The sequence below is a fragment of the Lygodium microphyllum genome, chromosome 18 (genome assembly GCF_053477565.2).
Source record: "Lygodium microphyllum isolate KBCC chromosome 18, Lygodium_microphyllum_v1.1.10, whole genome shotgun sequence".
Lineage (NCBI taxonomy): Eukaryota > Viridiplantae > Streptophyta > Polypodiopsida > Schizaeales > Lygodiaceae > Lygodium > Lygodium microphyllum.
In genome coordinates, this window is record NC_141152.1 from 140,224,215 (window position 1) to 140,296,303 (window position 72,089).

The 72,089-nt window shown below is 41.2% G+C and overlaps 1 protein-coding gene across 2 annotated transcripts; it reads left to right on the plus strand.

Annotated features, from left to right (window-relative positions):
• Positions 1-4,319: 4,319 nt before the first annotated feature.
• LOC148021449 (translocase of chloroplast 34, chloroplastic-like) lies at positions 4,320-23,090 on the plus strand. 2 transcript variants are annotated; one of them, XM_087699327.1, is made up of 7 exons: positions 4,328-4,486; positions 4,898-5,005; positions 5,262-5,386; positions 5,489-5,753; positions 21,856-21,915; positions 22,060-22,221; positions 22,553-23,080. In XM_087699327.1, exons 1-7 carry the CDS (start codon positions 4,385-4,387, stop codon positions 22,682-22,684), a joined length of 954 nt encoding a protein of 317 aa, XP_087555453.1. In that variant the 5' UTR covers positions 4,328-4,384; the 3' UTR covers positions 22,685-23,080. The 2 variants fall into 2 exon arrangements, with proteins under 2 accessions (XP_087555454.1, XP_087555453.1); XM_087699328.1 differs by lacking the exon at positions 4,898-5,005 and having other exon boundaries at positions 4,320-4,486; positions 22,553-23,090.
• Positions 23,091-72,089: the final 48,999 nt, after the last annotated feature.

Here is a 72,089-nt window from a genome sequence, read left to right on the forward strand (position 1 = left end):
GTCAATACATAAAAAAGGAGTTCCAATTGTTTTTTCAAAATGAGGATTTTGAAGCAAATTACCAAGGTGCTTGGACAAATTTTCCCAACTTTCTTCCATTGAAAGTCTTGTATAATTGACTTACATTGAAAAATGTGAAAGTGAGTTGTGCTTTTAGATAGGCTTGACATGAAAAAGTATGTAGGATATAAAGATATTTTGATACAATGCATGTCCCTCTCCACACTTATTATCTACAAGCTCCAATTTTTCACACTAATAGAGCCCCTCCATCCTCCTCTTTACACTTTGGACTACAAGGCATTAGTGGCAAGTCTTCTCATCTTCACAATTATCTTTGTTTTAACGGTTATGCTATGTGCTCTTGCATTGCTTGTAAGTGCAATTGCTAAACATTGGGGGTTATCCTCAAAGAGACTCTTCAACAATCCCATAAGCCTTAATGCATTCTACCTTTCCTCTCATAAACATGTGAATGAAAAGAGGAAAAGAAGTTTGATGCTTATAACAACTTGGTTTCCTTTTGTTTTCAAAGAAAATGATAATTCTGTTAATAAATCCCCTTAGGACAATATATGAGGCAATTTACATGAAATTACATTTAAGGGATTTCCAAGATATAACAAAAAAGAAGGAAATATATCACAATGTGAGTGAGTAACCGATTTCTTAGTCTATAATGCTATACCTATTCTTACTCAAAACAAAAGAAAGTGCTAGGATCCCAAATCCTAAGATAGGCATCTTCATTCTTCCTCATGGTCTTAGAGCCACCATGTAGCCTCCCCCATGTCCCATGAAGAGTGCGGTGATTGCTTTTCAAATATTGGAGAGAGTATCTATAATGAATGTATTTTGTAATTTTATAGCATCACTACATTTGACAATCCAAATAAATGAATCAATAATACTATCGATTAACTCCATATATGGCAATATGCCAATGTCTAAAAGTCTCCAATGTAGTTATCTTCATCAAGTTGACAAAAAATGAGATGATCAAAGTGATGTCCTTGTCTCATAGTCACAAATTGAGCTTGTATTTGTGACCATGCTATATGCCCCATGTTATTATGATTGTCATGTTTGGCCATGAAAAACCATCATGAGAGCTCTCCTCCAAACCTCTTGTCATGGGGCAATCCCATAAATAATGTCTACTAGGCACTCCATACCTAGTCTCCTCTTGGTGTAAAGGCGCTAAGTGCCACCAGCTTAAGTTTGGTGCTTCGCACCAATGTTCAATTGACTCTTATGCCAATGTTGTCTAAGTGCTTTGCACCAAAGCTCATATCTGTACATGTATACTTGAAATATTCAATATACATATATTCAATAAATATGTATCATGAATATATCGAGTATATCTACATTATCAAATTTTTGAATTTATTGTATTATGTATATCATACGTCAATTATGCCAAATTATTGGATATTACTGATATTCTAAATTAATGAATTCAATTGAATTTTGATTATTATATTCTAAATTCACGAATTCAATCAAATTTTGATTATTATATTCATATCAAATACATCAAACTTTTGAATATTATCAATATTTCAAATTGAAAAATTCAAATTTCGAAATACTCAACCCTTCGCAACAGCCAAAAGGCTGAGGGAAGAGCTCAACAATCTTGCTGTTGTGATCCTCATTCTTATAGGTGCCTCCCCCTTCAAATTTGTGATGAAGTGTGCCTACGGGATATATACAAAGCTCATATCTAGAGAGAAAGAAGGTGAGAGTGATTCCAAGGCAGGACACAAGTGGGCGGTTGATGCGTGGCCTATGAGAGGGACGTGCACGGGAGGTTGTTTAAGGATGCCACATGTCCCTTTTGCCCCCCTATTTGCTTAACATTAGTATAAATATAGATATAGATGGTGTGGTGGCTCTTGCATGGTAAGGACCTTTTGATGCTAGTGGTTTGAACTGCATGTTGGAGAAAGGGAGGGCCAGAATAAAGAAAGAGTTATCCATGTACTCGGCTTAAAAAAGAGGGAGGAGTGGTCATTATCATCAAAGTGGAGGGATGATCATAGGTCCAAGATGTGATCGCAAGGCAGTGCTTGATTTTAGGGAGCTTACAACAACATTTCTAAAGAGGTAATGAAGTTAACCACATCATGTTCAAGGAGCTATCATCTATGAAGAGGCTCACAGACCTAGAGTCCGTTGTGTGTATCTAGCTATAGGTGTTTATATAGTGGAGGAGACCATATGGATCATTCGGGCAAAGCTCTAGTCTTTATAGCCCTATAGAATGTATGATCAAGATGTTGGCTTCATCAGCAACAAGGGAGGTCATCATCTCCATCAAAAACACCTATGGTGTGCTTGTTGAGAGGATCAATCTCATCAATAGTAGTCTCGTGCAATTGTACTAGGCTAATAAGCTAAGGGGTGCATTGCGAGTCTACTTGTGACCTAAAAAAGAGGCCCATCATCTGGTTGAAGATCAAATGCCACATAAGCCTCCATTATCATAGTCTATGGTCTCAACTGAAGGCAATGAAACTACTAACTGTCTCCATTAGAGCTAGCCATTGGATCTATAGTGCAATAGTTTTAGTCAATGAAGAGTGTTGTGTTGACATGGGGGAATAGACTAGCAATGTCAAGATAATAGAAGAGGCCATAAAGAAGCGGAACAATTACTTGTTTAAGTGACTGGTCAGGATGATGAAGGACCAAGATGTCGATTGACATGCTTAGACAAGGGCAACTTTTTCTTTTTTTTTTTTGTAGCTACATGCCACCATGCTACACACACATAGAGAGAGAGAGAGAGAGAGAGAGAGAGAGAGAGAGAGAGAGAGAGAGAGAGAGAGGTAATTTCTCATGAACTGTTATGTGAGAAGAGTAAAGAAAAGAGAGAGATCTCTTTTTAGTATACTTTTTAAACTATTCATTTCAATGAAAGAAAAAGCACAAAAATTTGTGAGAGCTTCCTCAAGTCCGGGAGAGCTTTTGGTGCTTTGGGGAAGAGATCCAATAAACCTTTGAATAATATATAGAATAGATGCATCTCCTTTGGCTCTCACCATGTGACAAGAGCTATTGGGTACTTGCCATAAGTGTCAACTATCAATCTCCTATGTGCTAACAACTATACACTGAGTGACCTATCCAAGGGTGACTTGTCTGTTCCGATTTAATCTACTTGTTTGGATCATTGTCCCCGGATGGTGTATCCAAAAACGAGAATATCCTTGGGTCAATCTATAGGGGGATCTCTCCAAATCCACTCCCTTGGGTCCCATTGTAATCTTTGTATAGAGGCCTACTCCAATATGCCTTGCACCTCCAACTATCCAAAGCAAGTTGGTTTGCTTGTTCCTCCTCTCGGTTATATTTATCTTCTCACCTCTTTGGACTCGAGAAAGGGAAGAGACAAGTCAACATCCAATAGAAAAACGTGTGATGAAAAGTGTAGTCAATAATCCATACTTTGGAAACCATCAATATGAAGGTGGCCTTGCTTTGAATGTCACAAGAGTACCAAAAATTTGCATCTCTCAAATGTATGTGGCTATCTTTGTAGCATGGAAAGTCCATCAAGGGATAATGCATTTGCCAAGTGTGCAACTAGTGGGCTTTGGCTAGGTTCAGGTGGAGGCAGTGGTAATGCAAAATTGACCAATCTTTTGCCCCTAGAGTGTGAACGATGAAGTCGGAGGCAGAGCATGCTACAAGAAGGCAAGAGAGTTTTTGTTGAATGCTAGGGATCTTTCGAGGGAGGGGAGGGTCGGTAGAAAAACTATGGTTTCGGCAAAAAGAGGAGGGAGGTCTTTCGAGGGGTGGAAGGTTGGTGGTAGAAAAACGGTGGGTTCGACAAAAAGAGGAGGGAGGTCTCAACCACTTGGTGCATGCCACATCAAAAGGACGTCCCTGTTGGATACCCCTTCCACTACTTGTCTGAATCACTTGGTGCAAGTCACATCAAAAGGATGCCCCTGTTGGATATCCCTTCCATTACTCGTCTGAATCCAACCTTTAATGAATAAAAATAGGTGAGTGGGTATGTAGAAAACTTGGCAAGGGAGGAAGAGGAGAGTTGTAATAGCTTGCAATTAAGCGATGCGCATGCATATATATATATATATATATATATATATAGAGAGAGAGAGAGAGAGCACACATCTCCCCCAACAAAACAAACAATCCAAGACGTGGCCATCTCTCCCCCCCGCCCCCCCGCGCCCCCCCCCCCCCCCCCCCCCGCTGAGAGAAAATTATATTTTCCAGAATATCAAATCGATGTCGAAGAGCATTAGAATTTTTTAAACAAAAAAGTATCTGGATAGCTCGCTCGCTCGCTCTCCTCTCTCTCTCTCTCTCTCTCTCTCGGGCTGTGCTTCTGGTGGAGAGGGGAGCTATGGCGTCGTCCGGCCAGCCTCGCGAGTGGACTGGCCTGCAGCAATTCCCTGTTGCTACTCAAAATGCCCTGCATTCTCTGCTCGGCAGATTGCGCCAGGAGGTAAGCTTCTGCCCTTTCATATTCACGCAATCCTCTCTCAAACATCCCAAATGCAAACGCTTCTTCGGAAAACTAATATCGTTAGAGGCAAATCCTCCACGGCTCGAGAGTATGTACCTTAGCATTATGTTAAGAAGAGAGGAATTGCCTAATGTTAAGAAGAGAGGCTCAATTTTACAGTCAATTTATCTTCAGCATTATTCCTTTTTTGCCGTAGCTTTGCTGTAGTTATTGAGTCCAATCATTGCGTACTCTGTTGTACCGTTATTCTTGATATCATTTGCTATTCATGCAACATAAAACGCTTATATCGTTTGCCGTTCATGCCACATGAAACACTTAATTGCCTTATGTTAAGAAGAGAGGCTTAGTTTATGGTCAGCATTAGTCCTTTTTTGCTGTTTTTGGCAGAACATCAATAGCCTCACTGTACTGGTTCTGGGAAAAGGTGGTGTTGGAAAGAGCTCCACAGTTAACTCCCTCATTGGTGAAAGAGTTGCTGTTGTGAGTGCCTTTCAGGTACCATCTCTCAATTTCTCATGTCATCTAGCATGTCCGTGTGTAATTTCCTGGCTACATTGGCAAATTGTCTGGAATTGATGCTGTTTTGAAGGCTGTCGATGATGCTGCTGAAGCTCTATGTGATGCTTCATAGTAGTGAATGATTCACAATTTAGTCCTCCTTTGATTGCAAAAGAAATGTCATAACATAGGCCATAATTTTCAGCTCACCCTTATATTGTCTTGCCATTGGGCCTGTGGTGTTATTTACCAGTCGGAAACAATGCGAACAGTAATGTGTTCACGCATACGAGCAGGATTCACTCTGAACATTATCGATACTCCGGGGTTGGTGGAGGGGTTATTTGTCAATGATCATGCTTTGGAAACCATTAAGAGGTAAGTTGTTTCAGGCTGAGTGTGTGATTTTAAATAGCTGGTGCATGTTGCTTTTTCCTTGCAGGTGAAGTTCTGATTTAGCTTTCTGATGGCTTTGTATAGGTCATTGCTCAATAAGACCATCGATGTGATGATATATGTGGATAGGCTTGATGGCTATCGTGTTGATAATCTTGATAAGCAAGTCATTCGTGCAATTGTGAGGAGCTTTGGGCCACAAATATGGAAAATTGGGATGGTGGCTCTTACACATTCCCAGCTTTCGCCACCAGATAGTATCAGTTACTCAGAATTTGTTGAAAAAAGGTCTACATCCTTATTAGAAGTCATTCAAAAAGAGGCAGGGTTCAAAAAGGGTGATCCAGAGGTAAGTTTATATTTCATGTTTAACTTATGTGTTAGATATTTTTCATGGCTCGATGTTGTTCCTGGCTTTAATATTTAACTTATGTGTGAGATATTTTTCATGGCTCTATGTTGTTCTGGCATTTATGTTTGTTTTTCAAGATGAGAAAATTCCATTAAAGCCCCTCACCCAAAACTCAGGTTCAGGTACAGAAATTCCTGAACAGTAAGGTGAAAGAAAGTGCCAACATCCTAGGTAGCAAGAAAGGCCCTTTCCTCTTGCTCATGCACTTTAAGTCTAGATAGAGTCTTTACAGTTCTTGCTGCTGTATGTCTTGACTACATCTTGCTATCTGCATAAAACTGGCTATGATATTGGCAACGATCTGTGACTTGTGCAATCCTCTCTGCTTGCAAGAAGTTTGGAGTCAAAAAGGTGCTCATCTGCTGTTCTTTGATATAAAAAAGAAGCTTCCATGAATATCCTATCTTGGGCTGGTCCTATTTCTGTAATCCAAGCTACTGCTCCTAGATCACTATTGGTGATTGGTCTCTTTCTTGAAGTGCCGATACCATGAAATAGGAGTTTGATAGCCATCCTTCACACTTCTTTGGCTCTGAGGCAGTCCCATTTGCAGTGTCTTTGGGTCTGTTTTGCTGCATACCTTTTGTAGGCTATTGTAACCTTGTCATAACAATGCAGGAACTAATTGCCAAACTCTTGTGAGGTTAGGTCCTCTATAACTTTAAGCACATTCAATAAAATTTTCATGAGCTAGTTATTGGGTTGGACTCTGCTGCAACAAAGAGCAATGGTGACTTTGAGAACCTACTCCTCTAGCTTAGAGTGTGAGTGGACAATTTAGAAGTCTTAATTAAGGAAGATGAGAGGAATTTCAATCATCGGTTAGAATCTTCCAGAGTCTAAATCACCTCTTTGCTCATGCAAATCCTAGGCCTAAGAAAACTGTGGACTTTGGTTCTCCAGCTCTTGTTGCTGTGATAGAAATGAAGACCCTTGTACCCCAATTGTAGATTTCTAGGTAGGCGGGCTAGGCTACTTGAGAAAAGGATATAGGGTATGATTGACGGGTTGATTGGGTAGGATGTGGTGACCAGCATTGTTGGATGGTATGAGACAGAGTGGAGCTAGAGGCAGAACTAAGGGGTGTAACTAATGGACATGCAAGGAGATCCAATTGGCACAAAGATCTAGGCAGATGGCGGGCTGCACTCAGAACAAGTAGACCTCCTCCTCCTCCTCCTTTTTCTTTCTCTTCAGTGTTGACAAACAATGGTGGAAGAGTTATGTCTGAGCAATGATTGGGAAGAGTAGGCTATGAATTGAGCTAGGTATCACAAGGACATGATATTTTGATGCTTTCTTAGCATTTGATTAAGTGTTTATCAAGTGTGCAAATGTGAGGTGCACATGTGATGTGCAAGTTAGTTATTTCACAATGATGGGCCAAGGACCTTGAGATGTCAATAGGTGTCAAAGGGAAAAGTTGTAATAAATTATCCTTGACAAGTACTATGTGGTACCTCATGATAGATTTTGGCCTAGAATATTTATTAACCACTAACGTGAGTGGTGATATTAGGAACTTTAGTTCAAGGGCTAATAAATGCTTAGGCTTGCTTGGATGACAAATTGGCTTAGCCAGTTCAATTGTTGGCTGTAATTCTTGTCTAGTATAGTTAATTTTATGAAAAATAATTAATGATTAAATTAATTTTCAAAATTAATATTTTGAAAGTTAATTTAATTGAGCTGAAAATACTGAAAAATAGCACTTGTGTGCAAGCTAGTGTGATTGCATTTTACTGAATTTGTGATCAGTTGAGTGTAATAACAAGCATGTCTTCAGATAGTGAGATGGGATCAAGTAGGAATGGTGCCTCGTAATTTGAAAAATGGTGCCTCTTAATTTGAAAAATTGACAAAGTGTTGAGGGAAATGCAATGCTTGATCTTGGTCAAGGTACGCAACATGGGCAATAAGTTGAGAATATGGGATTTGGATAGGGTATTGGGGGAAATGCAATGCTTGATCTTGGACAAGGTACACAACATGGGCAACAAGCACATAATAAAATGTTTGTGCACTTGGCAAATGAGCCTTGGTTATGTGCTTTTTGAATCCCTTGAAGGAGGGCAGCAAAGGCAAGAGGAGGAAATCATCTTTAAGAGCTTTTGGATAGCAAGATGCATTGAAGAAAGAGCCAATGTAGCAACATAATGTTCTAAATGTGGGTAATGAGCATAAGCAAATGATGCTAGTGGGGCAATCGATGCATATGCAAGGCCAACTTGGAAGGGTTAATCCAATGCTTGTCGGATAGCAAGGCATGTATGCTAATGTGGGTTACTAGGGGTACTTTAGTGGAGGTTTGGTTCTCCAAGCAATGGTTGGTAATACTTCAACCACGAAAATTCAAGGACCAAATGTATTTGATATGCAACCCCCTATGCATGGTATGAAAGGCCCAAGATATCCAAGTATGGCAAGTGGAATATGGAACCTATGTATAGTAATGTTGGCATGATGCCTTGGACACGAGGTAGTATGCTTGGCAATGCATATATGCAGCCCATTGTGTTTGGGACTTATGGTATTAATGTCGGGCATGCAAATGCATATTGCTAGCCATGAGGAAAATGTAGTCAATGTACAATTTTTGGTAGTAATGTGAAAGTTCCATGGCTCTATGGGATCCAAAGGGAAAAATGCCTTGAACTTAGTCTAGGTTTTGGGGCAATTAAGTCAAAGGTAAAGTTTCGATGCGCTACTTCGTGAAATTTAAGGTTTATTTCATATATGAAAGGATACAAATGGGTGGAGAAAGATGATCTAGTAGATCATTCTACATGCTGCAGTTTACATTGAGGAGTTTAGTTGGAACTAATAGTGGATCAGGCTCTTTCAGATTCAATAGAGTATAAAAGGTCTCAAGTATTGCCCGATGCTCAAGGGGGAGGTCGCATCTCCACTCTCATAGTGATGGACAACTTAGTTATATAGTGGATCTTAGATATACTTGGTTTGCATCTAGGGTAGTGCATGCTGACAGTGTTTCTGTTAATCGAGATTACTATTTAGTATACTAGTCATTGTGAGTTGGTACGTAAATGTGTATGGTTTGTACCTAAGCTCTGAAAGTATATATTCGCAAGGTTGTTGATATGTATGGAGTATATAGAATCCATGGAATGCACATTTGGATGCTATATACATATGCAAGGTATGTATGGGACACATGGATGGTATGTACTGTACATTTGCAGGTCACGCAAGAGAAGTACATTTGTCTAAGTTACATGTGGTTTGTAGCTAGTGTATGCTTACATGAGTATCATGTGGGATATCATTGCTCTGAGACATGGCTTTGGTTTGTAGCTAATGCATGCTTTACATGAGTATCATCTGGGACATCATTGCTTTGCCTTGGTGGTCAAGACAATATTAGTTCTTGACATGTAGATGCATCTCCTAAAGTTTTTGCAGTGGTTATAATTGATGTATATGGATCATAAGTAGTTTAAGTGGTTGGAATTTCAGACATGCAAAAGGCATGAGTATGGTCAAGCAATAGGTGCATATGTTTGACTATAAGGCCAATATGCATATCCAGTAGTGCCAATGGATGCTTTTGAAAAATTGTAGTGCAATTCAGGGTGATTGCAAGGATTTCAAGTAGGAGGTCTATGATGAGGATGTGAAAATTTGATGCTTTGCTTAGCATTTGATTAAGTGTTAATCAAATGGACAAATGTGTGATTTGCAAGTTAGTTATTTTACAATGAGGATTCAAGGACCTTAAGATATTAGTGGGGGGTGTCAAAGGTGTTATGACAGAGAGCATGAGGATCGAGACATGTTTGCTTTCTCATAGGAGAGAGAGAGAGAGAGAGAGAGAGAGAGAGAGAGAGTGCAGAGTAGAAAGGAGAGTGAGCATGACGTTCTTAGGTACAAATGACTAGTGTATCTCTTTAGGCTTTAGGGGGAGGGTGTGTGTGTGTGTGTATGTGTGTGTGTGTGTGTGTGAAAGTACAAATGTACTAAGGGTGTGTTCATACCCGTGCACATATAAAAGGCACGATGGCCCTTTATTCCCAACAACCTTCCACCTAAAGGCAATGTGCTTTAAGAGGAGAAAAGAATCAGCTAAGTCTAGGTATGTACAAAACTGAAATACATATATCTATCCAACTCCCATCATCTGTCGGCAATAAGCAAACCACTCTATTGGAAGACCCTTCATGAGAAGATCTGCAGGATTATCATCTGTATGCCCTTTGACAAGTTCAATGCTCTCGCTATCAAGTATATCTCTAATGAAGTGATACTTCACCTGTATATGCTTCGTCTTTGCATGAAAGACGGGATTCTGTGCTAGCATGATAGCACTCTGACTATCACAATGGAGAACATGTAACTTTGTAATGCCAAGCTCTCCCACTAGACGTGAAAGCCATAAAGCCTCCTTGTATGTCTCAGTGGCAGCTGCATACTCTGCCTCTGTAGTAGACAATGCAACACACTTTTGTAGCTTGGAGATCCAAGAGACTGCTCCTCCTATGAAGGTAAGCACATATCCAGAAGTGGACTTTCTGTAGTCCGCATGACCAGCATAATCTGCATCCGTAAAGCCAACGACAAATGCCTTCTGCATTCCAAAGCAGATGCACAAATCCTTTGTACCTTTGAGGTATCTCATAATACCTTTCATTGCTTCCCAATGCTTTTTACCAGGGTTTGCCATGTATTTACTAACCACTCCCACTGCAAAGGCAATGTCAGGACGTGTAGCAACCATAGCATACATTAAACTGCCAACAGCTGAAGCATATGGCATCTTGGCCATTTCAGCCTTCTCATCATCATCCGATGTAGGGCTGTCCTTTGCACCAAGTTTTACATATGGAGGCAATGGAACCCCAATTGCCCCCCCCCCCCCCCCCCCCTCCATATTGAAACGCTGCAAAACCTTGGAGATATACTCTTGCTAAGATAGATAGAGTAATCCTTTTGACCTATCTCTGAGTATTCGCATGCCAGGAATGTGATTTGCATCACTAAGATCTTTCATGTCAAAGCTTCCATTAAGACTTTGCTTCAATGAGTCTAAGGCATGAGTATCCGTGCTAGCAATTAGCATGTCATCAACATAAATGTGATTGCTAATATCTCAACACCCCTCCTCAATCACAACCAGAAAGTATAAAGTGTGTAGAGGCTTTAGGGAAAGTAACACTTGCAAAGTGTGGGCACACCATAAACATGGCAAAACACCAGAGGCTGTCGCAGAAAAGGCTAAGTGTGGGTACCACATACATAGTGGACATCCAGAGGCTGTAGCAGGGGCCTTACAGAGGCTATAGTACAAGGCTACATGAGAAGTTTTACAAGCTTATGATAAAGATATTTGGGCTACACATTACAAGGCTAAAAAAGTCAGTAAAAAATAGGATCAAGGACCGTGAGACCCTTGCGGTTTTTAGCATTTCTTTTTACATAGATCTTCGATTCATTGCAGTTCTTCTTGTCTAGCTTCCTGTACTTATACTTTACTTTGTTTGCCACTTCAAAGTCTTCATGATTTTTATGCTTCTTTTTCTTATTCTTGTTCTTTTGGTCCTCTTGATCTGTTTCTTCATTGACTTTGCTTGCAATAGTTACATCAGTCTTTATGTCCATGTCCCCCTCAAGCAAATGTATCATTGTCTTTGAGGCAGCAGAAATGCCTTCAAAATCTTCAAATAAATTCATCGATTGCTCTTCAAAACAAGTAAATCCATCCATCCCTGCAAGCGGAATAAACAAGTTTTCCATGTAGTTGAATTAAGCAACAAGAGTAATGTTACTCTTCATGAGAAGCATCTTCATAAAAGACTTGATTTTGGTCATTTCCATGATGGAAATCAGCTTTAAATGATTGAGAATAACCAGCAATGAGTTGATCTTTGTATGTGTCAAAAGACACAAGCAATGGCAGTGAAGTATCAAAAGATACTAGTTTGAAATTTGATGTTTGTTGCTTGAGTTTGACTCGATGATCTTCAAAAACTCTTCATAGCTTCCTCTCCTTGCTGATTTGATGGTTGAATACTTGCTGAAAACTTCAGATTAGAGTGGCCTTGGCTTGGTTTAAGTGGTAGGAGAGAGAAAATGAAGGAAAAATGAGCTTGAAGGTAAGTGGCTATGGCTGTCCTGTCAAAATAGGGACCGACGATTGGTAAATGAGCTCCCACGAGCTCCACATGTCGAATTTGCTCAAACCCTTCAAGATGGAGGACCCTCACTAATGGGTCTAACTCGTCCTAAGAGGGTTTGTACTCATTTTGCCCGAGTTGAGAGATCTAAGCCTTCAAAGTAGTCGCTGTCAAAACTGCACCTAGATTTGGGAAAATGCAAATGCTGGGCATGATGTGCATCAATCTCTTTGATTTTTGTGCCAAGAAGTTGCGCCTTGACCTGAAGAACAACTCTCGAGAAGAAAAATCGAAGAGATATGGCCTGGTTGATGAGATATGGCTGGTCCAACAGAGGTAGGTAGGTGATGTCCATAGACACAGTTATGGTAGCGACTTTGAAAAGAGGCAATGTTGAAGCTATAGTTGGCCAACCTCAATGATTGAGGTGCCAAGGAGGAGCTGTGGAAGTAGAGAAACACTTCTCCAGAAGGAAGTTCAGAGAGATTTGGCCTGTGGAGAGAGATATGAAAGCTTCAAGCTAACAGGGTACTGCTGGCTATGGCTGCCATGGAAGCCTCATTGAAGGTAGGAATGCAAATGAAGTTGGAGATAGGGTCCACTACTTAAACTGAGCTGAGCAGAGAAGGAAAGGAGCTGAGAGGAGTGAAATGAGAGTTGGGCCATGCTCAGCTGAGCTCTGATACCATATTAAAATACGCGGGATCTAGAGCATGGCTATGGTGGCTTGTAAGCATAGACTAAACTCATGATGACATTGACTAAAGACCACAACTGTTACACAAGTGAATTAGGTTCCAAGATGGAAGCTTGGACTCATAAACACAATTTTGTGTAGGACTGACAAGTACAAGGCTGACACTAACTGATAAAGAAAAGCATCATCATGTATTCATTCATCTATCAAAAGTGGTAGTCAAGTACAATGCTTTATAGTTGTTGGATGGGTACAATTTTCCCTTTCTGTGCATATGGGATTCCTGCAGCCTGCATGTCTTCATCCCAAACTGCCTAATACAAAGAGGCTACATTAGGTGTGATTGCTAATATCTCAACAAAGCAATGATTCACTTGACTTCTATTAAAACCTTGAGATTGCATAAATGTATCAAACTTATGATACCATTCTCTTGGTGCTTGTTTCAGCCCATACAAACTCCTTTTGAGTTTACATACCATCTTCTCTTTCCCTTTTGCTACAAACCCTTCAGGCTGCTGCATAATATATCTTCATGTAGATCACTATGTAAGAATGTAGTCGTTACATCCATCTGTATGAGCTCCATATCTTCAACTGCAACCAAGCCCAAAATGGTTCTCAATGTAGTCATCTTGACTACAGGAGAGAAGATCTCATCAAAGTCAATTCCATGTTCTTGCTTGTACCCTTTCGCAACTAATTTTGCTTTGTACTTTGGCGAGGAACCTGAAGTGACCTTCATCTTGTAAACCCATTTGCATGGAAGGGTTTTTTGCCCTTTAGGCAACTGCACCAAGTCCCAAGTGCCATTTTTCTCAAGAGATTCCATCTTTGACAACATGGCTTTATACCATTTCTTGCTGTTCTGTTTGTCCATTGCTTCCTTGAAGCAAGACGGTTCACCATAGTTTGTCAACATGACATAATCAGCCACATTGTTTGCACCAGGAACAAATCTATCAGGTTTTCTAGTAGCCCTAGACGATCTCCTAACCCAATGATCATTGTTTGCTGGCTGTTCCTGCAAATTTTCATTTTCAGCTTGTTGTCTTGGCATTTCAGCCTGCAAATCAGCATTAACAGCTTGTTGTCTTGGCTGTTCTTGCACATCCAATGGCTCATCATTATGGGCAATAGCTGGCTGATTATTTTCAGCATTATTTTTTGCATTTGCAGGTTCATTTATAGTAGGTATTTGCTGCTGTACAGCGGGCATATTTTGCTATCCAGAAGGTATTTCTTCCCGGAATACAACCCTACGGACTTCCTCTGTTCTTTCGGGTTGTTTGTGCATGCGATCTTCCAGGAAGATAACATCATTGCTGCTTATTGCTTTCCTTTTCTCAGGATCCCATAATCTATACCCCATTTCACATTTATCACCATATCCTAGGAAAATACATTTATAGGACTTTGGCTGAAGTTTGCTGCGTTTTTCCTTACGTATGTGCACAAATGCTTTGCAACCAAACACTTTCAAGTGTGTATACAAAGGTGGCTTGCTCGGGACCACGCTTCTTGGGGAACTCCACCCTCCAAAGACCTGTTTGGTGACGGATTGATCAAGTGTACGGCTGTCATAATATCCTCTGCTCAAAAACCATGAGGTAAAGCAGCATGAGACAGCATCGTATGGACCTTATCCCGTATGGTCCGATTCATATGCTCTGCAACTCCATTTTGGGGTGAATTATGAGGGGCAGTGAGCTCTCTTTTTATCCCTTTGCTATCACAAAATGCCTGAAAGGCCTTGGACACATATTCCCCACTATTGTTAGAGCGAAGACACTTAAGTGTCTTATCAGTCTGATTCTCAACCAATGCCAAGAATTTTTGAAACTTGTGTGCACTTCGTCCTTGCTACGAATAGGGTAAACCCATATCTTCCGTGTAGCATCATCGACAAAGGTGACAATGTGTTTCTCCCCCCCTAAAGATAACGCTGGCATCTGACATACATCGGAATGTACTAACTCTAGAGGAGAAGATTTCAGCGAAAGAGACTTCTTATGAGACGTCTATGCATGTTTACCATAAACACAATGATCACAATGCTCAAAATCAGTATAACGAAGACAAGGCAAGTAACCCAAACGAGAAGGCACTTTCATTCTAGTTTGACTTATGTGTCTCAACCAGCCATGCCACAAAGAAACACTTGGCTGCTTAGTCACGGCAACAACATGGTCATGCACACTAGATACATGGAGAGGATACAAGGTATCACTTTTAGAACCTCTGGCAATCACTCTAGATCCCTTACAAATCTTCCATTTCCCATCACCAAAGGTGGTATAAAATCCATCTCATCTAGTTGCCCTGTGCTAATCAAGCTCTTCTTGAGCTGAGATACATGCCGCACATGCTGAAATGTGAAGGCAGAACCATGCTAAAACTGCAATTGCACACTGCCAATACCTGCAATGTCACATGTATAGTTGTTCCCAAGATGGATAACACCATCCCTGTATAGTCAGAAAACCACTCACGATGAGGGGTGACATGAAAGGAAGTACCTGAATCTAGAATCCAAGTAAACATGTCATCATCCGTATCTGCAAGTTTATCATGTGTACTAAAGTGTGAAGAGACAAAGAGTACGTCATTCCCACTGTCACAACAGGAGCGCATTAGAATTGCTCATAGTAGTCTTGAATGTATCCCAACTCTCTGGCAGAGTGCCAAGCAAGAACATAGCCTTAAATTTCTCATCAATCATGAACTTCAAGGCAACCAGTTGGCTGAAAATGGAGTAAAACTCACTCAAGTGAGTAGACGTTGCTGTACCCTCTTTCATATGTAAATCCATAAGCTTTTTTAGCCAATAAACTTTGCTTGCGGCACTCTTTTGTGCATACAGTTCTTCTAGTCGAGTCCAAATAGCATAGGCAAAATCCAAACTTTCAATATTAAACAGCAAGGCAAATAGAAATCGATAGCTCGATGGTTGCGCGTGCAAGCTCATTTAACTCATCCCAGTCTTCCTGTTCCATGTCTACGGGCGTTACTCCTTTGGTCTTAGTTGGCTTTGCCTGCTTCTTCTGCAACAGAACATTATAGCACTGTTTTTGCCAGACTGCAAAGTTATGTGCTCCTTCAAGCTCCTTAATGTGTATGAGATGACTGCTATCACTGCTGCTAGGCATGATTTTCAGCCCAAATGTGACAAAAAAATTCAGCAAATGCAGGCCCAAACTGTCACACAAGTGACCAAGGTATAAACAAGTACTAACCAACAATAAATGACCTCGTAAAAGCAGAAATCTCAGACGTGCAAATAAATGTTCAAAAGCACTAAACCTTGTGCTATAGCACTCCACAACTGATTACACCTGTTCCAAGGACAAATACATCACATTACATGAGAAGTTCCAAGTTTTAGCTGCAATTTCTGTTGTACATGCACCCACGGGGACAAAATTTGACACTCACGGTTAAAAGCCCCAAAATTTCGTGCTCAAAGCATCAACCATACATTTGCACTGACTTTGACATGCATAGAATAGGCCAATTTTGCCAAAATAGAGCAATTTCAGAAAAACCCCCAAATTTTTCCAAGTGCTAGATGTCCAAATTGCATAGAATTAAATCCGCATGTACATAAAATGACCAAATGGTGCATAAATTTCGCCCAAACAGCAAAAGCCCCAAATTGCATGGGGTCCAATGTGCATCAATGTCGAGAAATTGAGTAAACTTCAGCCCAATTTTTGCATGTACATGAAAAGCCCCAAATGTCGAGGCAAAATGTCACAAATTTCTGCAATTTTTGAGACAAATATCATCGTTGTGTCTTGCTCATATCAAATCTAGACAAATCCCCAAATTTTTGGCACAAATTTGCCCAAAATTCTGAACTGTGCTTATATGCACGAATGCCCACAAAGGAAAGGGGGCAAAAGGGATTTTAAGGGGGAAAAAAAACTAATTTTTTTGAAAAAAATGTGATCCGAGGGGGAGAGGGGAGGGGGTCCGGTTGACCCGCTGACTTGGGATGCGCCCGTGCAACTAGCGGCCGCTACACGTTGGACCCGTCTCCTTGCTGGAGCCTCATGCGGCGCTTGTCTGGTGTCGTTCGTCGATTGGTCGTCACGCTTGCTTGGTCCTGGTTGCCCGTTGATTGGTCATCACGCAGTCGACACTGTCGCCTATTGACTGTCCATGCCTGCGCCTAACTCACGCCGTTGCCTTCTGCAAAACCAATAGCCTGCTTGCCTAGCCGTCTGCTGCCTGGTCTTGGTGGTTCCTTGCACGCAACCACTATACTTGCCCGCCTGCTTTCCAACAGCAATTGTCGCCTCGGCAGTTGCTTGCTCACCTAGCTCACGCCCAACGTCTCGAGAAGCGTGCACTCCTTGCGTGCTCTGATACCAAATTGTTATAACAGAGAGCGCGAGGATTGAGACATGTAATGCTTTCTCACAGCACTCACACAGAGGGAGAGAGAGAGAGAGTGTGTGTGTGTGTGTGTGTAGAGTAGAAAGGAGAGTGAGCATGACATTCTTGGGTACAAACGACTAGTGCACCTCTTTAGGTTTTAGATAGATATATATATGAAAGTACAAATGTACTAAGGTTGTGTTCACACCCATGCACATATAAAAGGCCTGATGGCCCTTTATTCCCAACAAAAGGCAAAAGTTGTAATGAGTTATCTCTGACAGGTACTAGGTGGTACATGGTGACATATTTTAGTTTAGAATATTTTGTTAGCCATTAATGTCAGAGGTAACATTTGAAACTAGTAATTCATTAATTAATTAATGCTAGTTCAAGGGCTAATAAATGCTCAAGATTGCTTAGATGAAAAATTAACCTAGCCAGTTTAATTGTTGGCTGGTATAGTTAATTTTATGAGCAAGAATGAATGATTAAATTAATTTAAATGGGCTGAAAATTGTTGAAAAATGCATTTAGAAGGTTTTCACTTGGCAGAACTTGCCAATGCAAGTGAGGGGAAGGCTATAAGAGGCAGGCGGAGCCTCATTCTAGCATTGTGGAGGTTAGGAGAGGAGGAGAGAGAACAAATGCTGCTAATTTCCAGCCATTGGTGATCAGCTTAGCCATTGGAGGTTGTCAAAAGATGACGTACTATCAAGACAGTAGGGTTTGTGGAGAGGAACACGGAGTGAACTTGGCAAACATGGAGAAGAGAAGAGAAGAGAAGAGAGAAGAAACTTTGATGAATGGAATGATGAAGTTTTGAATCATGAAGTGAATGTGATTCAAGTGAACGAGGGTGCCGTAGCACAAGGAAGATGATGAAGATAGCCGCGAACCACGAACTGCAATGTCCTCCTGCAGGAGCCTGAGGGTAGTGGAGAGGTTGGAGAGGAGGTGACGGATTGAATGAATCAGCTGTGGTGAATGAATGAGAGAGTGGCCTATAAATAGGCATACTCAGTCTAGGATGGCGCCCCTTTTTTGGGGCTGCAAACCCTAAACGGAAAACGCAGAAATGCAAAAAATGCAAACTGCGGGTGAAGGGTTTCTCAACAGAGGTTGTCAAAGAGCTGGCCCTAGCTGATGAGGAGGCCATTGGAGGCAGATGATAACCCCTATAGGTTATCTATAGGTAGGTGACAACAATTTTGGGGACCACAAATGTAGTTGATTGCACTTGGGGCTCTTGTTGATGGTGGGCTGTAGTCAATCAGCCATTCACAATAGGGAAGCATTGAATTTCAGTCAATTTTGGCAATGAAACTTTGTAACTTGTCTCTCTCTAGTTTCCTCTCTATTCTCTTAGCCAATTCATAGTTCTCTCAAGAGATCTCAACCAAATTCAGTCCCAGGAGGGTGCAATTGAAGAATTTCTACCACTAAATCCTAATTTACGGCAAAAATTAGGGTTTACTAGCCACCTTGGGAAGAGTGCTAAGAAATTGGAGTGTAGTACTTGAAATTCAGTAGCTGAAATTTGGGTTTAGAGCATTTCAAGAGGCCCGCCAGCCAACATTAAATTTAGGGTAGAATTTATCTTCTAAAGAGCAAATTGAAGGTCAATCCCTAAGCAAGCTAAGGGGCAAATTGATTTGAAGGCTTGCTGGTTGCTATCGATAGCAAGATGTATTGAAGATTAAAGGAGATCATGTTGGATCTTAGTGTACTTCAACCTTTAGCAATACAAGTTAAAGAAATACTGTGAGGGGTACCCATTTTGGCGTCAATCGGGTGTCTAATGTCCAAGAATAACTAGTAATATTTGTATTCTTAGTTTATGTGAATTTTTTGCTTGCTTTAAGTAGTGTTTATTAAGGTTATTGACCACCCTATCCAAAAGGAAGGCTGGTTTACTAGAAGAGGATGATGCTCGAGTGTCATGATGGAGCTGATAGTGATGGTGCTAGTGGAGTTGAGGCTTTGATACCACTATTGGGTATGGAGCTAGAAAAAATGGACGTCTAAGGAGGATGGAACTTCATACATACATACATACATACATACATACACATATATATATATATATATATATATATATATATATATATATATATATATATATATATATATATATATATATATATATATATAGAGAGAGAGAGAGAGAGAGAGAGAGAGAGAGAGAGAGAGAGAGAGAGAGAGAGAGAGAGAGCACTCTCTTGCAAGTACACAAATTGAATGGATAGATTGATAATGAAAAGTTTGATAATAGTACAACTAATAGGGTCTGAATATACATGAAGGGGTGTATCTAACAGCTAAGGTGTGTACCGAACCCTTTGACCCTTATTTAATGCTAAGTGGTGTGAAAGGTTTTCACACCTAAACACACACTTTTACACACAATAATGTGTTCACACATAAAGGTAGATAATAACTAACAGAGAGCTGGCTGGTGTGGAAAGAACAAATTGGTGGTGCAAGGTAGTGGTGGGGGAAGAGCAGGCTGGTGGCAGGAAGAACAGTCCGGTGGCATAGGTTGGTGGTGGGAGAGAGCAGACTGGTGGCTGTGGGCATGGAGGGGGGGGGGGGGGGGGAGAGAGAGAGAGTTTGAAGAAGATGAATGCTGAATGCTGAAATCTGGAGCAGAGTATGTACACAAGAGTGTGTTGAAGGCATTGCTCTTAGGGCTCTTGCAAAACAAGATGTACATGGCCACAAGCGCAGCTATGTGCAAGGAGTCCTATTAGGTTGGCCTGCTGAAGTGGCTGACCTGCTGCCCGAAAAACTGGCCGACCTAGTCTGACCTGCCTGCTCCTTGCCTCCTGCATGGTGGCGCTGCCCGTTTGACTGCCTGCTGCCTGTCCTCCAACTATGCTGCCAAACTGCCCACACCCCTGCTTTGCTTGCATGTCTGCCTGCCAGCCAGCTGTATAGGAGCTGACCCTCCTAACACTTTAACTGCTGTTAGAAATAGCACTGGATTCAAGGGAGAAGGCATAATGCCATGAGTATTGGTGTCATGAAGGTACCAAAGAACTAGAAGAGTGGCATGCCAATGGGGCTTCTGCGTGAAAGAAGAAAAGAGGGTCACCACACAAGAGATGTTCGATCAAGTATGGATGAGCCAAATGACAGACCCAACCAAACTATGGTAGTGAGGTGCATCGGATAACTCAGTATCACCAGCAAAACTTAAAAGATAATTTGTACTAAGGGTGAGATGGTTAGACAAGCAACTATATGAAACTCATAAGCAACATGGAGATGTAACAGTGCTAGGGAGATGCAAATGCCCTGATGTAGGTCATATACCTCAAGGCCAAGGAAGATCTGGAGAAGGCTGAGATCTGCCATATTAAACTTAGTGTTAGGTATGTTGTGGGAGCCCTCAACCACCACTCTAAAGCTGCCCTTCAATATCAATTCATCAACATACAAAATGATGAGCAAACACCGACCAATCGAAAGGAGAGGTTGGGGTCGTGATCTGTTTTTGGGAAGCCATGCTGAAGAAAGAAGCGGTCAATTTACAATCTCTAGAAGAGCACTACGATAGGTGCACCTTCTTCAGCTTCACTTAGGGTAGATCAAAGATGCAAGTAGGGGGAACTGAAGGTTGAGGAATATGGGAAGGAATGTTGGGCATGGTAGATGGAGATGAAAAGTCTGCTTGTACCACTCCCTCAGAGCCTAGAGGAATGCAGCTGCCCCCTTAGAGATAATAATACCTCTGATGACGAGGAACACTTCGATGAAGAAGGTGATGGCATATTCCCTCCATGATGAGAGTGTTGAGACGCCAAATGTCATTTTGTGTGCTCCTATAGCCAAACATTCACAGAGTCTTAGGTGTTAAGAACAACTGGCTTTGATACCATGTGAAGACAAGAGGGCAATAAATGTAGTGCACAGAATCGTACAGACAACATGCCCTATGAATTTAAAATGAATGGACAAGTTAGATATAGTGAGTGCATAAAGAGTGGAGATGAAGAGAGGAAACTGCAATTGAGTCAGACGGAAGGCAGAGGGCAAAGGAAGCCTCTAGAGGCCTTTGTGACTTAGGGTGCTTAGGGCAGACTCAATGACGTCATGAATAGGAACAGCTGGAAAAGTGTGTTGTACTTGAATGGACCCCAGGAAGAGCAGTCAGCCAGCACAAAGTGTTGGAACTGCAAGGAGATGCTCGCTGGTGAAGCATGTCATGTCAAGGCTGATGTACCAGGAAAACCAGAAATAATGCCATCACTGTCACTGGGGATTGCAAAATACCAAAATGGCCGTCTCTTCACAGGCAGTGATTGCTGTTCACACTGGTGGACCTTCGTTTGTGTCACTTAGCTAGTGAGCATTGTTCTTTTCATTGCATGGTAGATTGAGGGCTAGACCAGGTATATGGCAGCAATAGTTACTTAGAATTGTGGAGATCTTTTATAGGTGCAAGAAAACTTTCTGAAATGTTTTCATACATGGATGAATAATATTTATACAAAAGGGATTCGTGATACATCTCAATGGTACCAGGGGTCTTGGACCCACAACCTCTTAGTTATTATCCGGAGTCCTGACCCTCTAGACTATTGGAACCTAAGCATGAATAGCAGACACAAACATCTGTCATTTCTGATGCTAGATATAGATGAAACATTAATAGTCTTGTTTTTAATGGTAAATTGTTGATAGCATTAAAGCTGCAGACCATCATCCTGTGATGCTCTTTATGATTTTGGCTTTGATCTTCAATGCATAAAAGAGCATCTGATTCTCTGTCAGAGTCAGAGGAGCTACAGATATTTAACCTGTTGTATGGTGGTTGTTACAGATCCCTGTTGCTTTGATAGAGAATAGTAGCCGTTGTAATACAAATGGTGGTGGAGAGAAGGTAAATAACATGAACTATTCCTAGATGGCTTTTGTGTATGTTGACATGATGTTGTTTTGTACAAAAATGACATCATTGCTCTCTTCCTAAGCTTCTATAAATGAATAGTGTTGAGGTAAGGCTAATGCACTACTTGTATGGCAGGTTCTTCCAGATGGAGTTGTTTGGCTTCCTAAGTTGGTAGAACATATTGTGGAAATAAGAACTAGCAATAATAAGCCCATTGTTATTGACCGAAAGCTGATTGAAGGGCCAAATGCAAACAGCAAGCATAAAATTCTCATTCCTCTCATAGCTGCCTTACAGGTAACTTCACTTAATTTTCTATGCTGCATCTGGCACACTGGATTTATGGCTTGCCAGTTAGTAGTTTTGGATGATTATTTGTAACTTTCGCAGTCTTTATTTGCTTTGTCGTCTTTGATATCTGATTGTGTTTCAGACCTTTCAATTAAGTGACTAGAGTAGCTGAGTAATAACTTCTGATGCAGTGTTTGTGTGACTGCTTTTGAATTGAGAGCCTTGTAAGATTCCCAGATTAATTAAGTATCTTACTATGATCAGCACAAGTTTTTTAGCTTAGGCTTTATGTGAACACGGGTACAATCATCTGATAAACCTTACAAATCTATTGCAGTACCTCCTTATTGTGAAGCCCCTTCAAAGGGCAATTCAGAATGATGAAGCAGTGGCTAGAGCTAACCCTCAAATATGGGAAAGTCTATGTGAGAGTACCAAGAAACAGGATGCAAGGGGCGATTTGATTTGACTGATTTGTTGGCATATAAGGAATGTTTTTGCAGAAAGTATAGCAATTGAGTCCCTCTCTCTCTCTCTCTCAGAAAGTATAGCAATTGAGTCCCCCCCTCCTCTCTCTCTCTCTCTCTCTCTCTCTCTCTCTCTCTCTCGCTCGCTCGTGCGGCATAGCCTCACCTTGTATCTTGTCAGGCCCTATGGGGAATTTTTTGAAATTTTAAATTACCAAAATGCAGATACTGTAAGACACCATAATAGCCTAACCAGACATTTCACAACAGGCATTCATGATTTTTGACTTGAATTTGTTTATGGTTGATGGAAGCCTGTTATTCACTTGGCATCTGTATGATGGGCAAAGATCTTCTGTGCTCGATAATGGCCTTCTCTTAACCTGCTTGCTTCATGGCTCCTTGTTTTGAATTGAAGGGAGCTCAAGGCAGCTCCAAGGCTGTATGATAACAAGTAGTATGCATTGCATAAGGCTTTCTAATCCGGCTGGAAATTATTAGATCAATCATTGTAAACCGAGTACAAAGTGCCTTAAACAATCAGCACCGACTACATTCCGAAATACAAGACCGAGTTGCATGCAGACAGAGAGTGTGCACTCACTCCAGGGGTGGCAAATGTCATGTGTATCTTTTTAATGCTGATTGCAATATCCACATATAACTTCCGAGGCTTTTTTAATATCTAGAAAAAGCACTCCAGCCTATAGTGAGTTTTTTTCATGCTTGAGAAAAAGCATGGTACTTTACAATTCACTGCATACATCTTTTAGCCAAAAAACCATTGTTTTGTATTATGGAAACTATATGGTTCATAATACATGCCCAGTGCCTAGATCTCATCCTCCATCCAAAAACAGGAATGTTTAGACTATAGAGACACATGTTGATTTGTGCACAACATAATTAGACACGTGGATTTCATAGACACATGTCAGAGACAAGCTATGGTAGCCTTAGGCAAAGGTCTTGAGACTAGATAGTTGGTTCCATCAAGTTCAATAAAAAATTCTAAGGAAAGCAAAAAGATGTGAAAGAACTTACATGAGCTTGTTTGAACCATTTGAGCAAGTGTGACATCCATTTTTCTTGGTTGATCTAGTAATGAATCACTGTGCGATGAACAAAAATGTGTGAAAATTTCAATCAATTGTAGTGTATGTGGAAAAGAGGTGGTTTTCTGAGTGTTTATTGTTAAAGGTTACATAGTACCACAAAAGATGCATGGTGGAGAGTGGACATCATTCTTTCCAAAATTTATTGAGAAGGGGAGAGCGGACATCATTCTTTCCAAAGATGGGAATCTTGCCCTCCCTTGTTTTGCCTAGAGTGCTCATTGTTTGTAATACATACACTTGTGTGTGCAACATGAGCTATGATTTTATTTTGTTTGGACACTTGTTTCTTTGTGACTATTTGTGGATCCTTCCCCCTCCTCTTAAGAGAAACCAATGAGTTCTTGTGCTGTTGAGGTTTCTTGCCTAATGTCATTTTGATTGGTATTTGATATTAGAAAAAAAGCTTGAAGGATTAGATTGCTTTATAAAATCAATGGAAACGAAGAGCATAAAACTACATATTGTGGAGAGCTAGCACAATCCTCTTAAAAATTTGTGAGGAAGAGAATAGTCTTGTTTATCAAATTGTATCTTATCCTAAAAGACATGCTTCATGTTCAAATTATGGGTTAAGAAATTGGAGTATATATGACAACCATGGGTTGTGGTGGACATCATTCTTTTCAGAATTTATTAAATGGGATCTTGCCCTCCCGTGTTTTGCCAGAGTGCTCATAGTTCATAATACATACACTTATGTCCAATATGAGCCGGGTTGTGGCGTGGAGAGTTGACATCATTCTTTTCAAAGTTGACATTCACTTATTTCCAATATGAGCTATGATTCTCTTTTTCTTTGGGTACTTGTTTCTTTGTGATTGTGCACATCCTTCCTCCTCTCTTGCTAGAAGCTGATAAGTCCTTTTGCTACAGAAGTTTCTTGTTTGATTTCATTTTGAATTGAATGGTATTTGATATTGGAGCAAAAGTAAGAGCATAAAACACCACATTGTGGAGAGCTAACAATCCTCTTCAAAATTTGTCAAAAAGATGGTCTTACTTATTTATCACATTGTATCTTGTCCTAACATGCTTCATTTTCAAAATATGGTCTAATAGATTGGAGTATATACAACATCCATGGGGTTATGGTATGAAGTTGTTGGCCCTATATTGCAACATTTATTGTGCTACATTAAACATGTTATCTCAACCATTGCAATCTAGTGAAATCCTATAAATCATACCTCTTTAACACCCTCAAAACATGTCTTAACAACATTATCTATCCCTAAGAAAAGTGAGAGTAGGGCATTCAATCTAGCCCCAAACACATTTAAAGATGTAACTTCCCATGCATGGAGGCCATGCAATCCTTAAATTGCATGATAAAGCACAAGCTACATTGCAAATAATAGGGCCCCATTCATGGTTCTCTTGTCCAAAAAAACCTTCCACATATCATAGAGAATGGTATGTGGTGCAAAGGTCTTTGTCCCATAACTATTGATCTCAAAGCATTAATAGATATTTGTAATTCAAATGACAATCTATTGCGAGAAAGCTCCATATCCCAACTCATTGACTTATCCTTTCCACATAGAGTATTCGTTTGCTTTTTAATAGGTTTCAACTTTTGTAGGCACCGGAAGCTCCCCTTACAATTATTGCAGAATGGCTTAGGTGAATTGGCAAAGCATAAAGGCCTCTTTCTCTATCCATGCCCTTTCATATTTTGCACATTGTTACTTGCATGGGAAGGACATAAACACACCTTGGGAACATGAGCACAATGGTTTGTGCTAGACACTTATCCTTTCACCATTTTATGAACCCTTTGTTTAATGTAATGAAGCACCGCATATAATAAGTATACATATAAATGAATCACTTAGCTTTTGTTAATAAAACTATGGTTGTATGCAATTAGCACTATCAAAATATTGAATAGAAAATATCAATCATAAGCTATCACAAATAGATGTTTACTTTATTTAAGAGTTTTTCTCAAGCCACCATACTATGTGTAGTTATTTTCACAAGCCACACATGTTGAACTTAATGGAATGCTTATTGTTCCAGGCACTTTGAGAAACGTAGCTATGTCTACCTCCCACATAACCATTGGAGACTTTCCAAACAAATATAGTAAACTTACTGATTTATCTTTTCATTGTACTCAATCTGCAAAGGCTAGTCGATGGCTCCATGATCCAAGCCATATACCTTAAGAGATCTTAACCTCTATAGCTTCAATCACATTGCAAGCTCCACAAAGAAGAAGAAGAAGAAGAAGAAGAAGAAGAAGAAGAAGAAGAAGAATAGCTTCTCCTGCATTGGCCCTTCACTCTATCTCACACACACACACACACACACACACACACACACACACACACACACACTCTCTCTCTCTCTCTCTCTCTCTCTCTCTCTCTCTCTCTCTCTCTCTCTCTCTCTCTCTCTCTAGCAAGATGCATGCAAGAAGCCATATGAGAGTTCACAAGATTACACACCACAAGAATGAGCTTATCCATTCACTTTCTAGCTTTTATACATGGCCTTAGTTTTCTTAGGCACTCTCCCATTGCATTAGCTTAGGTTGGCCTTCTCTTACCTTGCACACACACACATTTTTTACAACTATTATCAAATCGTTAGGCCAAGATGTCTTGTAGTCATGCCTCATTTGGGCTTTACTTTTTGTATAATAGCAAGCCTATTGAATCACTTTTATAAAATAATTTCAAAGTAATTTTATTGTCCAAAAATTTACATGTATTGGATACTTTCTCTAATTTTTGCTTCCCTTGTTCTTCTAAAATTTTAAGTTTCTTTCATCCTTTCGCATACTTCCTTTGTCACACCTTTCTATAATAGATTAATATTACCACTCTTCTAGACTTATGCTAGTCCCGTGGCACTCTGTAGTCTAGTTAATATCAACGTGCAATCGATGTTGGGTGCATGTAGAGGGTAACCACTAGCAATGCTATAATTTTAGGTCATTTTTGGGGTGGATGGAATTATCTCTTACATGATTCTTCAAGGATTGGCTTGTCATCAAGGTAAAGGAGAGAGAGTAGGATGATGTGGATTGGCAAAGTTGCTTTAGTTGAGCTGATCTTTAAGTTGATTTTTCATTACAAAAGAATTTGTGCACTTTCTAAGGATGTGTGTCTACCTTATTGTATTTTGATTCTTGTGCAAGTGTGAGTACAATTGGGAGGATGGATTGAAACCAAGCAAGCTTGGAGTGTCATTCCACATTTGAGAATCCAATTGGTGCTAGAGTGGGTGTGGTGCAAAGCTTAGGTTGATAGTCTACCAATGTTCTTGAGATGTCCTATCCTTGAGGTATTCTAAGTCTTTGAAGGGCTAGGGAGTTGGAGCTCCCTAGGTGTTGTGACTGTGAGTGAGAATCTTTTTTTTTATTTTTCTCTTTTTTTTCAAAATTACAAATAAATGATGAGAATTTCATTGTGGTTCTCTTTCATTCCTTGGTGTTAGTTGAGGGAGTGGCCATAGTTATCTTTCCAAGCATGCTCTGCTTATCATGTAGGTTTTCAATGTTGACCTTGTAGTAGCTAGGGGTGTTGATGGGAGGAAGGGATGGTTGTAATTGATAAATTGTCTGACATTCATATCCTATACTAATTCGAAGCAATATGCTAGCAATAGTGTAGTGCAAAGAAGTAACCTTACCATGGCATACCTTTCTATTCCTTCATTCACATAAAAGAAGAGTGGATGTAGATCTTCTTCTTCTAATGCCTTCTTTTGATTGAGCAGTTGGATAAGCAACCTTAAGTAATTACATGTGTTGATGAAAGCAGGGTCCAAATAAGCTAAGAAGTCCTCAACAAATATTTTAAAAGAGGGAATCAATTCCTTCTTGCAAAACTTGAGGTTATCTTTTGGCTTATTTGTGTTGATATTGAAAATTAGGGAAAAATCATACCTAACATGCTTTGTAGAGTCATAGTCAACACTATGTCTCCTAGGATAAGGCATAGAGTTGGGATTCCATCATTCAAAACATAATGCACTATAGAAAGCTACCCATGCTTCCATATTATCATCTAGGATATTCCTTCTCTATGTTGGTTGGGGTTTGCAACCCTTCACAATCTTTGGCACCTCGAATACTTTGACCTGCCAATGATCAACTAGTTCTCACTACCATAGGCCATGACTTTGAGTCTTTTGATTTAGCCATTTCTTCCCTAGTCTTGAGGATTTTTGAATGACTTTGTGCATCATGGTGTATGGCAACACACTTTTGAGTTCGTGGGGAAAGTTGAAGGAGAATTGCATGGGGAATACCTAAGCCTCCTACCAAGTGTTGAGTTCCCTATTTCAACTAACTAAGATGTATTGCCCTCTCCATGGAAATAGTATATTTGGTATTGGTTGGAATGTGGCAATGAGCCTTCATTTACTTCTCTCCACATTCCCTTCTTCTTTGCATGGCTTTAGTAATTCCTTTCGAAGGGGCGTGTGTCTTTTCCGCCTCTATGATGGTTTCTGGTTGTGGGGATAGTTGTTTCTCAAGGCTTTCTTATTCCTAGCTTGACTCAAGTGTAAGGGATAATTGTGATGGCTCTTCTATGGTTTGAGTGGATGGCTACCACCTCAATTGACCTCAGATTTTTTGTTGAGAGTCCAATTTTTTCTCTATAACCAACATACAAAATACATCATTGTTTGCTATTGGCCATTGATTACACTTGATACAAAATTTGTCCATGTGTGGATTCATGTGATACCTTCACATGCAACCTGGAACAACATCCAGTTTAAGCAGAATCCAATGTTGATAGAACCTTTCGTTTGATCATTTCATTTTTGAATAATCCCATGCAAATACATTCTTAAATTCTGTCAAGAGGGCAATTAACTACTCTCAGAAAAGCTATAGATGAGCAATGATCTTCACTAGCTTAGTATATTTCAAACCAAGATAAATTGTAGAAAGTGCATTCTCTATGACCCTAGTCACCTTTTGTATTTGTACTTCAAACTTCGTTTTCTATCTCAGTACTTTAGCTACATCTAATTTGGCTATAGTTGTAGCTTGATCCACTTCTACTTTGGAGTTCAGAATCATGATTTCCATACCCTTGGGAATCTAATTCTATGTTGGTACGGACTCTACAACAAGATAAACTAGGGAATGGAGACCCAACTATTGTTGACTAATTTGCATGACATCCACAAAGACAAAAGGGTTCCAAATGTGTATTTGCTACTAGGAAAGAAACTTCCTCATCATCATCCAAGCCATCCACCATGTTGGATGTCTTAGCTACCACTAGTTTGCAAGCTACTAATGGAGGTGGGATTCTATTTAAAAATATTATAATTTTATTTTGATCTCAGTGAATTGTAAGCCAAATCACAATCTTAGCTATGATTGACCTAGACTATTGCCTCAACCAAGGCCATTCGAGCAAGAGGTAGTAATCCTCACCTACATGCTCCATGTTCAACACCACCAAAGAAATTAGAAATGGAACACACTACTTCCATCAAGACTGAACGAATAATTCCAAGAGGCTGCACCTCTATTGATTTGCCATGCAGACCAAAAAGGGGATTGGTTCCCAATTCATCAACCCAAAATCTTGATATGTCGCCACTCTTGAGCCACTGTCAAGCAAAACATTGTCAATTATTCAACCCTTGAATCATAGAGAAATCACAAGAATAGTGGTGTCTAACAATGGTCCTAGTGGAACTGTGAAAGTACATGGATCTAGAGCATGGCAGTTAGTTATGGTGGATGAAAGGAGAAGAGTAAACTCATGATGGAGGAGACAAAGACACTGTTTGTTACACAAGTGAATTAGGTTCCAAGATTGAGACTTGGACTCATAAACACAATCTTGTGTATGTGGACAATGACACTGACACTTTACTGATAAGAAAAGAGTACTATCATTGCATTAAGAAAAGGAAGCAAGTACAATGCTTTATAGGAAAGTAGGAAACTACAGTAGGCACCACTGTGCATATGGTGTTGAGAAATAGACAAATGATGTATGCTCCAAGAGGAGCTGTCGTGAATCCCATATGCACAGTGAGGAGAGTGGAACAACTCAAAGCCTATAAAGCATTGTACTTGACTATGAAATGAACACAATATCATGATGCTTTGTACTTTCAGTTAAGTGTCTGTCATTGTCAATTTTACACAAGATTGTGTTTATGAGTCCAAGCTAATCTATCTTGGAACCTAATTCACTTGTGTAATAGTTTATCTCTACTTGTCCATGTCATTATGAACTTGGTCTTCATCTTTGATCCACCATAGCTTGTGTCATGTCCTAGATCCGCATCATTTAACATGGTATCAGAGCCCAGTTGGGCATGGCACAGCTCATACTCTGAATCTCTAGTCTCTCTTTACCTCTGGTGATCTCTAACCAGCTCACATTCAGCTCACATCTTTAGCTTCAACTTCAAATCTTAGTTGGACCTTGTGGCAGCCATAGCCAGACTGCACCTACCCACATTGGAGCTCTTGGATCTCTCTCTACGGGCCATATCTTCAGGTGATTCCTTCTGGAGATATCTTCCCTTGCTCAAGACGCTTCATCCTAGCACTTCAATCAATGACATTACTGCTTCCTAGCTCCAGCATTACACAAATCGAAACGCGCTGTCCTGTCTGCACCTGTTCACGGTCGTACTGCTGACGCGAATCGCACGGTTCAAAATCGACCCTGTGAGCATAGGGCTTTTGAAGCTCACTATGCAAGCCTACTCCCCATACAATATCTTGGGCAATGGTGAACTCGTTGAGCTGCACGAACTGAAAGAACAATCGGCTGTCTGAAACCCTAGAGGAAGCCATATCCAGAAATTTGAAAAGCTTGGTAACCTTGTTCTGTTTCTCATTACCATCATCAACAGTGATTTTGATCACTGAGGAATAATCTCTGAAGCTCATTACTAGTCTGGAAGTGTCCAAGGAAGCTCAGAAGCCACCCACGAAGTTCCTGAGAGGAAGCAGATCAAGTACCAATTAGTATCCATTAACACTTAACTAGTGTCAATTTGACACTGATTCTCTTGTGTCTCTTGACACATTAAAATACAATTTTTTGCTGGTTAACTGAAGATTAGCAACATGGCAGAGCTTGAGCAAATAGCAAAGTTCAATGGAGAAGGCTTCCATGCCTGGAAGGAAAAGACCATGTATCACCTAATGCGGAAAGACTTGTGGGATCTGTTTGAAGATGATGCAGATAACAAGAAGGAAGATGATGAAGACGGGTTCGTTGAAGAAGAACAGTTTAAATCCAAAGAATGGAAGAAGATGAATAATAAGGCACTAGGCATCATTGCCTGGGGATTAAGTGATGATGTGTTACATCATATATCTGGCATTAGAAATGCTAGAACCGCCTGGGAGGAACTTGATAAAATGTTTGGTACTCAAGCAAAGAATTCAAAGGTAAAACTTCTCATGCAGTTTTATAAACTGGATATCAAAGACAGTGCTTCTATGACCATACACATTAATAAGTTTAAGAGTTTAAAAACTCAGCTTGCATCTCTTAAAAAGAATATTGAGGAAGATGAAGCAATAGCCGTACTGCTTGCAAGTGTAAACAAGGATCCATATGAAAATCTTGTGTCCACTTTGAGTAATGTTCCAAGCCTCACACTTAAAGATATTGAGCACTCACTACTCGATGAAGAAGGCAAAGTAAAAACCAAGAATGCAAAAGACAATGTCTCATCATCTAGGGAAAATCTTTTGTACACCAAAGGAGCTGCTGGACCTAAAGGAAGAGGTCGAGGATTCATCAACAACAATAACAAGGATCGGATTACATGTCACTATTGTGGTAAGACTGGCCATGTAGCCAGTGAATGTTTCCACAAGAAGAGAGCCCAACAATTGCAAAGTGATCATCACCAGAACCAATACATGGAAGAAAGAGAAGAAGAAGAATATGCTTCCACTACCATCAACAACTCTGACAGATTGTTTTGAAGAACTTTCATTATATCTTTCATATGTTTTTCCCACAGTGGATCTTTCTTTTCCTTAGTGAATTTGATTTGTACAACCCTTGCCAAGATGTAAAGTCTCAAGCTTTAACTTGACTAGGCTGCCTATGAGCTAGTCTTCCGGGCCATGCTATCATGAAGGGGGGGCAAAAGCCAGCAAGTGTAGGGACTCATCATTTGAGGGGGGTGTTGAGAAATAGAAAAATGATGTATGCTCCAAGAGGAGCTGTCGTGAATCCCATGTGCACAGTGAGGAGAGTGGAACAACTCAAAGCCTATAAAGCATTGTACTTGACTATGAAATGAACACAATATCATGATGCTTTGTACTTTCAGTTAAGTGTCTGTCATTGTCAATTTTACACAAGATTGTGTTTATGAGTCCAAGCTAATCTATCTTGGAACCTAATTCACTTGTGTAATAGTTTATCTCTACTTGTCCATGTCATTATGAACTTGGTCTTCATCTTTGATCCACCATAGCTTGTGTCATGTCCTAGATCCGCATCATTTAACATATGGGATAGGTAAGCCTGCATGTCCTTGGCCTTGAAGCTCCATACAAAGAGGCTGTCAGTGTGATTGCTGAATCTCAACACCCCTCCTCAATCACAACTAGAAAGGCACAAAGTGTGTAGAGGCTGTAATGAGAACCACCTGCAAAGTGTGGGCACACCATAAACATGGTAGACACCAGAGGCTGTAACAGGGGCCTCACAAAGTGTACATGGACTGTAATGCCAAGTTACATGAGGAGTTTACAAAGCTTATGACAAGAAGCATTAGGGCAAGGAAATACAAGGCTTTTAAAACAGTCTATCAGAGTAATGAGAGTAGAAGGACTGATGAGGCTTGTGCTTCTTATCCTGGTGGTCTTCATCTTCATCTTCATCTTCATCTTTTGGTCCATGGTCTTCTTCTTCGTTCACAGCTGCAAGATAGGCCTTTTGGGACCTCTTCCTAGCATGACATAACTTCTCAGTGTGTCTGTTCCTTTTGTAGAAGTCACAAAAGAGCAGTTCCTTTTTACCTTTGTATATGTTGTTTACATATAACATTTGTTCATCCTTTGAAGTGCTAGGCTCTTCTTTGCTTTTAAGTTTCTTTTCTTCCTCTGGCAGAGAGGTTTTAATATCAACAAGTTGAGGATCATGCATATTGGTTAGAGTGGTTGATACATTATCATAGGCAGGAGGCAGACTTTTTAACAAGACACCAATACAAACATCTTCATCCATTTTTAGCTTTATCCCTGCAAGTTGAGTAAGCACGCTTTCCATGTAGTTCAGATGGGATGCCAGGGATGTATGAGGCTTCATATCAAGTCGAAAAAATTCAATCAATAGACCATACTTAGATGACTTTGACTGTGCACCAAATAAGGTATCCAATTTGTTCCAAGTGTCATGGGACGTGTCACAAGCATCCACATGATGGATGTAGCTGTCATCCAATTCCAGCTTAATGATGGCTTGTGCCTTGTCATCATTCTTCTGCCAAGTAACTGCAAGGTCCGCATCCCAAGGTTTCTTCTCTTTGCCATTGGTAATGGCCCAAAGACCTTTCTTCATCAGAATGAGCTTGATGCGGGTTTGCCAGGTGTGAAACCCGACTCCCTTGAACCAAGCATTTGGAGAGTCTTTTCCCATGTTGGATGGCTGAAGCAGCAGCAAATCAGCACCAATTTCTCAGATTTCAGCAGCAGAAGAGTTGGTTGTGTCACAAGACACAAGTGCTAAGAGCACTAGATGAGTGTCAATGGACACTATGTTTGTATCTTCTTCCTTGAGTCTTCCAAATCTGCAAAATTCTTCAAGATCTTCAAAATCCAAATCTTCCCCTCCTTGATTTGATGCTGGGAACTTCAGGTTTAGTAGGCTTTAGCTTGGTTTAGTGGCAGGAGTGAGAAACTGAGAGAAAAATGAGCTTGGGAGATTTTGGCTATGGTGGAATTAGGGTTTCTGAGACAGGGGCCTGGTTTTTCAGCTGTTGTGAACTCAATACTTGATCATTTTCAAAAGTTCTTTTATAGAAAGATAGCTTACTTCATGGACTATCGAAATCCTATAGTACTCGTCATGATTGCGTCGCGGGCATGGCAGTCAGAGTGATGAAATTAGATCGGGCGCAGATCAGGACAGGCGCAGACGATTTCTCCAATGCCGGGGCCAGAGAGCAACAATGTCATCAATCAATGTGATAGAGAGTTGCGCCTAATGTTGGGGAACATCTTCCAAGAAGAGGTCATAAGCTAATTTGACCTATAGAGGGAGATCTCAACCCTATATCAGAGGTATGTCCAGGCTGGCTATGGTGGCCACAGGACAAAAGCAAAGAAGAATGACAATGCTGGAGCTATAGGAGCCCAATGTCACTGATTGAGGTGTCAACAAGAACCTTTGGAAGTAGGGAAACACTTTTCCAGAAGGAAGCTCCAAGAGATTTGACCTGTGGAGTGAGATATAAGAGCTTCAAGCTGACAGGGTGATGCTGGCTATGGCTGCCATGGAAGCTCAAGTGAAGGTAGAGTTGAGAGATGGAGTCATGGGTTGGAACTGTGGTGACCAGAGTTGAAGAGGAACTGAGAGAGAGCAGAGAAGAGCTAAGCCATGCTCAGCTGAGCTCTGATACCATGTGAAAGTACATGGATCTAGAGCATGGCAGTTAGTTATGGTGGATGAAAGGAGAAGAGTAAACTCATGATGGAGGAGACAAAGACATTGTTTGTTACACAAGTGAATTAGGTTCCAAGATTGAGACTTGGAATCATAAACACAATCTTGTGTATGTGGACAATGACACTGACACTTTACTGATAAGAAAAGAGTACTATCATTGCATTAAGAAAAGGAAGCAAGTACAATGCTTTATAGGAAAGTAGGAAACTACAGTAGGCACCACTGTGCATATGGGATAGGTAAGCCTGCATGTCCTTGGCCCTGAAGCTCCATACAAAGAGGCTGTCAGTGAGTGTGATTGCTGAATCTCAATAGGAATCTATCTTGTAGATTTCCTCCTCCAACGCAACCGCACTAGAGGAGGCTGCCACTTTTGGTTTCGTAGTATAGGTTGATCTGATTGAATCATTCACAATAAATGGTTCTTGAATGCTTGGACCAAATTTAGCAAATCCCATGAAGGAATAGTGATAGAGATCAATCCCCATGCGATTTGTGTTTCATAATTAGTTGGAACCACCTATGAAGAAGACTAGGCCCTAGCTTCTAGTGCTGGATGATTCCCTTCTACCCTCATGAGTATAAAATCGAGACTAAGAGTCAGCTATAGATTTTGCATCATCATTATTGCTCCTACTGTCCCTTTCACTCTCACCGGTATTGACTTTGTTGCATGCAGATTCTGCATCACCATCGATGCTCTTGTAGCCCCTTCTACTCTCATAGATATTGAATTAGGTATAGGAATTGGTTGTAGATCCCTCATCACTACTGATTCCTTTGCTGTCCACTCAACCACCTAGTGGTAAACTTTCTCCAATTCTGCCCATTGAAATTTCTATAGGCTTCTCTATTACTCTTTTGAGCTTTTTGCCTAATTGGATAACTATATTTACTTCTAACTCAGGTAGCTCTTTGATTTCCACCATATCGACTAGAGGTAAGAGATTTTCATCTTGGATTTTCCTCTTTTGAGCATCATATGCTTGGGCTTCCAAACACTCTAGCCTCTAGTTTCCTTCATGCATGCAAAAGAAGCATTGTTTGTATGAGGGCAATAATTTCCTCCTTTGCCTCCTTGATTCCTTTCTCATCCTTAGCTACCCATGCCAAGACATGGATAATGCTATTGGGTGTAAGAAACTACTAGTGTTGATGTTGTAGATGGTCCAAGGGTATTCTAATTAGTAGGATTCACTCCTTCCATGCCTTGCCATGCCCCAATGTGTCCCATTTAACTCTTAGCATTGTACCAAAAAACCTCCATATTGTGAGTAGACATATGGCAAATAGTGCACCACCACTGATTAAGGCCACAATCAATTGCCAGATGACTCAGATTGTTACACTTGGTATACCAAAGAGTTTGAATTGTAGGTTTATGAGCACCTTTTTGAGGGTTTGTGGCCCTTGTCCTTCCTCCTGGACTTTGTGGGCTTATGCCATCCCTCATCCTTAGAGTCCTCTTTCTCACTACTACTCTCTTCCTCTAGGTTCGAGTTTGAATCTAAGTCATTGGAATCTTGACGTCAACTTTTGTCAATAGATTTAGTTGATTTCTTCCCTTTTTCTAACTAAGCCAAAAACATTTCAATGCAGACAATGCATTGTTATAAATAATCCAAATTATGACTAGATAGATCTTTTGAAGCCAAAGCTTTGCAGATATCCCAGTTAAGCCCTTGCACATATAGTGAGTGAAACATTTCACCATTAGGTTGTTTGTTTGGAAACATTATTCCTTTTAGGACCTTAAATTGAGCTATATAGCTCTAGATGTAGCATCTCCTTGCTTGAGATTGCAAAGTCTCTCTAGCTTCTAGGCATTAGTTCAATTTGGTTGAAACCGTGAGGAAAATTGTATCTTAGCATCATTAAAAGTTGCCCAATTATTTTCTATTGCAAGCCAAGCTTCCACATTCTTCCATAGTAGTGATGACTCAAATAAAGCCACCTTATTGGTGGGATCCTCATGGGTGAGAAAATTGATAGTATATGCCACCTCAAACTATGGAAGGAAAGCATCCAATCAAGTGCAATCAAGCTGCACCCTCTTTACAAGACTACAAAAAGTCTTAACATACTCAAACTCAATACAAAGATATGCTACCATTGCATACGGATCACTCACAATATATCAAATAGAACATTTCAAAATAGACAACTAGACGGAATGATCAATAAGTAAAATGCCCATGTATTTCGTAATGTTCGGTTTACAAGTTTCATACAAGGCACCATAGTCTCATTGGGAGACTTTAAGAAGATATTGCATGTATGAAGGGTGTTGCACTAAGGGATATCCATGGAAGTTTTTGCACACAACCAATGATGTCTATCCCATTTCTAGGAGACAAGATGATGGTAACAAAATTAACATAAAAGGAGACTACATCAATCATCATTGGATCATTACAATTCTCACTTGAGTAAATGATATAAAGCTCATATGAATGTTGGGATTGACCTTGCCATGGCTATAGTCAAAAATATTACAATACATTTACAAGGGACATGATTGGGCCACCGTGAAAATTCACATCTATGGGTAATGCAACAACAACTACAGGTTGGTCAACAAGATGCTAATGAAATTGAGTGATATCTTGATGCCCGCTATGTATCAACATCAAAGGCATATTGGAGAATTTATGGGTCTCACCAATATGCTTTTAGGAGTTACTTGTGGTATCAAAATTTTACTTGTGGTTGCTTCTTAATATTAATAGATGGAGTACTTCCATTGAGCACTTACATCATAAAGGGTATGTTGAAGAGTGATGGTGAGTAGCTCCAATGCATATAGGAGACCTATCATATGCAAACATGGATGCAATTAAGTTTTTTTTTTGGTTTATCATAATGCTACTTTTCTTTGGAAACAAATATAGGATCAAAACAAGGCATTGACACGCGTACGGTCTAAAATGTCAACATGGGTGAAGCTTGCGAGATTATAATGGAATGCCTTGCAAATGCATACAAATCCACTATTAGAAGATAAATGCATGTACTATATGTATGAGGAATCAAGATCTTCAAAAACTTTGGAGATCATGTTAATGATGGCCAAAAAGGTGCATTCGTGACAATTATGGAAGCTCTTGATGCACGTAATGGGAAAATCTACTCCTTGGATGGCCCTAGGGGATCCAACAATGCATTTCTTTATAAATGCATGCTTACAAAATGATGGAGGCAAGGGTGAATGGCACTTGCTATGCCATCATTTGTTGATGCAAGTAATGGGAAAATCTACTCCTTGGATGGCCCTAGGGGATCCAACAATGCATTTCTTTATAAATGTATGCTTACAAAATGATGGAGGCAAGGGTGAATGACACTTGCTATGCCATCATTTGATATTGTCTCTCTAATCCTTCCCAATGGTGTAGAACCCAATCAAACTTTAAATTCCATTGGAACTAAGTGGGTAATCAACTTGCAATATCCCAATGCAAAGCAATCTAGTTATGTTATCAATATATATATGTATATGGGATGAATCTCTCATGATGCACTATTTTGATTTTGAAGCATTGTATAAGACTCTAAGGGATATTATGTTTTCTATTAAACCATTTGGAGAGGGAACATTGCCCTCTTTGGTGGTGAGTTTAGACAAATATTGTTGATAGTATTAAAAGGTGCATGTGAGGACATTGTGAATATAGCTCTATGCTTCTCTAAATTATGGGAAACTATCTTTGTCTTAAGTTTGACACGAAACATCCATGTTGTGTCAATTGAGGCAATATCCATTAAGGTCAAATTCGTTCAATGGATACACGGTGTTGGGGATGATACAATTTCTGATGTTGGCAATGACAAGGTGAAACTTCCACCTAAAATGGTTTTGTAGGAAGGTTCCATTCATAACCTCATTGTATCTATATATGGTGATATGTCCATCGTGCATGACTATTCATTCAATGAGAGAGTAGTTCTTGCTCCTCAAAATATTGTAGTGAATATACTAAGCGGAACTACTGTGGAGATCATCTTGCTAGGAGATTTCAAAAAAAAATTTGGTGCACATTGTGTTGCTAAGGGGGATGAGAATTCATTCCTTTAAACCCTAGAGTATGTCAAATCACTTGATCTTCGGAGATTTCACACCTCATTTCTTACATTTGGAGCTAAATACCCCCTACGATCTTACTTTAAAATTTGGACCCAACTAAAGGATTGTGCAACGGTACAAAACTTAGATGAAAGGGATCCAATATTAAGATTATAGAGGGAGATATAATAACATGCAATAATATCAGTACAAGGTATTCATTCCAAGTACATTACATCTACCAACAAATACAATTTCAAAAGAGGACTGCATTTGCCATGACCATTAAGAAGGCACATGGTCAAACATTGACCTTTATGGCATTGCGCCTCATGAGTCCCATATTTACGCATGGGTAGTTGTATGTTGCATTGTCTTGGATGAAGTCATCGTTGTATGGTTTGAAAGTGTTGGAGGAAGACAATGAATGCCATACAAGCTCTACTATGGATATCATATATAAAAAGGTTTGCAAATAATTGTTATAGTATTAATTTTATTGTGGAATATCCTTGTTAGAGATTTCTTTCAATTTTATCAACATGGTTCATTGTGTTTATGTGCTATGTTTTTCATCATAACACTTGCCTCTTTGATTGTGACATGTTCATCATATGCTAGGGGAGTTTTGAGATCTCAAAATTCCCTTTTAGGATGTAGAAAGAAAGCATTCTTGACCAATTGGAGTATTTTATGTTTGAAAAATAAAAAATAATTTTTAAAAATATATACATATTTATAATTATATTTATTTTAGTTAAATATATGTTTGTTAACACATATAACCATGGTAATGACACTCTTTACCTTAATGGCATAAGGTCTAGTCAACTTTACATTAAGTCATAATTGCATGATAATTATGCTTGAATTTAAATTCAAATCATTAAAAACCTAGTGCTTCAAACTTCCTTCTTATCTTCTCCATCCTTCTTTGTCTTGTTCCTTTCAGTCCCTCTCTCTTAGCCATCGATATTGAAATCCAATGTTCAATAAGGGGCCCAAGCTCTCAATTAACATCCATATTAGTGTATAATTCATTTTAAAATAAGGGAAAATGGATACCTAATATTATTAGCAAATGTAGCTAGGTCACCATGCAACATGCAAGACATAAGAAAAGACAAATGTATGAGAGTTTATTTATCTTTATTTGGAAGGGTAGAATAAAAGACTTGGAGTAAGCACAAGTAGTGTAAAAGAGGTACTAGGACAACATGTTTTTATGCACAAAGAGCTACATTTTCAACTTTTTAATTAGAGCAAGTAGGAGTAATGTAAAAGAGGCAATACAACATGTGTTTATGCATAGAGAGTTACATTTGCAACCCGTAAACTCAAACCTTCCAATGGATAGACCTAATTGTAAGTACTTGATCCTTAATGCTTATGTCTTTTCAGACTTTTTATTGAGTTCAATTGTGATAAAATTCTTTTTTTTTGTAGATGTCTACCCATCTAATCTTGAGAAGTGGTAGTTAGTTGAGTCTATTATTCATGATATTGATATGTTGCATGGTAAATGTACAAAGGTATTAAAAAATAAGCATGTAGAGATTTGAGTATTCTTCCATTTTTATGTTGCCCCCACATAACATTGCCAATGGGGTGCAATATTCCCCCTTCATTGGTTTTTGAAGCTTTGAATGGTCTTTGCTAAGCCCAATCACTAGTGAAGGGTAGTACAAAATATTTTTCGAGATACAAAGAGCATTGAAACCAAATATCTCAAGTAGACTATGCAAGATCAATGTATTCATACTTATTGATATATTTCTGGAATTTCTTTCCAATGTTGAGATCGGGAGATCAAAGGCCATACTCTTAGTGAAAAGATAATCATATGATCATGTCTTGTAGTTTGTTGGTGAATGATGTAGAATATAATATATCCTATAAGATAGCTCATGACTTTGTTGCTTGCAAATACATGATGGCTACCTAAATTTTCATCCTTAGCTTCTATTGTAGTAGAAAACATTATGTTGGTGGTAGTTTGGTTTCCTTAGACCAATATCTTGATGATTTGATCAAAGCCCTATATTGGATCTTGATATACACATCAACAAGGAAGTTATTACAATTCTAAATGTTAGATCATCTTGTACATTGCATGAAGTAAGGATGGACTTGTAGAATAAAGATATTGAATTACCAAGATCATTTGTGTTTAAACTTAATAACCAAGGTGTAAGTTTCTACATCACATTATACAAACTTGTGTGTCTATTTGATTTAATGTATTTAATAATTAATATTTGTGTTAAAAATTTGGCAAATATCAAAGAGGAGGTAGAAGAGTACATAGTGTAAAGACATTGGAGTAAAACTTCTTTACTTTTAGTCTAGTTAACATTGATGTTGAAGTAAAACTCACTTTGCTTTCATTATAATTACAGAAATAAATTTTTACTAGGAGATACAAAAAAGCTATTACTTTCAATGAGAACTTCTGCTAGGAGAGACATTTTGTCTAGAGATTGTTGGGCTTTTCAAGCTTTCTTCAAAATAATTTAGTTGCCATAGGTGTTGAGGGCATGCCTTCATTTGGTGTAGTTCTAAGCATTCTTGTTCCTTATCCCTCCACACTCTACATGTCCTCCTTACTTCTTTGATCATTATCCTTTTTACTCTTCTTTATTGCCGATTTCTTGTGAACCTCCTTTTTGCACCTTAAACATGCTTCGCTTGTTGTAATTGAGCATTACTAGTAATCATATACTTCAATAGCTTTACTCTCAAATAACAAACACAATCACTACTATGACAATCCTTAGAAATTTGTACACATTTTGAATGAAAATAGTGTTACTTTACCATGACTTTGCAATGGACTAGCTTTTGAGTATAACTCTACTTTAAAGTTTCCTTTCTTTGATGTTACCTTTTTGTAAGTTTGTCATCCTTGTAATTACTCTTTAGACACATGAATGGCTTCTTATTGCAGAGAATTGTGAAATCAACAACAAAGAGTGACCATTTCAAGTTATTTATGGTGCTTTATATCTTCAACTATCTTAATTATATCTTTTGATAAAGAAGTTACCACAACTTCTTTGTACTACAACTTGGCAAGAAGATCAAAAGTTAAGTATTCAATCAATCTTTTTGTACCCCTATATAAAAAAACATGAAATTTAGGATATTTAATAAGTAACCAAAGATCAAATAATGGGGTTCCCTTCACATAATTAAGGAAATAACATTACTTATCAATGCAATGCATAGCAATCGAGCTTTAATGAGTGTTGAAAAAGAAATATTATGAATATAATTTAGCAAAAAATAAATATATAGAAGGGCTAAACTACTTGCCATTCATGGTATGGAATAAGAAGAAGCTCCATAGTTTCAAAGTCAATCCAAGTTTGCTTATGTCAACCTCATTTCTCCTCATGAATTGGGAGATGAAGGCATTAAGTACTTCCATTTTTTGTTGTATGTGTAGAGGAAACTCATATATGATACACTTGAAAAAGAAAATAAGGTGACAAATACTAAACCAAAAAATATATAATGCATATTCCATTCTTAATAATGAAAATTTGAGTATGTTGTATCTTAGCCCAACAAGAAGAATATTCCTCTTGTGCCCCTCCATTTATTTTATTATTCCTTTATAGCCTTTTCTTCTTTTTCTCTTGTGCTTATACCCCTTTCATGTGTAATGTTCTCAATTTTAAAGTCTTCTTCTAGCTTTGGCTCCCTATATGCTGGCACATTAAAAATATTATGTGTTTTGCATTTGTCAAAGGGATTGGCTCAAGAATCTTTTACGTCAACCTTCGTAGAATGACCATGTCCTTATCCATGAGACTCAACCTATGTGCACATGCATCACAACTACTGGCATCTTAGAAGAACTAAATCAACATTAAAAAATCATTTGTAGCCTCTTGGATTCAATCAAGAGTTGTCCTCCTTGTCCACCTTAGATGCCCACATCTCCTATCTTACAACAATAACTTGATGAAAAAGGAGAAAAATGTCTTCAAAATTTATTTTATTTTATTGATCATCTCTACAATGTCAAAGAAAATGTGAAAAAAGTAGTTGACATCAATTACAAATAGTGGTGCATTTTGTGTTTCATTCAATAGTAGGCCAATAACTACCAAAATTTGAGATTTTTGATGAAATATAGATCATCAAGTTTGCAAAAAAATTTCCCACCCATCAAAAATCAAATACAAGTAGATCTCTACCCAAAATGCAAAAGATCACAACTCCAAAAGTCCAGTAAAAGGATTTTGCACAAATTTTGAGATTCTACAAAAACATACAACCTTTGATGCATGTTGAAGGCAACTCCTACACAAATGTCTTCATCCACTTGCTCATGATTTTGAGCCTCATTGGTATATAGTTTTGACCCTCATGAAAATCTTTGACATCATCATCCATTTCTTTTAAAGCAAGATCCTTATTCTTGTTCTTGGCAATTGAAAGAAAAGTATTGTAATAGTGGACTACCTATCAATAAATCCTTTGTATCTCCCCTAATATAGCTCCAATCCAAGTTTTCTATAGCTCAATAGGAAGATTATAAGGTGGGAATATAAAATTTAAAGATTTTTCAACTTGGGATAAAGGTCTAGGTGAAATAATGTCAAATAGTGTTACCCCGTTTTGTTGTCCAGGTGTTGTCCCACTGTACCTCCTATCAGTAAAACTAAAATATCTTGAGCTCCCAATATCAGATCAAGGAGATTTTTGATTCAAAATATAGATGAATATCCCCTCTACATATCAAGATATCAAGATAAGATTATAGATCAATACAAAAATTTCTATAATAAGATCTTCACTATTGTATTGAAGTTCCCTACACCTTGTTTACTACCTGTAAATGCCATGTTTGGACCTGTAAGAACTCTTTGGGTACAACAAACCTTGTAAACACCTATGGGGGAATGAAAAGGATTATGGGGAGCCTATGGGGATTAAAGTTGAATTGTAAAATGATGGATACCTACTATGTAAACATGTAATATGACATGTAGGGACTTGTAGGTATCAAGAGGGCAAGAAATATCATGTTTCTCATCTACTATTTGTTCCCATGTCTAAATGGCTTGGGATACTACTGTATCACTATCAATCAATGCCAAAGATGATGTACTTGCACCTAAACTTGAAATTTATGTGGATTCTGAGACTTGAGGGGTGTGCCAAGTTTCTCCTCAAGCCGGTTGATGCACCCCTTCAAGGTCATAGTCAGGAAGGGAGGGTCACCTCTCTATTGTCTTCCTAACTTGCCTCGCATCCACTTTTTCCTTGTGTGGATGAACATGGCAAAGTACATGCTACTTGGCTAAGAAAACGGTGATGTTATGCATTAACTAAAAAAATCTTTGAATCCCTTAATGAAATGGAAGTGGAAAATTAGGAATTGGTTGAATTGAAATGAGCTAAGGATAGGGTATTAGCCTTTTGCAGCAATAACTCACCACATTACATGTATCACACTTACCAGTTTCACTAATATTTTCAATCATGTAGCATCAATGATCAGTTAACAAGTCAAATTCCATGTTAGGTATAAAATGTAGGCAATGAATTAATGCTTGCAACCAATTTTGACACTAATCTTGAGCGGACAAAATGTAGAAATATGAAACAATCACAGTCAACCCTATGTTAGGCTCTATATGCTCTTCAATAGTAAGCTTGATGATTGATTACTATTAATCTCCCTTTTTCAACAATAGGATTAGCTCAACAATGGGATAATAAGAGAGATTAAAAGCATTAAGTAGGAGGAATACCTCTTGTTGTTGCTGATGAAGAGTATTGAATGGGCTTCAATCGATCAATTCTCCACATAATCCATTCCCAAGATGATCAAGATTGAGTGCCATAGGTTCAGCTTCAACGAAAATCCATGCTTAGTTAAATGACTTCAGTCACTCTAAGGAGAAGAGCCTTTGAGTGATGAAGAGACACTAATTCTTGATGGAGATCAAGAATTGAAGAAAATGCCATACATTCAAGTGTCCAAGAGAGTGAACATGCCTTCAATCTTGATGATATGCCTCAATGTTCACCAAACCTTGGTGATGTGGCCTTACTCCTACCTTCCTTGAGCTGAAAAAACCATAAACCCCATGGTTGGAGCCTCATTCAAGCAAAACTTTGAAGCAATTCATGTGGCTACCTTGTTTTTTTCCAAATTTGAATGAAGAAGTTGCTTCAAAATTTATCAAGAAGCTCCAATGTCAACTCAATGATGAATGTTGATGCTTGTCTTCAACTTGTTGAGGCCAAGGAACACAAAATCCATCTCAAATCTTCAAGAGATGGTTAAAATATCCTTACTGTTCTAAATCTAGCATAGCTAGGGTTTTAATTAAGCTTCTCAAGAGAAGGAATGATTCAATCTTTGAAGGATTAAGTAAGAGAATACTTTTGGGAGCTTAAAAGAGTGAAAGTCTCATATAATATTGAAGAAATTTAATGTTGTCCTGAGTATTCAACAAGAAGAGGAGAGAGAATTCATGGCTAACCTTGGAACATGAAGAAACCTTGGAAGAATGTCATCTACCTGTGAAATAAGCTTTAGGGAGTACCATAAGACAATTATTAGTAATGAGTGATGAGATCAAAGCTAGAGAAGCTTAGCGGTAGGCAGCCCAAGATTTGTAGCGGAATTTTGTCACTACCACGTCCTGTACCACGGCCTCTTGAAGAGAACCTGCCACGTCCCCTTCCTAAACTGGAGTAGAAAGCTTGAACCTGTTCACCACTTCTTTCAGATGTCTCACTCTGCATGTTGATCGCTTTAGTGATCGTAAGGGAGACCAACTCATCGAAATCTGGAATGGCTTTCTGACATATACGAAAGTTACAAAAGACTTCCAAGCCTTTTCATTGTTAAGTCCACCCAAGGTAGACGACACCAAATCATCATCATCGGGCATTGCATCAATCGCTGCCAATGCATCTGCAATGCTCCTTACCTTCAGTGCATACTCATTGATAGACATCTTCCCTTTCTTCAATGTATTCAACTCTTGCTTGAGTTAAATCTTTCGTGCCTTTGTATTTACGAAAAACATACTTTCAAGTATGGTCCAAGCCGCATATGAATTCTCTGCATTTCTAATATGTCCCAGCATATTATTGTCAATTACTGCAAACAGCCAATACATGACCTCTTTGTCTTTTGCATTCCATTCCTTCCGTGCCTTTGTCTCTTTTGCAGTTGGAGGATCACTCACCTCCGGCTCCTTTTCTTCACCTGAAACAAACTCGTAGAGGCCTTTTCCAATAAGGAAGTTCGTGACACAGAACTTCCATGAAGGGTAGTTGTTCTTGTCGAGCTTCTCAATTATGGGGCTTCCACTATTCTCTGCCATTATCACAAAACTAATACCAAACAGCAAGCAAATCTTCTGCAACCCTCGACCTGTAGTACACAGCAATACACCAGACAACCTTTTTCACTGTTTACTCAACAATACATGCAATCTGCAACCTGTTTGCAGATAAACCTTATGTTTTCTTCCTGCAAACACCTCAAGAATTACAGATTCGCAATCTGTAACCTACACACCCACTTTCGATCAAAACAGTCGAAATCACAGAGTACCCTAAAACTGATGTCCGCAACCTTGCGCCTCTAAAACGGGGCCTGAAACGGCCTCAGATGCCCAAAATAACTGTGGGACAGCCCTAAAGGGCTAATCTACAAAATACACAACACTCTTTGCGCACACCAAATCTCACTGCAATCTGATATTTTTGCTATGCCTTGCTTTCGATGCCTCCACAGGCACTATCCAAGAGAAAGAGTGGAAGGATGGGAGAGCTTCTTATCCATGGCTTGCTTGCTCGAACCTTGCTTCTTGTCCTTCACTTCAGCCTTCAAAATCAGCCTCTCTCAGTGGCGCAGCTCTGATACCATGTCAAGAATTGCGTGGTGGGGGGGACTTGCTCAAGATGCTGCGCCGAACACACACAGAATGCACAAGGAGAAGCTCACTCAAGAGACAAGAAGAGAGATGGAGGCCAAAACGTTTTCTTGCTGGTTTCTTCTTCTTTTTCCACACACTTTACAATATACACAAAGTATAGATAAGATACAACATAAAGGAAAGTGGCCTACTAAGCCAAACAATGCATAACCGACTACACTAGTCGACTGGCGCTATAACTATGCCAGTTGTAAATAGGTGTAACAACCTGAATATAATAAGTAATGAGTCAGTGGCCATGTGAGAGTCATAATGACCACCGACGTGCTAAGTGTAGATGTGTGGAACCCATCTAACCAGGCAGTCCATCATTAATGTCCGCATGTGTTGAGCTTGTCATCTCAACACTGTGCTCTTCTCTTCTTCTAACAGAGAATTTATTGCACTCTCTAGACTTGGTACTGGCTCCTTATCTTTGAGAATCTTGACTATTTGGTCAAAATTAGATGGCATGCTTTTTAATATTAAAATTTTGCATCCAAGTCTTTGATTGGTTCTCCAACATTGGATAGTTGAGACTTCAAGCTCTTCATCTTATTACTATAATTGGCATGAATTCTCCATCTTCCATTTTTAGTCCATAAAAATTAATCTTAAGACTAGTGATAGAATGTCTACCTTTGGTTTCAAATGTAGCCTTCAATGTATGCCAAGCTTCAAATTCACTTTTGGCTCCATCCACATGATGGATAGTTCATCTTGGTACAATGATTCGCTCATTGTAGATTACCAAGAAGACTTCCGTACTCGCAACCCTACGGCCAGCCTTACCTAGTGAACAGGCCACAGCCATTCTTCGGAAGGGGAACCCTATTGGCCCTCCCTGCGCCTAACGACATTAAGCCAACTGTTCCTAGGATGGACATAAACCCTACTGGCATACCCAGACCACCTGGTCCTTACGTGACCCATCCACCGAGCGATGCTCCAGTCCACTACTTGGAAGCACCAAATGAGGAAGAAACTTACATATGCCCTTTCCTCTCGCATGACAATGAGGGCAACGCTGTCCTCATGGATTATCGCCCTGTGCCGGTGATGGCATTAGGAAGAGGACGAGGTAGAGGCCTAGGACGGCATACACATGATCCAATCACCTGTTGGACTTGTGGTCACCTAGGTCATGTCTCATCATGCTGCCCTGAAAGGGAGCAACAAAACAGAGTCAAGGCTAACCAAAGGTGTGCTGAGTGCAGAATCACTCATCTCTTGGTTGATTGCCCAAAGCGAAAGCCATCTTCTAGCTCAGCCAACGTACCATCTATCCCATTGGGGCTGTTTGGAGTCGAGAACCTTGATGGGGAGGCGACACCTATTCCATTACGGGTCATGACCCGTGCCCAAACAAAGCAGGCCGGCATATCACTGCCAGGACCTAGCAACCTTGACGCAGCTTCGATGGGGAATAAAAATCGCAGGCGGAAGAAGAAGAGGTTAGAAGCTAAAATCGCACTAAAAACGGAGAGCGCTACAACTCTGCTTGCTGGAAAGAAGGTCTCTGACACAGAGGCAGAGACTTTAGCCCCTAAGACGGCCGAAAAGGGAAGTGCTAAGGTAGGGGAATACCCGCATCCAAAGCGACAGTTGGAGGCCATAGCAAAAGTGAAGGAATGGGTGAAGGAGGCTCAAGAGCATCTAAAAGACACTGAGCCCATCATAGAGGACGAAATAGATGACCTCTCCAGCATAAGCACGCCAACCTCACCTCCTCAACCACGGTCGGGGGAAGCAACTGCACCACAAGCAGTGCCGCTAGGGCCGGGCTTGATGCTACAAGGCTGTAGATCAGTCACGGTCATTGGTCAGGATGATCCAGGTTAGGAGAAAGACGAGCACCCAACGATCTCCTGACCACGTTGGTGACTACCCCTGTAACACTTAGCTTGGGAGATCTGCTTAGGCAGCATCCCACCTTATGGCAAGATCTTAAGCAGTGGGTTGAAGGGTCAAAAGAGGAGGTCATGGCAGACCCTCATGATTATGATGCAAAGATGCAAATACCGAGTTTGACGCTGCACTGTGTGCCTAAATCCTTACACGTCAATGCCTTCTGGGAAGGTTCCGAGATGCATGCGGTCTTACCGATTCTAGCCCTATGCGATACAATGAGAAAGGGAATCGTGGACACAGGAGCTAGGGTTAATGTGCTTAGCCACGCGGTGCTTCAGACTTGGGGAAACCCGCCTGTCAAAATTGCTAGGTTTAATGTCACATTAGCAAATGGTATGAGAATCAGGCCATTCGGGGTGCTTAATAATTGGCCAGTGAAGATCGCATGTGTCCAATTCTCTGTGGACTTTATAGTCATGAAGGGAGTGGACTACGATATCCTATTAGGCCAACCTTGGATGCGCAACGCTAGAGTCATCGAAGATTGGGGTAATGGCTTGATCTTCCTTGGCAATAGAATGGATGCTGTGAGAATAGAGATGGACACTTGAAAGACCTCACCAGTCGACTTAGATGCCATCTCTGCTATGCTCAAGGTTAACGCCTAGGTCAAGAAGTCCTATGAGCCCTTGACCAAGTATATCCCATGCCCAGAGGACGAGTGGGATTGGACACGTTCTTGCCACAATCGACTTGTCGTTCTCTGATCAGGAGGCGTATGAGCAAGCCATCAAAACAATTGGCAAGTCTAATGACACACCCTCCGCACCAGTCTGTATGATGGCAAGAACCCTCCGTGGGAAACCTAAACCTGTCAACTTCCAAGTCCCAACCAACAAAAGAGAACTCCAGGAGATACTGGAATACTTAACGGACAAGCTAGTTGGCAATCCAGCTGCAAAATTCAAACCACTCCAGGATCTCCTAGATGAATCCAAGTGGCAATGGACCAGAGTGCATGACTTAAACCTCATGTATAACTGGGCCCTAGTTCCTAACCAACGTCAAGAGATATACCAAGCCCTAGGAGACGACGAGCAGTCTGACAAAGAGGACTCTAACGACGAATACGAAGACTGCCAATCCTTCAGTAAGACGAAAGTGAGGGTGAGGTAGACACCGTGGAGTACGACACTGAAGAGCAAGAAAAAGAACAAATACGAGCAGACTCCAAGCCGCAGAAAATGAGTATCTTTAGGATAGAGCGAGGAGTCATGCGCATGGAATGTGATCATGCCTGGTTGGAACACGTAGGGGCCATAGATCTTGAGCAAGTAGGCCTAGCCCAGCCAGGAATGACATTAGTGCTTAGGACAGAGTCCCCGTCCGAACTGTGCCCACCAAGGGAGACCACCTCTTCTAGTGACGGCGGGGAGTTCAACTCTAAGTCAGAGATTCGTTCAGATAGTGATCCAGAAATCCCTAGGCCATCCACGACCAGACGCACCAAGGGGGACCTACCCATCCACCTGAGGCGCAAATGATTAAGGCAGAAAAATGCAAAACAACCTAGGGATACACAAACGGAAGAACAATGAAAACCGCAGGACCTCCCTAAATGATTTACAAAATTCAAAAAAGGGGATAGGGTAGTAGTTCTGTTAGGTGCCAAGCGTGAAGGGCAAATGAGCAAACCGATTGAGAGACCAGCCAAGGTCAAGGAGATGAACCTAGTCTAGGAAGGGGAAACACCCCGACCAGTCTTCATTGCCGATGACTTGACTGAGGAAGAAGAAACGAGTCTTGTCGCTCTCTTGCGAGAGTACATAGACGTGCTCGCCTGGTCCTTAGAAGAGCTTAAGGGGGTAGATCCGAGTGTCATGACTCACAACATACCCATGATGCTAGACGCAATGCCGGTCAAGCAGCGATTGTATCCTATGAATCCAAAACACGCTCATGCTGTCAAAGAGGAGATTGATAAGCTGATGAGAGCGGGATTCATTTATGAAATTGAACACACAGACTGGGTATCACCCATAGTCATCGTGATGAAGAAGAATGGAAAAATCCGAGTGTGCGTCAATTATAAGAAGGTGAACGCTGCTACTAAGAGGGACAACTATCCATTGCCATACACCGAGCATATGCTTGAGAGAGTGGCAGGCAAGGAAGCCTACAATTTTCTGGACGGCTTCTCAGGGTACAACCAGGTGCAAGTGCATCCTGCAGACATGCACAAGATTGCCTTCGCCACTGAGTGGGGCATCTTTGCTTACATAGTCATGCCCTTCGGGTTGACTAATGCCCCTGCCACCTTCCAAAAGACATGCTTCACAAGGAGTTGGAAGTCTTTGTCGAAGACCTCTGTGTCCACTCGACTTGGATCAAACACTTAGACAAACTCCGCGCAGTGTTTGAGCGGTGTCGCTTATATCGTCTCTCCTTGAACCCCTTAAAGTACCAGTTTGGGTAAAGCATAGATGCATCTTAGGGCATGTGGTGTCGAAGAACGGCATTGCCACTGACTTTTCGAAAGTCAGGATTATTGTTGACCTTCCACCCCCAATCAACTACAAGGGAGTTCAATGCTTCCTAGGCCATATGGGGTACTATCGGTGGTTTGTACTGAACTATGCATTGATCGCCAGACCTTTGTACAAGCTGCTGATCGTCTTCGAATGGACCGAGGCATGCCAACGAGCATATGAAGAGTTGAAAAAGGCTCTAACCACAGCACCAATTCTACGAGCCCCAGATTGGACCGTTACTTTCCACATACATATCGATGCTTCTAAGTTTGCCGTGGGGGCAGTGTTGTGCCAACCTAGCAAACACAACTTAGACTATCCAGTGAGCTTTGCTAGCAGACAACTCACTGAGACGAAAATGAACTACTCGACGACAGAAAGAGAAGGATTAGCCATGGTGTTTGCTGTGAAGAAATTTCGGCACTATCTATTGGCCACACCTTTTATCTTTTTTGTGGACCATCAAGCCCTGCTCTATCTAGTAAACAAACCTTGTGCTACAGGACGCATAGCTTGGTGGCTCCTTCTGCTCTTGGAATTCGACTTCTCCGTGGTTGTACGAAAAGGAAAACAACACTACATGGCTAACCATATGTCACGCATTCCCACGGGAGAAGTTGCTGGACAAGGCATTGTTGACGAATTACCCAACGCCCATCTATTTAACCTGCCCAATGAGAGAGATTTATTCAAGGCTGATCTAACGCCATATTGGGCGGATGACATAGTTCAAGTGCTTGAACAAGGACTGCCTGATCGACCGATAGAAAAATCCTGACTTAGGCAGTTAATCCTTAAGATCCATCCCTATCAGCTGATCGTGGGCCAACTCTATACGCTGGGGCAAGACGGATTGCTGCGCAGATGCGTATGCGAGCATGAGATGCACGATGTGCTCTCAGAGGCACACAGCGGCATTGTTGGAGGGCACTTTAGCGGAGATACGACAGCACAAAAGGTGTTGCAATCTCAACTGTGGTGGCCCACGCTTTTTCGTGATGCAGCACGATTCGTCAAGCATTGTGACGAGTGCCAACGGACAAAATTCCTAATTCGCAAGGATCAGATGGAGTTGACCCTAGTTATTGCACGACAACCCTTCGAAAAATGGGGAATTGACTTTATAGGACCCATCAGTCCTGCGGCACAGTATCCACAGGTCAAGTACATCATTGTGGCCACAGACTACCTCATGAAATGGGCAGAGGCAAGAGAGACACGAAAAAATGACGCTAGGATGACTGCCAAGTTCTTATGGGAGCAGGTGATCTCGCGATTCGGCTACCCCATCGAACTGGTCAGTGACCAAGGCACGCACTTCATCAACGAAGTGATAGTGCATCTCTTGTCCACCTTTCTTATCATCCATCGCAAATCCTCGCCATACTACCCTCAGGCAAACAGTTTGGAAGAATCCGCGAATAAGATTCTTATCAATGTCCTAACAAAGGTGGTCTCAGCCTCACGCAACGATTGGGACAACAAGCTAATGGGGCAGCTCTGTGGGCTTACCAAACAGCTTATAAAACGGCTATCCGTCAAACCCCCTTTAGGCTGACCTATGGAACTGAAGCGGTTCTACCATTAGAATTCTTCGTTCCTAGCTTGAGAATAGCACTTCAAGAACGATGGGAAGGGAAGGAGGCATGGACGCAACGCCTGGTCGAACTCGAGCACCTCTCAGAGACTCACCTTCTAGCCACCCATGTGCTTATATGTGAGAAGGCTCGACGCAAGAGTTGGTTTGACAAGCATGTCATCAAGCAGCACGACTTTGAACAGGGCGACTTGCTGCTCCTCTACTCAGTTAAGGGGCATAAGCAGAAAATGAAATTTAGAGGTCTTGGGCCTTTCAAAGTTCGTGCAATTAGCTGCACAGGCAATGTCAAGCTCGAGACCTTAGACACGATGAGGGCATAGGCTTCTTCAATGGCAGCCATGTCAAGAAGTACTACCCTCCCACCCATCCTTTGCACGAGCCCCCGATGTTAGAATCGCCTGTCAGGATACGAGTGGCCACAATAACTGAGATTGATGATGAGAATGAGGAAGTCGTAGAGCCTGCATACCTCCATACCATGGTCACTGCAAAACAAACATGCGCTTTCAATGCTTTGATCGACAAGGGAGCAGACTTCAATGTCTTAACCAATCATTGGACTCAACTTGGCAGACCGCCACTTCAACCCACTAATGCAAATTAAGCCCATATAGGGCCCATTCCTACGCACTTCTCAGCAAGTGCATGTTGAGATATCGAGCTCCACTCGTGATATGCCAGGGTGACCGTTGTGCATTTATGTCACCGACTTGTCAGTTTTGCAGATGCGGTTGGTACATCGCCCATGAATAATAGCTAGATGACAGCTATCCTTATCTACTCTAGTTCATGGCTCAGTTAGTATACCACCTTAGTTAGTTGTCTTTGGTTTGAGACCCATATATAGGGTTCTTCTATTTCTTTGTATGAGACTTCTTTTTGGCTTACACAACTAAGAAGAGGAAAACTATTTTCAGCCTCCATCTTTATGTGTATTCCCCCATTGTGCAAGCAAGAAAGCTACATGTGAGACTCCTTCCTTCTCTCCCACAATCTTGACATGGTATCAGAGCCTTGTTCGTGGTAAGGAGCTCAAGAAAGCAAGCCAAGCTCACGGTGTTCTGGTAAGAGGAGCAGTGTTGCTTTCATTTTCTGTTTTGGGAGCAGATCTCTACAGATAGCATAGCCGGAAATAGCAAGAGTGCATTGTCTCAGGTTGAGATGCCCTTCGCGGTGAAGCAAGAGGGCAGTATATGCTGCGGGCATGGGCTTTAGCCCTCCGTGACCCTGTTTTTTTTATTTGAGGCCATTTCGGGGCCTGTTTTGGAGGCGGAAGTTTTCTGTACACACTCAGGAAAAAGCCCTGTTTTATGCTGTGCAACCATTGTTCTACAGGTCGATGAAAAGTTACCACAGAAATTGCATCGTATGCTTGTGTGCAGAGACATTGGGAGTTACAGAATCATCCTTGGTTCCTGTATATGCAAAATCGTCATTAGGAAGTGACTATGTGGTCAAATACCACTTTCACCAATTTTGCAGATTTGCCCTTGTGAGGGTGAAGCTGTGTTTTTTGCAGTGACAGAATTTTTTGCAGTGTTTTGTAATGGCGTCTGATTCTCTTTCACAGATTGTAACTGAAAACAGAATATGCAGCAGACTCAAGAAAACCAGTCCTATGGAGGAGGACGTGGTAACTCTAGAGGTAGGGGAGCCAAAGAGGTCGTGGTGGATGGCAAAGAGGCTAAAATGCAAACAGCAATGTTGAATGCTACTACTGTGGTAAAATGGGTCATACGGCTAAAGACTGCTATAAAAAGCAGAATGACATCATGAATGGAAAATTGCAACAAGGGAATTATGCATCTTCTAGTAGACAGGGTGTTGACAGAAATGAGCATTATTTTATGGTGCAACACATGAACAATTCTATGACAAGTGTAGAAGAAAGCAATGATGTATGGTATGTTGACTCAGGTGCCTCGAACCACATGACAGGTCATGCAGAATGGATGCAGGATGCAAGAAAAATGGAAAAACTAGGATTTGTGAAGACTGGTGATGATACTGCACATCCTATTATGCAGATTGGAAAATTTCCTTTGTCTATGCAGGATGGGAAAAAGAAATACCTGTCAGATGTATTTCATGTCCCGAATATCACCAAGAATCTGGTTTCTGTTGGTCAAATGGTTGAGCAGGGCTTGCAGGTCAGATCCTCATGGATGCTTTGTTGAGGATATGAAAAATAAAGATCGCTTGATAGCAAAAGGAAAGAAGAAGGGTAGAATGTTTACATTGGATGCAGACATGCCTGAATTGAGTGCAGCAATGTTTACACATGGGACCGGTGTAGTTGCAGATATTGATATCTGGCATAAATGCATTGGTCATGTTAATGTACATCGACTTAAATCAATGCAGGCCCAAAATATTGTTGCAGGATTGCCTATATTCAAGGTTGCAGAAATGCATAAGGTATGTGAAGCCTGTCAGTTTGGAAAACAGGCAAGGAAAACATTTCCTAGACATGTTCAAGAGAGTAAGAAGCCATTGGAATTAATCCACTCTAATGTGTGGACTACTAAAGCTGCATCTCTTGGAGGCTGTCATTATTTTGTTACTTTTATTGATGACTATAGCAGAAAAGTTTGGGTGTATTTTATGAAAAAGAAAAGTAAAATTTTTGGGCATTTCAAAACTCTTAAAGCTATGGTTGAAAAAAAAATAGGCCTACAAATAAAATGCCTAAGGTTAGATGGAGGGGGAGAGTGCCTCTCAAATGAGTTTGTAAGGTTCTTGCAGGAGCATGGCATAAAGCAGCAATATTCATGTAGTCATACCCCACAACAAAATGGAATTGCAGAAAGGAAAAACAGGCATATTGGAGAGGTATCTCGTGCCATGCTCAACGAAAAAGACTTACCAGATTTTTACTGGGCTGAAGCAGTTGCTACAGTAGTCTACATAATGAACAGGATTCCCACTGCAGCAATACATGGGATGACTCCAGAGGAGAGGTATACTGGTAGGAAACCAGATATTTCTCATTTGAAGATTTTTGGTTGCATTGCCTATGTTCATGTGCCAGATGAGTTGAGATCCAAGTTGGATCCAAAAGCTGAGAAGTGCATCTTTATTGGTTACTCTCTACAACAAAAAGGGTATAGATGCTATAACCCTTCTACACGTAAGTTTACAGTGAGCAGAGATGTTGTTTTTGATGAGATGAGTAGCTGGTATAAACCAGTAAATGTGATTGATGATGTAGATGCACAAAATGGTAATGCTGCACAGAATTCACAGCAGCAGTCACAAAATATTAGTGGACCTGGAGTATCCTCTAGCAGTGGTTCACATTCTTCGCCATGGACAGGCAGATTGAGATCAGGAGAATCTTCTCAAAGCAATGCAGATAGTGGTATGCAGGTATCATGAAAAGGAAAAGAGAAGGTAGATTAGCCCATGTTTGATGTGAATGCAGGTCACTCTTATGTGGATAGTGAATCCAGTGGCTCAGAACAGAGCGTTGATGATGAGTTGGGTATTCCTTCTATTGTTACACTTGGAGTAAGGAAGACCAGGGATATTTTGAGAGCACCTGGGAGTGAACCTACTTTGCGCAGGTCTACCAGAGCTAGGTATCCTGTGGATAGGCTGAAATATGATGGATTTACAGCCATTCACTATGCATATATAGTCAAAGTGATACAGGAACTAGAACCCACTTTTTTTGAGCAAGCCATGGAAAAATAAAAATGGGAGAAAGCTATGGATGAAGAAATGGATGCCTTGGAAGCAAATGCTACATGGAAGTTGGTACCTTTGCCTAAAGATAAGAATGCAATTGGCTGTAAGTGGATTTATAAGGTGAAGCACAACGCAGATGGTTCTGTGAACAGATACAAGGCAAGATTAGTAGTCAAGGGGTATGCACAAACATATGGCATTGACTATGAAGAAACATTCAGTCCGGTTGCAAGGATGGAAACCGTAAGAGCAGTCATTGCTATGGCTGCATCAAAGGGATGGTCTTTACATCAGATGGATGTAAAGAATGCCTTCTTGCATGGTGATTTGCAAGAAGAGGTCTATATGGAGCAGCCACCAGGTTATGTGCATGCTGTTCATCCTGAGTTTGTTTGCAGGTTAAAGAAAGCCTTGTATGGCTTGAAGCAAGCATCTAGAGCATGGTTTGACAAGATAGGACAATATCTTGTCACTATTGGCTTTCAGATTTCCAAGGCAGATTTTTCACTTTATGTGAGAAAAATAGAGAAAGGTATTATGCTACTTGTCATTTATGTTGATGATTTGATTATGACAGGTGACAATGATGAAGATATCCTTCATGTGAAAATGCTATTGAAGCAGAAGTTTGAGATGAAGGATTTGGGAGAGCTGCATTATTTCTTGGGCATTGAGGTGATTAGATCACCAAGTGGGATATAGCTCTTGCAGAGGCAGTATGGATTGGACATGCTGTCCAAATATGGGATGACAGGCTGTAAGCCTATTTCAGTTCCTTTGGAGCAGAATGTGAAGCTGAGCGCAGATGCAGGTGAGCTTCTGGAAGACCCTACCATGTACAGACGCATAGTAGGAAGCTTGATTTATATGACTATTACCAGGCCAGATTTGAGGTATGCTATTGGATTGGTAAGTCAGTTTATGCAGGCTCCAAGGAAACCGCATTTGGATGCGGCTAGACGCATACTCAGATGTGTGAAGTCCACATTGCAGTATGGACTATTTTATGAGACTGGGGTTCAGATACAATTGCATGGATACACTGATGCTGATTGGGCTGGTAGTATTTCTGATAGACGATCTACCAGTGGATATGTGTTCTCCTTTGGAAGTGCTGCAATCACTTGGAGCAGCAAGAAACAGCCTACAGTTGAGTTGTCGAGCACAGAGGCTGAGTACAGGGGTGCAGCAATGGCTGCATGTGAGGTAGCTTGGTTGCATAAGCTACTTTATGATATGCATCAGCCTACAGATGGGCCAGTTGTCATTTATTGTGACAACATGAGTAGTATACACTTGGCAAATAACCCAGTCTATCATGCTAGAACAAAGCACATTGAGGTGCATTATCACTATGTGCGAGAGAGGGTTTTACTAGGTCTTACTGATCTAGTTTATGTCAGCACAGAGGATCAGGTAGTTGACATATTCATGAAGGCATTGGGCACAGAGAAGCTGCGCAAGTTTAGAGGCCTGCTTGGTGTGCAGGAATTGGGATTGAGCTCGAGGGGGAGTGTTGAGATATCGAGCTCCACTCGTGATATGCCAAGGTGACCGTTGTGCATTTATGTCACCGACTTGTCAGTTGCAGATGCGGTTGGTACACCGCCCATGAATAATAGCTAGATGACAGCTATCCTTATCTACTCTAGTTCGTGGCTCAGTTAGTATACCACCTTAGTTAGTTGTCTTTGGTTTGAGACCTATATATAGGGTTCTTCTATTTCTTTGTATGAGAGTTCTTTTGGCTTACACAACTAAGAAGAGGAAAACTATTTTTCAGCCTCCACCTTTGTGTGTATTCCCCCATTGTGCAAGCAAGAAAGCTACAAGTGAGACTCCTTCCTTCTTTCCCACAATCTTGACAGTGCAGAGCCGCCGTTTCTATTGAGTCTGAGACTGTCCCAATAGTTTTTTACGTGTTGCCGAATGCTAAAAACACAGACACGGAGTCGTTGTTGGGGTGAACTTTCAAAAAGTAGACGCACTGCAATGTTGATTATGAGTCGCAGCACATCCACCTCGCAATAGGCAATATTCGCATTGTGACATCCTTCAGCAAGGGCTGCGTGACCTCATCACTGTCCGCAATGCCACCGGTAGAAATATCCGTAACCAACTCCAAGGAGGGGGTAGTGCGCAACCGCCACCTCCCAGATTTCATGAATCACAGCCCACAACAGCAAAACCTAAGGCCCAACAGCCTAGATTTCAATGGCAGCCTAAGCAGCCACAACCACCGCCTAGGAATCGATGCTCCTATCCTCATAAAACCAAAAACCCTAAATCTAGGAGGCCAAGATGCAGTCACAGCAAGCACCGCATGCTCAAGCAAAGATGGGTCTCTAAAACCCTCTTGCATGCGCAAGGCTACTATGTGGGCAACACCTGGGTGTGGATCCCTAAGGCCTACACGGCCAAAGGCACTACTCATACGCCACCCTCGAGCTTGATCAACCCAAGTCCCATAAACCCTCCAAACCATTTGTCGCAGTGCTCTCCAAAACCACAGCCATCCGACTCATCCACGCCTAAACCCAAGAAAGTCACACAAGCCTATCGGCCCAAACAATAGACTCCGTCACATGAGTCATCACCCGACCAAGTCAACCCGACTCCCCAAATCCACCCTGAATGTAGCAGTCCATCCATCGTGGCTGCTCCTAGTTCACCCATAATCCAAGCAGCCCAACCGCAGACTCAAGCACACTCCCAACCGCAACTCTTCGTTGTCACTGGCTCTTGTTCTAGCAAACCTTGACCACCCGTCGGCCTTACGTCCTCCTATGAACGCAAATCCTTTTTAGCGTTGGCCCCCGACCTCACTAAGGACACCAGGGATGATGTGGTGGAATGCATTAAACGACTAGACACCACCTTCATGTCGCTAGCACTAAGCTACAACCTCTTGGACTTAGGACTATTGGAGGAACCCTTTGCAACTGAAGTTCAAACCATGCCATGCTCCTGGGAGACCTTTGAATTCGCATTCGCAAATGCTTCTCGCTCCGCTGCTGAATTGCTCAATAGCGAGATCTCCAAGGAGCAAGCCATCAAATAGCGCCTCATCACGTCATACAATCAGCGAACCACTTCTGCTATCACTGATCAAGAAATCACAGTGTTATCAAAGCTCATTGATACTGACTCCCTGTTCTTGAGGCATTGGTACACTCAGGCTGCAATGGGAAGTTGAAGGGTGCCACATAATGACCAATGTTGAGCAGCGCTGCGCTATCAAAACAGTGGAATATGACCCCACATATGTCGCGCCAACCTCGTATAGAGTGTTAACCACTCTTCGGGGCCGACCCATGGAAGAACACATCAAAGGACACCCCTACCTCGACCGCTTGTTGACTGAGAAAGAGTTACACAACATTGCTAGCCACGTCAACTCTGGTGACTTCCTAACAGATGTTCTCACATACATCATGCAAATGGGGATTCAACCCTCTGATCTGGACCGCGAAGCTCACTTAGAATACAACCCCCAGCTCTATGATTGGCTCCTTCACAAGTAACTCCTACGCCACCATGCCAAACGCCCTTGCCCTTCTGACCCTAAATCCTAGGAAGGATTCTTCTCAAGCTGGAAGGGGAGGGGATGAGGTGAATCAAATCAGGCCAATCAAATCAAAATTAGTGAAACCCATAAACATATATTATTAAAAACGGATGGGGTAGGAAAAAGGGCATGGAAACTTTGAAGTAAAGGGTAAAAAGTCAAAGGCTGAAAAGGCTGAAAAGGAAAATCTACAGTGGTTCTTAATGAATTCATTCAAAAAGCATAAAGTTTCTCTTTTTCAGCAATCAGCAAATTATTATGTGGAAAGCACTAATGAAAATTTTGGTTTATGACGGGAACGAAAAATGTCGCAACAAGACCGTGCCCACCGGCTTCCATTCACGGAAGAGGAGAGAGCGCAGTACAGCATTACCCTGGAGAGCCGCGCCTACAACCAACTAAAATCCCGAACTATTCATAATATAGAAGGATTAGTGGCCAAGGAAGAGGTGGCCAGGAGAGTCGTTGAAAACTACAACTTCACCAAGTACTTGGAAAGATTCGCACAAGAACCCAACCACACAAGCTGCGTGTAATTTCTCAGGTCTTACGACCTCGACAATGAATGCGGCACCATCACAATAGGAAGGGGATAGAATGCCAAGCAAGTGTTGGTTCGCTTAACCCCTACCTTGGTGGAAAAGGCGCTGGGACTAGAATCGAAAATGGAAAAGAAGCAAAAGAGAGATGTGTACGCCATGCTGGGGATGAGAAAGGAGGACATGCTGACAAACGACGGCAACAGCATCCAAGATATCCCCAATGCAGAAACCAAATTGCAGGCAAAACTGATACACGCACTCTTTTCCAGCCAGCACTACAACACATTGATGCATCGAATCAGTGTGCCGGTACTAGAGAATGTGGCAGCTCATACCCTGCATGAAGTCAATTGGAACGGCTATGTGCGCAAAACCATCGACCAGGCGGCTAAAGCGCTGGCTTTAGGAAGCATGCCCACAGGAGGAGAGTCTCTAGTGTCTTAGGCCACAGAAAGAAAGAAGGCCTCCTCCAAGGCCTCGTTCATCGCCTATGGAAGCATCTTAATAGCGCTCATCCAAGAGGCCATGAAAGAGACGCATGAGGACACAGAAGAGGGGGAAGGGGAAACGCTTGATAGGTCAACCCCTCATCAATACCAGGAGAGGTCCAGTGACAGGACTGAGACCAAGGAAGAAGGGGAAGAACAGAAAAGCAAGAGGACAACCAAGAAACCCAAGAAGAAAACAGCCCCAAGGAAGAAGAAGGATTACGAAGGCCGCAAGAAGGAAAAAGAGGACTTGGAAAGGGCCAAAAAAGAATCCCTTAAGGAGGCCAAGGAGAGGGAGAAGAAGAAGAAACAGGAAGAAGAAAAGGAAAGCGAGGAACTACAAAAGGCAAAGCAGGCATCAAAACAGGAGACTAAGGAGAGAAAAAAGAAGGAAAAGGAAGAAAAAGACAAAAAGGAGAAAGAACGCCGAAAAACAGCAGCGAAAAGGCAAAGAAAAGCCGTGGAGGAAGACGAGGAGCTAAGAAGAAAGGAGGAAGAAGACCTGGCTGAGGCTACACGCCGATCTATCGAACAACAAAGCAGGGCAGATGAATTGGGGAATCTGAACCCGCAAAGAGAAGGAGAGCCGGGTTCTAGCACACAGGCATCGAAAATCGTGCCGCCCGATGTCATTGAGGGCAAGGGAAAAGCCCCAATTCACCCGATTCCTCCCTCATGGTGCCTCCCATCGAACCAACCACCATCACCCCCAGCATCCCGACCAGTGCCGATGTTTCAAATTTTGTGGCATGGATGCAGTACTTCATCAACAAGGAAATGGACCAGGGACAAAGCACCGAAACTATGGCCACATGGCAAAAGAGACTAGCCACTGATGCAAAATCAAGGCAAGACCCTAAACGGCAGAAGGTGGAAGCCTCGACATCACCAACCCACACAACGATGACACCATCAACTAACTACGACGAGTACGTTGCCAAGCTACTCTCCCAATTGGACAAAGCTAAGGAGGAACAAAAGATAGCTGTGGCTGAGTTGGCGGCTGAAGAGGAGTCATTAGCTACCTTCCAACTTGACAAAACTAGAATGATAGCCATGCAGCAAAGGGAGATCTCGGATCTCAAGCAAGAAGTGAAGGCTAGGGACGACAGGGGAGAGCACTGGAGGCAGCTACTAGACAATGAAACACAGGAACTTGTGAAAATGCAGAGAGAACACAAGCTCCTGATCATGCAATATGAGGAGCTCATTGCAAAAACTGCCAGAGTTGAAGCGCTTATGGCGGAGCTCAATGCCAGGGATGAAGAAAGAAAATAGAACATAGAGCAGCAGCAGAATGAGATCGAGTCCTTGACCGATCAGCTGAACTCTAAAAAAGAAGAACAGGAAACACTAGTCAGAGAACGGGAAGACCAAGAACAAAGGCTCACGACCCTGGTCCTAAGGCAAGGAGAGAGCACGGAAGGAATAAACAGAAGGGCTGAGGAATGGGCCAAGCAGAACGAGAAACGGGTGAAGGAACTGGCGCGGAGCCTTGCTTTGGTGGAAAAAGAATCTTGGCAGAAAGCAAAGTGGACGCTACCTAGATAGCCTTCACTGCCCAGCACAGGTCTTCCTCAACACATTACTGGACACAACCCGGCCGGAGGGAAAGGAGTCGTTGGAGATGGTGCAGAAGAAACTGAGCATCGCACGCAGAGCCCTGCATGCGGGGCTACAGATGCCACCCCAACTTGCGGAGGTTAGGTTGGGCTTAGAAGAACAACGAAAGTACTTGCTATTGGCCGGCCTAACCCCCCAGGAGGCGGATGCACTCGGCTTTGAGGAAGGAGCGCAGCTAGACGACCGGCAAGGGGAGGACACTAACATTGAATTTGTCATAAGAAGAACCAGCGAAGAAATAATCCCACAATCCCCCTCGCTGCACAATCAGGAACATCAACAACTCAACCCGCCCCCGAACAGACAAACCACGCTCAAGGAGTAACGGAGAAAATTAGTGGAAGAAACCAGAAGGCAGTTGCAAGCCAAACCAATCTACAGCCATCCGCATCCCTCCAACTATGTCCCAATGACCTCCCAATGCAATTCCACGTGGAGCTAGTAATTTGGGAATAGCAGGAAAACGAAAAGGATCCTTTTACTTTCAGCTTCCTCATGCCTAACAACCTGAGAAGGGTCCTGCCAATTAAGGTAATGAAGGAGGTGATTGTAGTTGGTAGCCAGCTGGGCCAAAAATGCTAGAAGACAGGGCAAAGACCCCCACTCTGTGGGGCACGGAGGAATCAGAGTTTTGGCAAGACAAGGTGTTCGAGGTACCACACACTGTAAGGGCCTACAACTGCCAACCTCTCTGGAGAAGGTGAGTATGCGATATTAACATGCTTGCCTGGATGGCGTTTTGCAACACCCTACCCTATGAGAGGAACGACCCCACATTCATGGCGTATCCTCGTAGGGTAGGCGTGGATTTTGTTGCTACCCTCCACGGGCGGCATGACTTCCCCATCATCTACAACTCTTATGTCACCTCCTTCGAGCATGCCCTCCTTTTTTATTTAGGAAGCCTAAGTGACTCCATGACGCGCTTTCTCGCAGACTTCTCCTCCTGTCTAGATCCCGCCTTTATAACTACATGTAATTACCTTAGGCTTCTTAAGCTATTACTCAAGCAAGATCCGACACCACAAGAGAATGGCTTGCCCCCCCTCTTTTTTGACCCCAATGCTATTGATAGCTACGCTATGCACGCCTAATGATGAGAGCTAGCCTACTCCCCTCCTTTTTCCTAGCCCTCCTAGAAGACATGAATGACAGCTAGTTTACTAGGTTCACCCTTTTCTCTCCACCACCTCTCTCCACGTCCGCATGAATCTGAAAGGATACATGCAAAGCTACCAATTTTTGAGCAAATCCATTCGACCCCCTTCCCCTCCTCATTCAGATGAAGAGAATTAGGCCTTGGCTGTCATTCCACTACTGTAACTTTTTTTTAAAGAAAAAAGAAAAAAAAGAGAACAACATGAAAAACACTCTCCACTGACTGGACAACATAGCCCACTTGCAGAAGCACTTACCACCACATAAAGCACAATCACTGCACCTAGGGGTTCTCAAGTTAGGCGTGCCCAGTGGCTTCGGTCGGCCCGCTCCACTCCCCCAATCCCCTAGCCCTTTTTCTCCCCCACTTCACGCTTAGGGCACATCAAGGGCAGGACATACCTAGGGAGGTAACACTTGCCTATGGTTAGACCTGTCACCCTAAGCCACTTGCACCGCACCTCCCTTGGTACAAATGGGGTCCTCAAGTGTGGGACATCACCCAGGCTCGCCTGCGGTTAGACCCACCTTCCCATTCCACTAGCACGAGCACAATGCACTAACACGATGAGGTAAGCACTTCCCTTAGGAACAGTACCGCACCTTCTCCTTTCAAACATCACAAAAAGCAACAAACCACCGACTTCGGAGGCCCCGTCAACCACACAATACCCATTTGGCTCCTCCGACAAAAAAATTTCATAGCTTCCACAAGCACCTAAGTCTCCAAGTGGCCCTCACCATTGCACCACTTGGCCAATTGCCTGCCAACCTACAACAACACAGAAGTGCCATGGGACTAGCACCCATCTAGGAGGGGGGTAATGTTAACCCCAAGTCGAGATGGCAGAAAAAGGAAGGAAAAAGCAGAAAAAACATGGAAAAAGAGCAAAGACACGCATGCGACCTCCAAACCTAAGCCGGGGCAAAAAGCGCAATTTTAAATAAAGGACGCCTCAAAAAACTTGGAAAACTCTTGTAAAAGAGCGCCAGGCTCCCTCCTGTGCCAATTGTAAAATACTAGACGGGTGTAGGCTAGAGGCATAAGGCTAGAAGAGGGAAATGGAAAAAAGACCTTGCCACAAGGGCCGGTCATGTAAAAAAGGGATGGGTGCCCATAGGATTTTAGGGTTTGTATCTATAAAGTTCAAAAAGTGAATGAGAGCTCATTCTTTGGTGTGTGGCTAACAAGAGCTCTCTTTTTCTTCTCTTCTCCTCATATTCTTGCTTGTGTGTGCTCTTGAGAGAGGGAGTGTGAGAGTGTGAGGGAGTGAGTGTGTGAGAGTGAGGGATCAAGAGGGTGAAGCTCTTCACCATCTCCTCTTCTCTTCTTCTCTTCTCTTCTCTTTCCTCATGCACGCGGCTATGGAGGATGGAGCTTGGAGATGGAGGAGGCTTGAGGATGCTTGAGCTCGCATCTAGGATCGTGGAGCTACCAGGATGTGCGAGAGAGAAGGCAACTCGTATCAGCATCAAGGTAAGCTCACTATACTCATAGGATCGGCGACGCGTCGGCTAGGTGAGAGATAGCCATTAGAGCTCACTTGAAATGCTTGAAGCAATAAGTGGTCTGTGGGTCTTGGCGGTTGAGCGTGAGCTCCCACAACAACGACCAAGGACTTATTGTAGGTGACCCATCACCTATAGGACCACTCATAGATGTACTCACTGTAGGTGTATCAGCATTACTAGTGCTGGCTGCGATCCATCAGTAGCCACTGCAACAGGATTACCATACCACGATGCTAGCTCATCAAAAGCAATATCTCTGCTAAATCAATGTCTCATGCGTGGACGGTACATAACACTTGTAAGTTTTTTGGTCTTGTGCATAACCAATGAAAACACTCTTGACAGCTTCAGGATCCAATTTCTTCCTCTTTTCATTAGGAACATGCACATATGCAATGCTACCAAATACCTTCAAGTGTGAAATGTCAAGCTTATGACCATACAACCTCTCATATGGAGTTACATCATGAATCCCTGCTATAGAAGTTCTATTTAGCACATAGACAGCAGTCACTACTCCTTCTGCCCAATAACCATTTGGCAAACTCTTCTCATTCAGCATAGCTCTTACCGATTCCATTAGTACCCTATTTTTCCTTTCTACTACACCATTTTGCTGTGGTGTATAGCTGCAAGTTAACTATCTTTGGATCCCATGTTTAGCAAGGTACCTGTCAAAGTAATTAGAGACATATTCTCCACCTCCATCTGATCTAAGACATGAAATTTTACAGCTCAACTCATTTTCAGCATGCTTCTTGAAATCCTTGAATCCATCAAACACATAATCCTTATGTTTCAGTATGTAAAGCCAAGTATACCTGTTGAGATCATCAATGAAGGATACATAGTAATGAGCACGACCAAACAAAGCATTATAAGATGGACCCCATACATCCGAGTGTACCAACTGCAAGGGTCGTGAGTTATTCCGTACATATCTCATAAATGGAAACCTTGCCTGCTTTCCAAACTGACATGCATCACATACATGGCCAAAGTCATCATACTTGAACTTAGGCAGTCGAAGTACAATCTCCTTCTGCTGCATAGATTTCAGCTTTTGTATATTCACATGGCCAATTGCTTATGCCATATCTTAGCATCCCATATAGCACCATCATCATGTGCAAACATGGCTGCTTTCAATTTTGGAATTGGCACATCAAGAGTAAACATTTTTCCATCTCTTCGGCCTCTAGCAATCAATTTGCAGCCATTACCATATTCTTCAACAAAGAATCCATCATCATGTAGGCTCTTTTTCTTGCCATCAGGCATCAACAATGGAACAATTCCTGTGCGCTAAATGTCATGTTAGGTGTCATCCCTAGTACACACATAACCATGTAAACCTGCAACCATTTCATCAAACCATTCTCCATGGGGTGTCATATGATTTGAACCCCCTAAATCAATGTACCATCTCTCATCTTTGTTCTACCTAGATGCATTCTTAGACACATGCTGCATGGCAAACAATTTGTCAACCTGCTCATCATGAGCACCTCTAGAAGATGCATAGTGCCCATGCTGTTTGCCCTTTGCCTTCATATCTTCCTACTTCTTGTAATAATCCTTTGCAATGTGTCCATATTTGCTGCAGTAATGACAGTCCTTACCTCTATTTGATTGATCATTTGATTGCCATGAACCAGATCCACAACCTCTACCATGGGGTGATCTTCCCCTGCCTCTAAAGCTGCCAAATCCACACTAGCCCTATGTATTTGTGCCATTCCAAGCAGCCTTTTTCAGCTTACATACATGTGTAGGAAAGTTCGGGTGAACATAGCCCTCAGGCTGCTCCATATATACTTCCTCAACCAAATCACCGTTCAAGAAAGCATTCTTGATGTCCCTTTGCCATAATTTCCAGCCTTTGCATGATGCCAAAGCAATGATAGTTTTGACTATTTCCATTTTAGTCACCGGATTGAAAGTCTCCTCATAGTCAAGGCCATATTGTTGTGCATACCCTTTTGCAACCAACCTGACCTTATAGCATTCTAACGAACCATCTAACTTGCACTTAACCTTTTACACCCATTTGCAGCCAATGGGGACTTAGCCTTCAGGCAAGTCAACCAATTCCCATGTCTCATTTTAAACCAGGGCTGCATACTCCTCATCCATGGCAACACACCAATTATCATATGTAACTGCATCATCAAACTTTGTAGGTTCTTTGTAACCTATCACACTAGCCATATATGCATAATGGCGGGCTAAATAATGAGTGTATGTAAACCTATCAACTGGTTTTTTAACTCTCTCAGATCTTCGTAACTGCGGCTCACTCTAAGCTTGCCTCTCATGAGGCGGTACATAACAATTCTTCCTCACCCCAAGTGTCATAATAGACGGAATGCCCAACTCACTATCCAAACTATCACTGCTAGATGACTCATAACCTACGATAAGTAGACCTGTCACATCCTCAAGCATATTTTCTTTTTCGTTATCCAATCTTCCCCTCACTGACATATCCGTGTCAGTGGACGTAGGAGTATGACTCTGCAAGCATCCTGACCATAGACTTACTGTAGGTGACCCATCACCTATAGGACCACTCATAGATGTACTCACTGTAGGTGTATTTTCAGCATTACTAGTGCTGGCTAATCCATCAGTAGCCACTGCAACAGGATTACCATACCACGATGCCAGCTCACCAAAAACAACATCTCTGCTAATCAATGTCTCATGTGTAGACTGTACATAATACTTGTAAGCTTTTTGGTCTTGTGCATAACCAAGGAACACACTCTTGACAGCTTTAGGATCCAATTTCTTCCTCTTTTCATCAGGAACATGCACATATGCAATGTTGCCAAATACCTTCAAGTGTGAAATGTCAAGTTTATGACCATACAACCTCTTATATGGAGTTACATCATGAATCCTTGTTGTAGAAGTTCTATTCAGCACATAGAAAGTAGTCACTACTGCTTCAGCCCAATAACCATTTGGTAGACTCTTCTCATTCAGTATAGCTCTTTCCGATTCCATCAGTACCCTATTTTCCCTTTTTACTACACCATTTTGCTATGGTGTATAGATGCAAGTTAACTGTCTTCGGATCCCATGTCTAGCAAGGTACCTCTCAAAGTAATTAGAGGTATGTTCTCCACCTCCATCTAATCTAAGACATGAAATTTTACAGCTTAACTCATTTTCAGCATGCTTCTTGAAATCCTTGAATGCATCAAACACATCATCCTTATGTTTCAGTATGTAAAGCCAAGTATACATGCTGAAATCATCAATAAAGGATACATAGTATCGAGCACCACCAAACGAAGCATTATGAGATGGACCCCATACATCTGAATGTACCAACTACAAGGGTCATGAGCTATTTCGTACATGTCCCATAAATGGAAGCCATGCTTTCTTTCCAAACTGATATGCATCACATACATGTCCAAAGTCATGATACTTGAACTTAGGCAGTCCAAGCACAATCTCCTTCTGCTACATAGATTTTGGCTTTTGTACATTCACATGGCCAATCCGCTTATGCCATATCTCAACATCTCGTATAGCACCATCATCATCTACAAAGATAGCTGCTTTCAATTCTGGAATTGACGCATCAAGAGTAAACATTATGCCATCTCGTCGGCCTCTAGCAATCAATTTGCAGCCATTACCATATTCTTCAACAAAGCATCCATCTCTATTAAACCTCACTTGCAGATTCTGTTCTGCCATCTGTCCAACTGACAAAAGATTCTTGGTTATTGTAGGTACATGTAGTACATCATGCATGCTCTTTTTCTTGCCATCAAGCATTAACAACGGAACAATTCTTGTGTGTTGAATGTCATGTTGGGTGTCATCCCCAGTACACACATAACCATGTGAACCTACAACCATCTCATCAAACCATTCTCCATGGGGTGTCATATGATTTGAAGCCCTTGAATCAATGTACCATTTCTCATCTATGTTCTGCCTAGATGCATTCTTAGAGACATGCTACATGGCAAACAATCTGTCAACCTGCTCATCATGAGCACCGCTAGAAGATGCATAGTGCCCATGATGTTTGCCCTTTGTCTTCATATCTTCCTGCTTCTTGTAACAATCCTTTGCAATGTGTCCATATCTGCCGCAGTAATGACAGTCCGTATCTCTGTTTGATTGATCATTTGATTTCCATGAACCAAATCCACCACCTCTATCATGGGGTGATCTCCTCCTGCCTATAAAACCGCCATGCTGGCCCTCTTTATTTGTGCCATGCCAAGCATTCTGCTGATGCTACCCGTAAGCATTTCGAGTGTCTCCTCGACCTCGAAAGAGCCACGGCCTCTACTGCCTCTACCACGCTGGCTAGAGTAAAGAACATTGTCTCTACTTTGAGATGTACTAGAACCTGTATTTAGCCCAAGCTTAAGTTCCTCATGGAGCAGCAAAGCAATCAGCTCATCCCAATCAAGGGATTCAGCTCTCATAGAAATAGACGTATCAAATGCTTTATACTCTTTGCCAAGTCCATTCAATGTCACTGTAATCATATCATCCTAAGACACTGAAAATCCAATGGTGCCAAGCTGATCCGCTATGTTCTTGATCTCTATAGTGTAGGCTTGTATGTTTATGCCATTCCTAGACATGTTATTGAACTGTTGCTTTAGTTGAATCTTTCTTGCATGTGTTACATTTCCATAATTCTTCATGAGTATGTCCCATGCATCCTTTGGGGAATTGCATCCAGTAATTTGTATAACCATAGCATCTGATATATATAAGGAAAACCAATGTAACACCTTGCATGTTCTCCCAATCCATAGCTTATGAGCCATTTTCCCATCATTTTTTCGGATTCGTAACATGCATTTCAGGTTCAGTCTCATCACCTGTACATAAGTCCCAATAACCTCTGCCAACCAAAAAAATCTTCATACGGAAGTTCCATAAAGAAAATTTTTTGTTGTCTAGCTTTTCTCCCACAATTTGAGTGATATTGTCAATGCCTTGAGCATTTTCCATAGTTGCAGCTTAGGTATTCAGTGATGTACACAACTTGTAAGTATCTGACTCCTTTTCCTACAACTCAAAGCTAGTTTCCTGCTACTTAGGACAGTTTCTTGCAATTCAGGACAATTTTTCTGATAACCTACTTGTTGTTAACTATATTCCAACAATGAAAAAACGCAGTCAACTGAGCATAAACCAAGCTCAAATCAGTTCAAAACATTCTATAATAGTGACAAAACATCTGAGCAACAAACTATGTCCATATAAGTATCAATGTTTGTACTATATGCAAGTAGCAGTACCAAATACAGCCAGCCCACTACTATAACCAACAGTATTTTCTCTGTTAAAACAAGACTATTCAGACCTCAAAACAGCCCCAAAACATCTCATTCAATTTCCACTCTATGCAAGAGTTGATACATGTCCAACCAGTTAGAATATATTGCATGTATGTCAAGTGAAGATGATAGGTATCCTTCCTACAGACAATAACCAGTCAATACCCTGGTATAACCAACAACAAATCAGTCCAAACTTTGGACTTTCAGAACTCACAATATCCCAAAAAGCATCTACCACTCAAGTGGTATGATCCAAGCATTTGTCATTAGCAAATAAGCATCGCAGATACTTCAAGCCTGTAGGTATATTGTTTCCAATTTCAAGATAGCAACCGGTTCACTGTTTCTAGCTTGGAAATAAGCTCCAAAATTGATCATTTAACACTCCAATATCATGCTCAAATGCATGATAATAAGGGCATATACATTGTTAGGATGAAAGCCACCAGTGCCCTGGAATCACCTATTGTTTATTGTAGTAAACATCCAGTCTGCACAGGTCTATGCTAGATATCTCGAAATCTGTAAGGAATTTGAAAAAACTTTATCTAGAAAGTTGTAGACCACATCGAATCGGTTAGGTAAGCTTGGTTGTTTGTCCAAAAATCATTTCTATAGCAAGATATAGCTTTTGCAAAAAAATAGGTTGCATGCGCAATCTCCTTTGATGATGTTTTCTTCAAATCTGATGTCTTGATGTCAAATGGCCACTGTCAAGCCTTCAGGCTTTAGGCATTCAAGCTCTTATACCATGTTGGAAGAGAGGGAGAGAGGCAGAGTGGAGCAAAAGATGAGCCTCAGCTCATTGTTGTTCTTCTTTCATTATTCTTCCATCATAATAATTGAAAGAGACTTTTACACATAGGTATGACTAACCAAGACTAATTGTGGTTAAATTACTAACTACACTAACTTATTGAATGTCACACATGTATACAGTTGTATCCAACTAATGTCGGTCACACACATATAGATAGATTGCCTAAAGAGTAAGGGAGCTTGATATTCTAACAGCACGTAGTGGTTCTCTTATCTTATCTTCTTTTCTCTTATCCTTGCATTCTTCATGAATTCTTCTCATGATGACAACCAAAGGCTTGTGGTGGTAAGCTCATTTGGATTGAGAACTTTTAGAACAAGATGGTTGCACAAGGTGATCATGAGACACCCTTCGAGCTTGCAAGAGACTATAATGACAAGCAAGCTCAAGATGTGTCTACTACAATCTTGGTACTATTGGTTTCTATTACTGTTTGAGGATAGCCAATGTTTTTGAGAGAAAAGCGAGAAACTAGATGAGAGCTAGTCTATATTAGATGGTCGAACTCGATTTTTGGTTGCATGTCAATGGCTTTTGAAACATGCATGGTTAGGTTAGGAGGAAAATAGAGAGAATTATGTTTATGTTTTTATGTTTACAATGGATTGATATATAGTATCTGAGCATAATCTTTGGTATGAATAGAAAGGACTTAGAGAAAGGATATTGTCGAATGCTAGTTGAGGGATCTAGGGAAATAATGTAGTAAATCAAAGAGTCAAATGTGAGAGAAAAGAAGATCTCCTTCTAGATAGAATGGAGAATTTTATTTGAGTGTGAAAGGTGAGAAGGATCGAAGCTTGCTTAGAAGAGCTATGGCGGGAGAGCAAGAGCAAGAAAGAGAGAGGCACAAAATGGGAACTCCAACCCAACACAATGTGTGTTAGGGGTCTCCCTTTATTAGTTAGGGCTTGT

Excerpts from the sequence above, each read along its gene's own strand:
- LOC148021449 (XM_087699327.1), top strand. The coding sequence starts at position 4,385 with ATGGCGTCGTCCGGCCAGCCTCGCGAGTGGACTGGCCTGCAGCAATTC. Across the intron at positions 5,006-5,261 it reads CTGTTGTGAGTGCCTTTCAG|TCGGAAACAATGCGAACAGT; the intron begins GTACCATCTCTC and ends GTTATTTACCAG. Across the intron at positions 5,387-5,488 it reads GCTTTGGAAACCATTAAGAG|GTCATTGCTCAATAAGACCA; the intron begins GTAAGTTGTTTC and ends GGCTTTGTATAG.